We start from the raw sequence: 71,876 nt of genomic DNA, 5'->3' as shown, positions 1-71,876 counted from the left end.
TTAGCAAAACGCTGAATGGCCACCAACCAAATGACCCTTAAGTTTCATGATTAGGGTTAAGAAACTGAATGAACCAAATTTCAGTTAGGGTTGTTTTACAGAAACAACTGAACTGGAATTTGATTCACTCAGTTTTCTAGTCGATCCATGCAAGTGTAAGAGACTTTCTCAGATATCCATCACTCCCCTCTAGAAAGCTGTCACTTCTCCTGGACAGAGTTTGTATTGTTTTTTACCCTGTTTGGGACAGCAAAATGATTACTATTGATTTGTTTTGACATAAACCTTCGGTTGTCTTGACTCAAGTTGTTCACAAAAGCTCACGGGCAAAATTAAAACCTTTCATTCGACGCCTCAAAAGGAGATAAACATACAGGAAAAACATAACTAGGTGGGATGGAACGAATAAATATATTTTATTTTCCTATTCACTTAATGACATAACACGTGAATTGTTTCGTTTCTGAAAAGGCGTTTTGAAATAAGATAGCATTTGCAGGACATGGAACAAGATACCTTTTTATTTAGACTGACTTTCGATCTCCACGATATTGCTTTCCCAGTGTTTGTTTTCGGTAAACGTGAGCTCACATATTAAACTCAGACGCCGGATAATCTGCTGATTAATTAGGACGTAATTAGGGACTTTAAGATCCAACGACGCGACGACAATGAGAGCGTCGCTTAAAAAGTGAATTTACGTTCCTTCATTCTTAATAGCAATTATTCCTACCCACTTACTTTGTGAAATTTAGGCGAACCCTCCTGAAGCTGAATTTCAAGGGTCCGTAGCCGAGCTCAGAAAGACAAACAAAGTTTCGTCGTTGCTTGTTTACGTCTTCCATAAAACGCAAAGTTAGGCATATTCACGTCGTAGTCGTGCAAAAACTGGAAAGAAATGTACAAAAAGGCGTGATGCACGTGCAAAGTTGTTGTTTTGCTTATTAAACCAATTGTTTTTTTTTAACGTTCTCGTTGCCGTCCGCGTCGTTGGATCTTAAAGTCCCTATTGTCTCAGTTCCGCAACCCAACGGTGTGTTCAGCTGGTTTTTGTTAATGTCTTCTCCTTATTCTAGTTGAGTGAAATCTGTATTTTCAAAACAGCCCAAAGAAGCCACTCGCTGGAGAGAGCCCAGGAAGTAAAACGTTTTCCCCAGTGGAGAAATAAGAGACAAAAATCCGTTATGCGCATGAGCAGTGATATTTGTAACTTCTGAACATGCATGACCGGATGTCAGAAAATTTCTGATGCTAATCCGGCATTTCACAACCTTCCTCTCGCTTGACCCATCCTAGTTGTAGTTTTATTGTAGTTATAGTTTGTAGATATTCACTGTAAGGATATTTTATAATTGTAATATAGTTTTCACTCTTTGTAGTCTTTTACATATATATACTTACAGTTTTTTTTTCTTTAACGATATGTATTTTTGGTGACTTAAGTTTTGTTTTATAGTTTTAGTTTGAGGGCCACTAGTTATTCAGTTGAAGTACTGTCCCGTATTACCCTCGTTAGCTGAAGTTGATCACTATCTTTATTATGATTAGAAGTATTTCTCGCACACCAAATTGCCATATTTACTTTTATTATGAAATGTTTGATTTTGCCTTTGAATGTTCCCTTTGCAGCTGGTTTGTCACGTGGTATAACAGCCACGCGGAGCATACCAAGAAGAAAGGAGATTAATATCAAATACAGCAAACATTTAAAAAAAAACTAGCCACGTAGGATTGCACACTCGAAACTCGAACTTAAAAGAAAAAAATGGTGTTAAATAATTTTACTGGAGGAGTAAGCCAGAAATTAACAACTGAACTTTATTGCTCTGGAGAGTTCACTGGAAAAGTACACAGCGAGTTGATTTTTATTTCAGTGTTAAATATTTTTCTGTCCATTACCGCGTTTCTGGGCAACACTCTGATCCTAGTAGCTCTGCCTAAGGTGTCTTCGCTTCATCTGCCTTCCAAAGTTTTGTTTGGTAGCTTGGCGACAACTGATATCTGTGTTGGTGTCATTGTAGAGCCTACGAGCGTTGTCCATTGGATGTATGCGGTGAAGCAAAAATGGAATATTTGCTATTACGCGACTGCGGCAAATTTTATCATAAGCAACACTTTATGCTCAGTGTCTTTGGCAATATCAACTGCAATAAGCGTGGACAGACTCCTGGCGCTGTCACTCGGGCTCAGATACAGAAATTTTGTAACATTTAGGAGAACACTTGTAGCTGTAATCTCTATCTGGGTTTTGTCCTTTTTGATCACGGCAGGCAATTTTTGGGATCTTCGCATAAGGTTGTGGTTTTATCACCTAGGCATATGTGTGTGTCTAGTCACCTCAGTTTTCGCTTATACAAAAATTTTCCTTACTCTGCGGCGTAAACAGATTAAAGCTAAGAATCAGATGTCTCAAACACAACCGAGCCAAGCAATTCCACTAAACATAGCTCGATACAGAAAGGCAGTCAACAGTGCGATGTGGGTACAGGTAACATTGGTTGTTTGTTATCTGCCGTTTGCTGTAGTGGCAGCGTTAACACCTCAAAGAGGGATGCCTTTGTCAATTTATCTTGCCAGGCAGTATACAGGAACTGTAGTTTACTTAAACTCAACATTGAACCCGCTCCTGTACTGTTGGAGGATCAGAGAAGTAAAGAGAGGAGTAAAAGATACAATTAGGCGGTTCTGTAGTCTTAAACTGAGCTACGCATTACCGCAAGTTGAGCAATAGCTATCATCAGCTGTTCTGAGACCCGGTTCAGAAGCCGAACTTTTCTTGAGCCAAACCTAATTCGAATTTAGGCCGACCCAAGTTACTTAGACCGGTTCAATAGATTCACACTCCGAATTAAATGCAAAACGAGAAAAAACGCTCATTTAATTCGGTCAAACTGCTTGCAAATACTTATAATAATTTATGGATTTGGTTCTCCAAATAAAGTCGAAATTCCTAGCCGGGCTGGGCGGGAAGAACGGCTGAGCCATTCCAAATTGAAATAGGCCTGAACGGAAGTTGCGTAAGCACGTTTAGGCTAGGATCACGAGTTTGCAACCGGAGACGTTTGAGATGAGATAATAAGTTTTTTTGTGTGTGAGATAGAATGAGATAGAACAAATATTAGAGACGCGTGGAAAACCACGAGGAGAATAAAAACAAGGATTTGTCGAGTACAATTTGTGAGTACGTGAGGTTAGAGTGCACCCCACAAGTTCGGTACAGGCCTTCCTTATTGATTCAGACGCCAAATTTTTCATGTACTTAATTCAATGTATTAGGTTCAGCTCATGAAACGTTTAGCGTCTATCTGAACCTGGCCTGACTGTGTACAAACTGATTATTTTTGTGTAGTGTATTTTTTAACTAATTTTATTTTTTTCCATTTAAGTGAATGCAGTGTTTTCTCTTTTTTTCTTTTGCACACGGATTGTCTTATACCCCAAATGGCATTTTAAAGGTACAGCTGTTTCTGTAGTCTTGTTTCGTGTTCGTTTTCGTATCTTATCGGCCAATTAAGACAGTTTATGAAAACAAACTAAAAAAAAAACGTTTTTGATTATAGCTGAAAGATAAGCACGGAAAAACACGTTTTCACTTTGCCTATCTCCTTCTCTGACCCTCTCCTTTAGTTTAGTCCAAAACGTATGCCTACTTTAATTTATAATTTTGTATACATGTTGCGCCATCAGGCGTAAATGTATTTTAAAAGGGCGCTGATATTATATCCGATCACAGTGTTATCAGATGATGTGAAATCAAATATAATTCAAACTAATGTAAAAGGCATTACTGTAAAACTGATTCATTTTAGTATAGCAGGTCTGATTGTGACGTCAATGAAGCTGTCAGATTTGGGAAAACGTGGAGCCCAAAATCAATTAACAATTGAGAAACATGGGCAAATAATACCTCTGAAATTTCCTGTTAGTGAAAATTGCAGATTTTAAACGCCTACTTGTGTACAGACTCAGTGACTGTTGCATAGAAAAACATTAATTACATTCGGAATTGCTATTTACTTTAAGCAAATCTATAATACCATCAGGGTTTTTGGTCGACCATTTCATTTTTGCTTTATCTAATCCTCATTTGTTGCAAATGGATACATTTGTCTATTATTATATGGCTGAATCCGCGACTGAGCAGACAAGATTAGGCTAATGCTGAGTTCTGATTGGCTACCCGAGTAGGCAAATGGGATTTCCCGTGTCGGTCCCGGAAGAAAAAGGTCTCTGTTGTGCCATAGACTAAAATCCTTTCAAAGCTTGTTCGGTTAAGATGGCTGGATATAGGCCAAGTTCTTATAGTCGTGTCCGTTCGTAACATTAGCCAACAGCAGTGGCGTTTCCAGACCTTCAGATAAGGGAGGGGGACGGTCATCCCGACCCTGAGATAAGGGGGGGGGGGGGGGGGAGGGGGGCGATCTCAAAATAAGTTTTTTTCGGCCCTACGGGCCTCAGTTTGGTCTAAAAATATGGGGGGCCCCGAGGGGCCCGGGCCCCTCCCCTGAATCCGCCACTGAACACTGACATTTGTAACTAGATGTTAACGGGGTTCTTCGCTTTTGAAGTTACGACAACGGGGGAAGAAGAGTTGGGGGATGCTAACCACTCACATAACCGTTTATAGGGAAGTAAGTTTCCCATGGGGTGAGGGGAGGAAAAGACTCCCCTAAAAATGTCTGTGTTTACCCGGGAGGAGCTCCACAATGTTTTGTACAGGGAGTCTCCCCCCGAAGTCCCACCCCCTACCCTTTTATTTAGCTTACCAATTTTTGACCAAGAAGGCACCCCTTTCCAATTCGTATACTTTCTTTTGACAAATGCTACCACTTTCACATACTTAGTTTATAATTTCGCATCCTTTTGAACTGCTGTAAATTCACCGTCTTTAAAGATATAAATAAATCACAGCACCCTAGAGTTTTTAAAACTTGTTCACAGCCATAAAAAATGCATCTTTTAGCTATTTTTGGCTTTTTTACAGACCGAAATGACAGATTTTCTTACCCTTTCATATACCTTAACTAATGAAATCCCTACCTTTTTCAGGTTTTAGGTCAGTATGAAAGGGTACCTCTTTCGGGCGGATCCTCCCCGTATAGCCTACTATAAGGAGCACCCCCTACCCCCGGCTGCGTGTGAAACTAGGGGAGAGCCAGCTTCGTACCTCGTTCATCTTGACGATTGCCCCAATTCTTTTTGTTAAAAAGCAAGGCAATTTAATGAAAGGTATTAATCATCATGGTCTTTGAATTGGTTATTACAGCATTCTTTGTCTCACGATAGTTGTCGTTTCATTGCATACCCGTCTTTTTTCAAGGGTTGCGGTGCGTTCAGATAATATGATTGATCAGTTATGCATAAGAAAGAAATTTCCCCTATTGAATATGTCGTGGTTTTCTTTCGCGGGTGTACAGTTTTGGTCACGTGGAAAGTCACGTGATCAAAAATTCACCTTTCGGACAGATAAAATGGGAGCACTTCTCCTATGTTTGGAATGAATTCACTGAAGTTATGGTTGAGGATTTTGAATAAAGAAAGTCTGGATTAGATTTTGACCTTAAAAATGGCATTTTTACGCCTTGATCAGAACAGTTATTCCAACAGCGAAAGGTAAAAGATACTTAGCTGATAAGAAAAGGGAATACCTTCAGTTTGCATTTGATAGTGTTTCTTTGAACCGTCACCGTTCCGTCAAATTTTCGACTAAGAAAATGATGGCGTGACATATCACAAAACTTTTTCGCTATTATAAGCAAAGTGTTTTGAAAATATCTAGTGCCATTAGATCTTTCTGGGTACCAAATTTCTATATTACCACAAAATTTATCGCAAATATAGCATTTTCCTTAGCCGGGGGTAAGACCATTGATCCATGCCCAACTCATGCACTCACTATTAGTTTTACCAATCTGTTAGTTTCTAGCTGTTTCTAGGCGGATAATTGTCTTTTTATGTTTTTGAGCTCTTTGTTGAATGGCATGGTGTAGTTCCTCTAAACTTGAGATAAGACAGGGATAATTGCCTGGATGCTCACAGTCAATTTCTTTATCAAATGGACACAAATAATGGGATGATGGCTGTTCACAATCTATGAGAAATTTCACGTTTGTTCCCCCTTTAAACTAAACATTTCTACTCTTTAAATTAAGTCTGTGAAGTTCTTACAGGGATCTTACAAGCTATAAGCTGTAACAAAGATCACAGTCACTTACGTTGAAGAATCAAGGCCAGATCCGAAGAATAATTGTATGGTGTTATAAATCATTTATTTAATTCGAAGCGGGGTGTCTAACAGAGTGCTGCTCGGCTTAACTTTTGAACTGCTGCCTCGCCATGCTACAGTGAAAATTGGATCGACATTAGGGCCCTTTTAAGCCGTCGAACCCCTTCTCGATTTTTTTCTTTTTTCTTCACCGACAACCAAAGCGCCCACGAAAAATGATCCGCCCCGGGTAAGGGAATCCAAGACAGTCTTGGATTCTGGATTCCAAGCCGTGGACTCCGGATTCCAGGTGTTGGATTCTAGTCTTTGACAGTGGAATTTGGATTCTGGATTCCAATTGTTAGTGAATTCCGGATTCCTTGAACTGTTTTCCAAATTCCAAAACCCAAGATTCCTAATTTTACAAGCAAAATTTTCCCGGATCCCAGATACCACAAGCAATTTCTCGGAATGCGGAGTCCAGATTATCCTACATGGTGCGAAAAGGTAATCAAAAGCCTGGATCAATGCACAAAAAGCGAGAAACTTTAATTTCTACAGATGGAGGAGGGATTTTCCCCCAGGTATGAGGTTTGGTTCAGTAGTAACCATCAGAATCAAGAGAGTATTAAAAGAGTATACTTATCTTGCCAGAATTTAGTCCAACATTTAAATAGCCTTAATGACAACTTCGTTCCCAGTTTCTCCCTCCTACACGTGGAGAGACACTCCTTAGGGACTGGTAGGAGAGGACCCTGGGAAAGAGGATTCCTTAATGAATTTTGGAGTAACAAACTTGCAAAGTCAACGAACCGACCTCGTGCGGGAAAGAGGAGGAGTCATATCTGTAATTGTGTTATCAGGATTCTTGCTGAACAAGTTCGAAATGGATGTCTTGAATTCGGGAATTTTTAGCACGTACAACACGGGATTCAACAACGAATTGGCGTAATGAAGAAATTTGGTGATATACAGCGCGTGAAAATTAAACAGCTCGTAGTGTGAATTAATAAGCATACTGACAATAATAAAGGGAAGCCAAGCTACAACTGACATGGCCGTAACGATCAGGCAAATACGGGATAAGGAAGACTCCTTCTCTATGGCTTTTTCCTTTCTCACGCTTCGGGTGACGTTACTAACTTTCCTCCAGATAATAAGATAAGAAATGCAAATTATGAAGAGTAGCGCGGAGAGGAATGGGACCCACAACGATACCATAGCCCTCTTCGTGGAGGAGAGATGCATGCCGGGATACTTCAGCGCGGCCAGGTGGATTGATGGGATTGAGGCAGCGGTAATCCACGCGAAGATGGTAAGCAGTACATACCAACGTGACTTGAGTGCGCGGTAGTTGAATGGTCGCATTGTTGCATAGAGACGCTCTAATGCGATCATTGTGAGAAACGTGATCGACGCAAACCCTGCAAACATGTCGAAAAACAAAATGGCGTCTCCATGGACGGCAGTTTCGGTGTCCCAGACAGCTAGGGATTTACCAAACGGGACGAGAAACATTGGCAAGGCCAGCGCTCCGACAAGCGTGTCCGAGATGGCTAGGTTAATGATCAAGTAGTAGCGCCTTTTTCGGAGTCTCTTGCTTCGCAGAAACACCACGGCTGTAAGAAGATTTCCTGCTGCTATCAACGCTGCTTCGAGGATGAACAATGTGCTCCAAAAGGTCGCCTCTGGTATTCCAGGCAGGTGAGACTGTTCTGTAGAAGAGGCCTCTGCCGTTATATTAGCTGTTCCGTTCATGATATTCTGAGGCCTAGATCTGCAAAGAGAACAAACTGATTACTTAAAAACAGGAAAACGTTTGGTGGGTAGGTAAAGAGGAGAAGGTGTGGGTTGTGACGCGACTCGTCCTCAGTCTCCACGTTTTGTCTCCTTGTCAATAACAAGGGAAACGCGTGGATGATGCACGCAGGGGGTGGGGGGGGGGGTGGGGGGTTGGAATGGGAGGGATGGAAACGGGAGTCTCTTCATTTTCCCTTTCTTCTTATATTAACTGAAAGAAGCATTTTAGTCTGATTTTGTTTGTTTTTATTTTTGCCTGTTTGTTTGTTTTCCGAATGAATTTGGGGAAAGAATTGGAGGGAGGGGGTGCAAAAGGAAGACTACTCCATATATTAGCAGAATAATAATAATGATGATGACGATGATGATGATTTTAATCATATTAAAAAATAAGCGTTTTTTCGCCAATTTTACACTTACTACGGTATATTTCACATTAATTGAAAGCAACTGAAATATTGTGAAGGCTAGGACGCGTGGGGCATAGCCTGGCCTCGAAAGGATCTCGTTTTACGCGCCTCGCGCGCGTGTACACATTTTTACCGCCTTCGCGCCATTTTCCTCACTTACTAACCACTGGTTAAAATACGATCTGTTTGGAGAAAAATTACAGCCAGTAGCCTAAATCTCTTCAACAAATATCTCTATTTAAAGCAACGGACTCAGGGTAAAACTATTTAGAGTATTTTCTTTCTCTTTGGTCCCGATCGGCACGAAGCGAACATTTGTCCAGTATGTATACTCGATATTATCTTTACATCGGATCCACAAATATTCGTAATCACGGCGTTTGTGGATTTACAGCTGAAATTTTAGGACTTTTCTGTACACGTAAATTAACTTACCTTGAAATCGCAATTAGCTAAACGAGTTTTAACTCCAGAGAGCAACATTGTACGTGTTTTAAACAACTGTAGACAAACTCAACGGTCTTCTTCGAGTCAGTTTACGCTGTTTGAATGCTATTATTTGCCAAAACCAATCAGCTTACAACAATTCTAAACAATGCGGACGTATCCGTCATGGGTGCGCATTTTATCAGTCTTTAATTCACATTATCACGATCACTTTATTGTTGAGTTTAACAATAGCCCTTGTGCCGACTGTCGACGGGCAGAAATAAAAGCATTGACACCAAAAATCAACGCCAAAAGCCCAACGTCTAGAAGTTTGTTTTTCGCTTCGTAATGGCGAAGAGAATAGTGTCAGATATACTTCACACTGAAAGTGAGAAATGATGCCATTCATTTTCTGTATCAAGTAAGATTAAAAGATGAACACTTAGGGCCTGTTTACATGGAGTGGGGGACCCCGGTCTACTGGGGTTGGTTTCTTTTGTTTTCACGCTCTGAGGGACACAAAACAAAAGAAACCTACCCCACTAGACCGGGGTCCCCCACTCCAGGTAAACAGGGCCTTATTGCCAACGGGGTAACCGAGCTAAGCAGCGAGGTTGACTGGGCGGCAGTTCATGATCCCGAGCAGTGTAGGCAAAAACTCTCAAATTCTGCGTAACCCTCTAAAATTTGCATTTTTGACCATGTTTAGGTGTACATAAGACCCATATTTGGCCAGTAACGTCATGATTTTGTATTTACAACTCCTGCATGGTTCGAAACTTGGTGATCCAGAGTGCAGCTGTTCGTTTTCGTTCAAGGGGCCCTAACAGGTGAGCAAGCTTTATTGAAAGGGCTATTGCCTTTAGAGAGATTTTTGTCAACCAGTGTGCAGTCCTTTTGCAGCTCGATTTACATTAAAAACAGCCCTAAACTGCTATGAGGAATAATGCAACGAATTTGTGGACCTTCTTTTTAAAGACCATCATTATAAATCATTTTGCCTTCTGAGCGACTCTTTGTCCTGCGCCACTCGCTCATTAGATCTTTGTATTTTATTCAAATTTATATTTTTATACCTCTGATACATTCCGCCCCATTCTTGCACTTTTCACACATTTTACTTGCACCAAAATTTTCATATATATATTACCATGCGGAATATTTTTCTTATCCGTGATGATGCTTTTATCGGCGAAAGCTCTGAATTTAATTTTAATCTTTAATTTTAGCAGTCAAAGGCCTCACTTGAACTATATTTTGCTTTCTATTGTTTATAGTTTTGAATTTCAATCAAATATAAGTGCTAACTTGCACCAATTTACCAACAAAGCTTCACGCCATATTGTTATATTTTAATAGAAGTGAAAGCCTAACATGTATCAAAGTTTTTTATCTAAAGTTGAGTGCCATCCTTTTCTACAGCGGAATCCATTGTAAACATCTAAAGTTGTGTAACAAATCGCGAAGACCTGGATAGGCACATTCCACAAAAGATAAACGAATTCGCCTCGTTGGCACTTGCCTGAAAGTACCCCTAGTATACTGTGCTCTACCCCCAAGAACATGGCTAATCTAGGAGGGTAAGGGAAATCCAGTCTGTTGTAACATATATTCATTTCCTAGAGTACAGAAAATACAAAGCCTCCAATTGTAAAAGTGGAACAGAAGAAGTAAAGAACACAATAAAAGAAATCCAAGACAGAAGACCTAGCAGGTATGATTTTCGTGCCGGCGCAAAAGCCATCCGGTAAGGTGTGAAAATAACTTTAGCCTCCGTTTTTTGCTAGTAGTATACGGATGCATTTAAGGATGCATAAACCTCATCGTATTTAAACTGTTCACAGTTCCCTATATTTCCTTAAGATTGTTGAGGCCGTTTTTTTGTAACTGTGTTCAAATATACCGAGGGGTGGGTGTTGGGTTTTATAGCGGTCTAGGAAAGTGGCGTGAAAGATATGAATTTTTTCGTCCCTTTTTAAACCGCACCCAGCCCTTTGAGTAGATGAGATATGGTCATTTTCAAGCTAGACTCGGTCAAGATGGCAGCCTGTAGCGCTCGTTCTCGGCGATCTTGCGGGAAAATAGGTAGCTGTCAACTTAACAGTCTGCAGTTTTTCGTATTCGAAAACCTCCGTTTCCTCAGGTCCCTACGAAGACGTTACACAACCTGCGTTGAGGAAGGAGGGAAAAATTTCCGTTTATCAAAATGTCCGGAAAAGTGTGGACACGACCCTAGAAGACCTCTGTACGCAGCAGATTAAAGTTGCGAAAGAAAGACTTTCATTGAAAGTCTTAAATTCATTGCCCTTAAATTCTAGTTAAAATTCCATGGGTCTCGAAAATCAGTTGATAAAGTACAAGATGGATTGGCGAGGGAAGTATGACGTAGCATAAGAGCCTTTATTATATCCATTTTAAAATCATTGGTGATCCCTGCAATCTGATTGGCTCAAAGCAGTGTGATTTATTCACGAATCACACTATTTTTGCTCTAAATCACATCTGTTCGAAATCGCGTCAGTCATGTTCTAAATCGGATCATTTCTGTTTAAAATCGCACCATTTCTGCTCTATATCGCATCAATTCTGTTTCGAATACAAAATGAGATGTAGAAGCCTTTTTGTTTCCGCTGTTCAACAAACCGGCCACTTGATCTATAAATTCTGCGATTTCAAAATGGCTGTAATAAAGTGGTAATTGAACTTAGTGTCGTGCGCGCTTGTCTGATTTTGAAATCACACGTATGATTTTAGACCAAATTGGACTCCACTCAGTTCAATTACCAACCTTAATTTTTCAAAAGATTCAAATTTGCAATGGCACGATTAAGACTCTCGCTTAACTAAAGCCCTTTCCGCACGTATTCAGATATTTTTGAAAACGGAGATTTTTTTTCGCCGTTTTCATAGAAATACGCATCCACACGTAGCGTATTGGAATCGTTTTCGCCCGTCCACACAAAAACGCTAAAACGATGGAATTACGATGGCATCCCTTACTGAGCATGCGTTATGCTAGAAATATAAGATTTATGACATCATCGTATTCGTTTTCGTCCGTCCACACAAAAACGAAAAGCCGGCGTTTTCAAAATCACAACCCTGAGAGCGTTTTTGAAAACATGTGTTTTCGGTAGGCCAAACCGGAGGAAAAAATATCCGTTTTCAGACAAAAACGGATACGTGAGGAAGAGGCCTAAATTTTTTCGTTATAATAGGGCCCACGAATGTCTCAACAAACTAGCTCACCAAAGAGGAGCACGAAAAGTAAGAATAAAACCGTCAAAACCCGAGCGCGAACGAAGCTCGGGAACCCTTCTATTACCACCACAAGGACTTCGAGAATGTCTAGGGTCTCAACAAAATAATTCTGTAAAAATTTTATTGTTTGAACAAACTGTTGTTATAAAGAACAAATGGGCTGCTGATCCAAGTCGGCGTTAAGAGTTAATCTGTATATCTGTTTACAATGCACATAAGAAATTTCTGGAAAGCTCAGTAAAAGGCATAACTGTTAACTGTGACCTATAAACTCCCGAAAATGAACACTTAAAGTTAGTCCCACCATTCTTGAAAGATAGGGAGCTTTAGCAACAACGACCGTGACGGTAGCGTTTATTCAAACTCACTTACAATGTCAAATGTAGGTGAATTTCCCTGGAGTTGAATCTTGGACACGGAAACCAAGATTAGAAAAAGAAAAGAAAAGAAAAATTCTTCATGTTTTTGCGTCCTTCACAAAACGTCACATAAGGAAATTTCTCGTTGTGGTCGTGCAGGAATGGCTAGGAAATGTACCAAAAGCGTGCTGCACGTGAGCAATTGTTGTTTTGCTTAGTAAACTTATTAGTTTTTTGACGTTCTCATTGCCGTCGCCGTCGTCGCTTCTAGAGCTCCCTTTTTTGCTCGTTGAGTTTTTGTTTTAAAATCTATTAGCTTTGACTGTCTATACGACTGACAACTCTCATCCAATGAGACAGAGTCGACTGCCTAGTTTTATCTACTGTCGGTCTTTTAAAAAATTTTGGAGCTGTAATTTTTGTACCTGCAGTCGAAGAAGTCTAGAAGTGCAACAATTCAAATGAAAGCTGAGCTATTAGGCGCTAACCTTCCTTGGTGTTATTCAAGTGTTGGTTATGAGAAAGACGAGCACAATAAAAATACAATCAACTCTCTCTTAGCCGACACCTCTTTTATAACATGGACTACTAACTAAAACAGACACCTAGAGTTAGTCTCTGCGGTTCTTAAGTCGTTTTCTTTGACTTTACATGTATTTAAGGTGTAAAGTTTTTTAAGAGGGACGCTTAACTTGGTGCCAGACCAATCAATTTTGCAATAGAGAAAGATAACCGTAAGGTAATTACAACTTTAAGGGAAAAGGTTTAGGAAGAAAATGCAGGAAATGTTATGTAACTAGTTAATTTCTTACTTTCGAGTAAACGACGCGAGTTTCTTGTGTCAATGCAAATCTAAAACACTGTCGGAAAACAATAGACTGAAAAACTGAATGACGGTTCTGAATTTTGAGAACGTGAGTCAAGTGAAGCTGATTAAGTCAAAGCTACTGAGTATAAATTTCCTATGGTACTGTTTAGTATTAAGCTGTACAAGGTGATTCTAACTCTTGAGTCTGTGGATAAAAGGTTATGGTTGACGATCAAAATTAAATTTCTTTGGCGTTGCCTGGCGCCATTATTACTTTCATTTTAAATCCCTAAAATAGGATTTTCTGTACTTTTTTTACTGTGGCCAGCTCTAAGATTGAAAAGGTTAAAGTTATACAATAAATACACGACTAAACTCTACACTTCCAACCACTTGTCAAATTTTGATAGTAACCCTTTCTATATTACTCTATAAATTTCAACAATAATTTAAAATTTAAAAAAGAACCTAAGGCGAAGTCACTAACTAACGTAGTCTGCCGTTGGGTTTAACTTTCCCTATTTCTGACTTAGGGTCGGGTGACCTTGAACTCCACGTTGTTGATTTACAAGGAAGTATATGACCACACCCTTCTAGATTCCCGCTGATTACACAAGAAGCTTCTACTGTCCAAAAGTACTCGACTTCACTGTCGATCCAGTCATCAAGTTCTTGTCCAAATTTTCTGGAGTTTTCAGCAGCCTTTTTGGCCAGCGCCTCTGTGTTGTTCGCTTCGCGATCGAACTCTATTAAGAAATCATTAGTGTTGTAAATCCCCCCAGGGGGACCACTGTTCGCCGCTGTAGCGTCCTGCGATCTGATTGGCTCTCCTTTGGAGACGGACATAGGTATGACTAGGAAACTGGTTTGACCAATAACCATATCTTCACCCTTGTGTGAGAAGATCATTTTTATGGTCCATTTACCAGGTCTCATCGGTTTCTTGAACGTTGGCTTGTGGAATGAAACCACCCAGTTTTCCACGACGCGCATTTCATAAATTCCTGTTACAACATTGATAGGATCCACCCACATAATTTTAACATCAAACTCCTTGCCGTGTACCCAGCGATGGACCAAAACAGGGTCATCCCAGGGACCCATGAGCCGAGCCAAGTTGCGAAAGACCCTCTCCTTTTGGTCCCAAATGGTTCCCACCTGAAAATGAGGAACCAACAATCAGTTAATGACCAGTTAGTTTTTTCACAAGAGTGGTCAACTCGGGAGTACCGAGAGCGAATCCAGTTTATAATAGTGATCTCAGTAAGACTTTAATCCTAGCAAGGAACTTCAGATTGCTGATGAAATATTTTGAACAATACACTAGGTTGCCTCCAGTACAGAGCGATAACTGATCAAAGAATGGTTCCGGAAATTATTGATGTTTGCCACCCTGCAAAAACAGACTCTTTTAACGTGGGTAAAACAAGAAATGCGTCTGTTATTGCAACCTAGATATTCCGGTTTCCAAAGTAACTAAGACAGAACTAGATAAATTTATAGTGGTGCTATCCACAAATACAATTGAAAATTTACGCCGAACACAACAGACATGCACAGGCGTTTACTTTACTGTAATGACCATGATTAATTACTTGAACCTTTTTTTTAAAAAAATGAAAGATATAAACATCTGACGACACATTAATTTATGTTACGCGACAAGGAGAAAAGATGCTAATGAAAGCAAGAGAGAAAAATAGATTCCGACAAATTTTGCTTTTCAGAATAACTTCATCAAAGAGCTTGAATCTGCATTTATCATTACCTCTAATCCCACAAGTCGCTGCGGCCCGTTGCTCATATTCAAATTTAAGAGCTCCTCGTGACTTAAAGGTGCCAACCATGTTTCCATGGTTACAGTACGTTTCTGTCCACTACTGCTAAGTACGTCAACATCGTACAATGCTAGAACTCCACCGAGCTGATCATGCTGATTAAGAATCGCAACTTCTTTGATGATTCCGGTCCCTCCTGGGAGACATTTACGGCTGTGGCTACCTTGAACAGAGGGCGTTTTCAAGCTTTTTAACCCTACTCGAACAAAAGCCTGGTAAAATGTCGCGAAAACGTCGCTCGTTTTGGTGATGGAGTCTTCGTGGTGGTACATATTTTCCCAATAATAGTTCAGTCCTTGAGTGTTGGCAGGGTACGGGTCGTACAACCATGAGTCCAGCTGGTTTATAACTTCTTGATTGACAATAGCTTCAAACTTCCGTGCAAAGTAATTTGTTGACTGGCTCTAAAACAAACCGAAAGTCAAATACATTTTAGCAAGATAGGTTTACAAAAGCTTTCTTTTCACCTAAATCCACCCATATCCTAGTTGTTATATGAAAGCTACGATGGCTGAAAAAAGTAAAGCGATTTAAACGGGAGCAGCAATCATAGAAGCGCTTAAAAATATTAATAGAACTGACATATATCCTGCCGATTGTGTTAGTAACAATAGCCGTGATCGTTAAAGAGTTTTTTCGACGCGTGTTCAATCACTGCGATCTCTGAACTTACTTTTCAGTGATCGTAGCACTGTAGCGATCAAGTGTGAGCCAGGTTAACAACAAAGAAAAGTCACAATGTAAAAGTAATTTGTTGCCTGGATTTAAAAGCAAACATCTAATACGATTGCCAGTACGGTGCGTTTTTAAAGGCTCACTAATGATCAATATAAGTAAATAATTCTAACTGTGACAGAAACCCGAACTTCAGGACTAGTCAATCTTGTTCTCTCCCGTCAAACTGGTTTTCCGAGTCCGAGCATCCGTTTATAAATAAACCGATGATCATACCTGAGCCTGCTGTACCCAGCGCATGGCTATTAGGCCTGGGTTCCAAACTGTATCCTAGCAACAAGCAGCGCATGTTTAACAACGACCTTACTTGATTTATAAAGAGCCTTAGCAGGTTGAGATGAATGTACTGTAAATCCTCTATTGGGGGGGGGGGGGCTTATTTCTTTCAAACACGTTTGAGGAGGGGCGGGGCGGGGCTTTGAATAGAGACGGGGAGCTTATTTGAGATGGGGGCTTATTCAACTTGGCACAGACGATGGTATCAGTTCTCCGCATAAAAACTAAAACACAAAGTGGAAAAGGTCAAGTAAAACGGTTGCAGGTCATGCAGCTGAGGATCAAAAGCAAATCTGTACTTCCAGCTGGTGAATAAACCATCCTGGATCAGTCCACACGAAGTTTTACAGTCGTTATTGATTTATACGGTCTATCATTTATTGGTGAATAATAATGAGCGGGAGTGGTTTTATTAACTTTCTTCCCCTGAAAAAGGGAGGGGCTTATTTGAGAAGGGGGGCATAATAGAGGATTTACAGTGAGAAATAAAGTAAAAATGTTGTCACCTTTAACCTGGCCATGTCCTCGGGTTTAAAGTCGTTAGGGGAACAACCGCACCAGTCCACAATATGTTTATACTGACAGCGACAACCCAGCTTGCGTTTCCAGTTAGTGAGACGTAAGTTGGTTCGGATGAACGTTTCACAGTAAGGACCATTTCTAAGCACCGTGTGAAAAAACGACTGCAAAAGAAAAAAATATGGACAGTCCAATATGGCTACATGTCGAGTGATTAACTGCGTTTTATAAAGTTTAATTCAATTTTATCACATGCGTGACTGTACTCCTGCCTATAGTGACTAATAGTGACCTGCTGGGAAAGTTATTATCTCTGACATCATCAGAGTCAAGGTGAACACTCGATACAACGCGATGCTCCATTTACATACGACAGGACTATGGTGTTTTTCCCACTAAAATTCCTCGTGAAGGTAGGGATGAAGGCCCGAGCGTAGCGAGGTCCATAAATTTATCGAAATTCTCTTTCAGCAAGTGCGATCAAAGCGCGGTTGAATCTCGAGTAACCTTTATATGCAGTGTCATATCTCTTGTTGGTGTCCGCATTAGCTTTGAAACAAAACCGCAATCCCGAACTACATGCGTTATAATTTACCATCAGAAACGTCAAAACCCGGCCAGGTGTACGCACTTTCCTCCGAGCCACACCAGGTTCTTCGAGACACGTATTTCTCATCTATATCAATATGAAAAGTACTGCTTTGTTCTTTCTGCCGCCCGGGCGCGCCCTACTGCTAAAAAGCTCAAATTGTAAAAGTATGAAAAATCACCAGAAGGTGGCGAGGACACCACTGAATTGTGCTCACACAAGGCAACTTCTGATGTTGAAGTATCCGGTGTACAGAATCCAATGGGTTGAATTTTCTATAAAATGACACTTCTTTTAACAGCTCTTTCGACTGATATTGTACTGGTCCGTTTTGCTTTTAGAATGTACTTTAATAAGCTTGCACAGCCAGCTTTCGCTGAACGGACGGCCCTATTTGACGGACAAGTCCTTTAAACATACAGCTTTACGTGCACACCTAAGGACTTGGTTCCTGTCGTTCTTTAGTTATTTCACTTGACTCTCTACACGTGAGAGACAAATCTAAAGTAACAAGAAAGCTATGAAAATTGTTACCTCGGCAGGGAGCAATGAGTATCCATACATGTGCTTGAGTGATGTCACCAGAGGATCTCTTGACGTCACTAAAAACTGACAGAACTTCCTGTTTAATGCGATCCAATCACTTCCTCCATCGATGTCAATTTCTGGAGGGAGCTGTCTCTCACCGAGCCGCCACATGTGCTCATCACACTCCAAAAAAGTTCTGTCTAAGCCTTGCTTTTTAATAAACCTAAAGAGAGGCAAACAGTGGTTAAAATTCGTTCTCTCTCTGACAGTACGTGTCATTTTTCTTAAAAGTACTTTTAAATTCAAAAACTCGTAGCTATTCTCAGATTCAGAAAAGGTGGCTTACTTATCAATATTATAGAGGGTGTTCCTTGGTGCTGTGGAAACCATTGTTGGCTCGCTTTTGTGTTGGTTGTGACGTGGAAATTGTTTCGTGTCTTTTCAATGTTTTGTATTACGTCATTTGGTGATTGCACCCGTCTGTAACGCCAAGACAAGAAGGGCTTCTATCTAAGACATAACATTACATGACCCAAACGTTGGTTTCACTAGTTGGCTCTGGCATACACTCCGCAAAATCAACACTGACGGAGGAACAGTCGAAAAATTCTCCAACATTTCAACAATAATGCCCAAGATTTTACTGCCCTAAATTGAGCAATCATAAACGAATTTTCAGCGGTAGTCATCAAGACTACGAACTGTACAGTCTTCTTCGGTTCTTTCTTTGCCTGAATAATCAACAGCATCATTGCATGTATTTTATTTCGATATTTGCACTTCTCCAATGCCAAGTAACGCAGTCAGTCTCCGTTTTCTTAAAACTGTCTAGCGTCGAAACTGACTTCCCCAATAATTACAGGTATGATCTTTATCTTTATGCAATATTTGAATTTGCTACAAACCTTGCTAGTTCTCTTCCATGTGGTTTTAAAAAGTTGTAGTCACGACGAGCCCTTAGAAATTCTACCAGTTCAGAATTATGCCTGAAAACAAGAACACAATATCAAGCTTTTCATTAAATACATTACACTGTACAGTTTGATTTATGCAAACACGTAAGTTCAGGTTTCAATGCACCCATTCAAAATAATAATGAATGGTGGTTCTAATTTTTGGGTCTGTCGATGAAATCCTAAAGAGTGGCTATTCAAATGAAAGCTACTGAGCGGAACTTTCCGTTTAGTATAGTTTATTATGCTGTAAAAGGTGGTTCTAACTTTTGAGTCTGTGGATAAAATCCTGAAGCTAGTGTAACCGTTCAAATGAAAGCTCATATTGAGCAGTACAGTACTTTCCTCTGGTAGAGTTTATTATCATGCTGTACAAGCTGGTTCTAACTTTAGACTCTGTAAACGAAATCTTTAAGTGTGACCATTTTAAATGAAGAGATACTGATCAGTACTTTCTGTTTATGCCTTTTATTACATGTATGCTGCACAAGGTGGTGATAACTTTTAAGTCAGTTGATGAGAATCCTAAAACTATATAACAAGCACATGAAAGCTAACAAGCAGCTAGTACATTCCTGTGGCATTACTTTGCTACATAAAAGATGGTTCTAACTCACTTGATGGGATAGTCAGATTCACTCAGATTGATAAAGAAGTCCCATTTCCAATCTTTCTTTGCCATTAAGTCCTCCATGCATCTGAGTAACATTTTCAGCAAACTGGCTCCACCCCATATTGTTGCCATACTCCAAGGTGCGACAGCAGCATTCGGAAAATTACGTATCATCTTTAAAATTTCTCTACGAAGATAATCTGACCTCTGAAGAAAGGCAGACCCAACAGTTGCAGTTAAATCAATAAAATGCATGCACATTTTTCTTAACTGTTCAATCATTAGGCTGTTATGAGTACAGTGGGAGCTCTTGTAAGCAGACATCCTTGGAATGCGAAAAAGGTGTCCATATAACTGGCACTGTTCCCTTATGGGAATGTAAAAATACAGAGTGTGTATGGGCGTTGAGAAAAATGGGGTTTTGTAAAGATGACCGAGAGTAGAGCTGCCTGCTTACTAGAGTGTCCGTTAAGAGAACTTCCACTGTAGTCAGTATCTTGGTTGTCGTATAAACCTGGTCAGGCAAATGAGAGTAACCTTTTTACAGCCTCTGAAAAGGCTGACTTCATTTTGGGGGAGGGGGGCTGAAATTGCAAGATTCCCCCCCCCCCAATATCTAATGGGACAAGCTATAACCACACCCAGCTCACTTTGTTCGCCAATTTTTTCCTTTTTTCCCCTCCAAGGAGCCTGGTCTCAGGCTAGAGAAAGTTTAGACTGCATGAGAACAGGTGCTATTTTTCAGAATTTTTCAGGGCAGCACAAAGCGCACATGGAGCAACTTTACCTGGCACGCACGTCTCGTGCTCCATATCTGCTTCATGCCGAACTGAAAAATGAGGACCATGTAAAAGACTGCAAGCTGTGTCGCAATAGTTTTGCTACCATAAAGATAATTATTTGCCTATACTGTCAGTATCAGATGAGTTTATCTACTTACAGTATCAATGTGAAAGAAAAAGTAATGATGGCTGTGGTACAGAGCCTTGAACAATCTCTTGACTTGTCTAAATGCTCTTCCATGGACTGTCACAACATACGCAATTCTTATTGGGTTTCCATAAGGTGTCTTGGCAACATCAATCCACTTTGCTGGGCTGCCTTTTTCACGTGGAACAGGGCAAGTTCTTTTGATATCAATATTATAAAGTTGCTTGGCTTCTGACAGACAAGCTGTCTTATAAATTTGTCTTTTACACCTCTCAGATTTCACCCGTTTTAGGGCGGAAAGAGCATCTTTGTGTTTTACTTTACAAGGCGGCACAAATGGTGCCTCTAAAGATGATGGCTTTGGGCCTCTTTCTGGCTCTCCATCTTGTCTTGATGGCTCTTGAACCTGTGAAGGAAAACATGAGATGTAAAATAACGTTAAATAAACCCACGTCAGATGTGATAAAATTAAGCCCGGGCAATGACCACTGAATGCAACAACGCAAATTGAGGATAGCCTGCATTGCAGACATAATTTAACCTTGGTTAGTAACATCTGTGAAGCAGCTCTGATATCCTTGTTCTGCGCTCCAACGGACACAATGAATTACTAGAAGTGTGTTTCGAATTATCTTTCGTCTTGAGTGCCAAATTAACAATGGCTGATTTTTAACAGGCCAATCATAGCATGTCCTCATTTAATTCCAGTACACATGTGGGGGCGTAGAACAAGGATTACGGTGCTGTTTCACAGATAGGCTTCATCAAAGTTTAGTTTCATATGTGATGCAGGTTATTTGAGGAAAGTTAAGAAGTATTTTCTAGCACAAGACCCTCTCTAGGGAAGATGTGAATGGTTGTTGCAATTTTATTAATATTATTCTACATGAATGTAATCCTCTGTCTGTTCACCCCATGAAGTCACCATCATTGAACTGTATCAAGGAATTGATTAATTTTATTTTAAAAACATTTCCTAACCCTTTAAGTCTCAAGGGTGACCTAGACATCAATTTTCTCCCCACAATATCGATACAAAATCAAGAGAGAAAGTTATGAGAATTGATGAAATGATTACCAAACTGGATATGCTCTCTTAACTATTATATTATAGGAAATGTATGGAGATTAGTCTTGATAATTGTGTGTGGAGATTAAGTCTACAAGGAATAAATGCTGTGTTCTAAATGATCAACCATGTAAATTACATGGCAACTGACAACTCTCTGTTAGAAATGCAAAAATTGAATGAAAGGAAGTGTTTAATTGTTTTTGTGTTTTATTCTAATAGGAATTATAAGACTTAGGGTAAAATGAGTCCTATTTTGGGAGGTTATTTTATTTTTTGTTCTTAAAGACTTATCCTTTCATTTTCCAAGAAATAAATTTATTTGACTTTTACATGCAAGTTTGTAAAGCGGAAGTCACGACAACACGATCAACACTTTATAGCCATACATTATTATTATATGCTTTGAAAAAAAAAAAAACAGTCATAAAGCCATTGCTACCGCCAGCTGTGATAAGCAAATACATTGAGTAAACTATGCAAATCTAAGCCGTTTTAGAATTAGCTGATCATCATTGAAAGTCACCATTATAGTTATATCATATCGATCTGATGATATTCAATCACTCATTTAAAACTTCATATAGCTATTATCAATTATTTTCCTCTTTATGATCGAATCGATTATATATTTATATAACACAACAAGACTATAATTAACCCCGCATGAATAGGATAAACTAAATATATCTCATTGACTTATGGCATTTAATATGGCATGCAAAATGGAAGCAATAATTTAGTCGTTAATCGAACCCCAATATTTTTTAAATAGTTTAACCTTGTAGGGGCCAAATACGATATGAAATACTCATAATATCTTTCCTAGAATCATATCGTTCCAAATCAAAAAACAAAAACCAAAACACAGTTTATTACTTCTTCTAACAGGAAGAAAGAATCGATCGTGCTATGTACACACGAGTCACCTAACGAGCGAGTACCAGTTTAAGACATTGAATAATTTACACCAGAAATAAGCTAGCTGCTTTACACTAAAATATCGCTTGTAAAGCTCCATCAAGGCCTTTTTATTGGGTTACAGGGAAAAACGGCCTGCCAGAGAGTTTTAATATCCCAATTTTTACGGAATACAACAACACCTCTATAAACAACATAATTAGCCACGTATTTAAGCTATGATATTGTTCAAATTTAACTGTTCTCACACGCGAAGTCTAAAGGGATAAAGAATTAAATCATGACAAAATCAAAGCTGTTGATATCATATTATATCTTACCAAAAATGAAGACAGAATTTTACAAAATTAAAAGTAGCAATGGGGATGAATGGATTGCGTCTTAGTATTTCACTTCCTACGTACCTGCTTTGCCCCCACGTGTGAACGTGCTTTTCCACGTACCGTTCTTACATGACGATTTCCAATAACGGGATGTTCTTCAGGCCAGTGTGTAGATGAGAAATGGATAGTTGTTAACACTTGAATGATTACTATTAGACCGATTATTCCCAGGATAAATCTCACTATTCTAAACTTCATGACCGGGAATGTCACATCACAGATTCCACTTTCTCTCTTTTGTGCTGCCGGCGATTCTTCACAATGGACTGGGGTCGACCAGTAATTTGATTGGTCCGTTTTTAGTGCGTGACGTTCTAGCGTGATCTCTTTCTTCTACGCTTGGATTGGATTTTGCTACGGGATAACGGATCGCGAAAATGAATGTCTAAAAAGAAACCTTAAAATTAATTCCCTGTCGAAGCTTGAGTTAAGTATAATATCCGTTTAAGCTGTTTCCTGTTCCATTTTCCCTGATCACTATTTTGAAAGGTCATGCCGTATTTTGAGTTTTTTCTCCGATGAATTTTTGTCATTTCCTTTTTAAAAAATAAACGACGTAGTTAAACCTTTTTTGAATTAAATTAATTCTTTCAATCTGAAAAGTGAGCATTAACGCCAACCTGATTGAAAACCTCTACAACAAGGTCACCACTCGGCAGTCTACCTTAATAAACTGATCCAGAACCTCAGTCGGAGTCAGACAAGGGTGTTTACTCTTACCGTCTTTTCTCAACTTCTTTGTGGAAAAAAGTATGACTGACACACTGATCACCAAGGAACAGTCAGCAGTCGGAGGTAGAACAATTACCAACTTACGTTTTGCTAATGACATTAATGGCCTAGCAGGAAAAGAGACGGAACTAGCCTCTCTGGTGGATCGCCTGGATAAGACCTCTGCAGCCTTTGGCATAAAAGTTAGTACAGAAAAGACAAAACTGATGACCAGCAACACAAATGGCACCTTCACATCAGGATTAACGGTGAAAAATTGGACGAGGTTAACAGTTTCAAGTATATCTGGGCGGGCGCAGTCGTCAAAGATCAAGGTTCCAATGTCTAGAATTGCACGGACAACGGCAGCACTAGGGAGACTGAAGACCATCTGGAAAGATAAGAATATCTCTCTAAGCTCAAAGGTCAAACTTATGACGTCCTACCCTGGTTATCTCAGTACTGTTGTACGCCTTCGAAATCTGGACGTTTACAGCGGACATTCTGAAGAATTTGCAGCAGGGCTTGCCAAGACAATTTCACAGGGAACAGTGTAAGGAAATTGAAGAAGAGGCCGACAAAAGATTGGAATAATAACATCTGTCGACAGGGTTAAGGTTTTTCGACGCCGTAAGAGAATCTGAAAACAAAATCAAATGGAGGGAAAGCGTGGCTAGGTCCGTGGCACCCCTACGGTCACTATGACTACGGGATAGGTCACGAAGGTGGTGCCATTCTTTAAATAAGAAACATGAGCATTGTACCGGCATTTCTAGACATAGAACTTTCGGTAGTGTTTCCTAATTTTTGCCTTTTAGCCCTGCTTTACTACAACATCAACTACCATATTTTCCGCCTCATTGAGTTGCTGTCGATTTGGTGACCATGCATGTCTTATTATTTTCAGGCTCCACAGCAATCTGGCTTTTCCGGCCTCTTATTATTCTAAGTCTTCTAGTGATTTTCTTTTTTTTACGTCTTTTTTATATTTTTTATCCGACCGACCTACCCCAAATCAGGAAATACATTCGACGCTAAACGAAAAAAAGGGCTGGCCTCCGACCAGAAGAACTGTCTCCTAAACCATCTCGAATCTCGAGATGAGCAGTGACGGGCGACTTAGAAACTCAGTGATTGGCCACTGGCGTCTAACCGGTAGTCTTGTCGTAGTATGTAACCCCTACTTCTCCAAACTGAACTCGGGTTCAACACAGGCGTCCCAAACTCTTATTGAAGTTAACACAACTGGCCGTGATATTGCTTAAAAAAGTAATTTATCGGATTTATAGGAACCAGTTTTAATTCGAAAAAAAAGTTCATTATCGCAGCTAATTATATTTCCTTAGATAAGCTCCGATAACGCTTTTATTTGGAATTAAAACTGTTCCCCCGGGCTGTTGCCATGCATTTAATCAGTTCCCGACTCTAAAACTGTCACCCGCTGTACACGAGAGAAGCCTCTGGTAAACAAGCTAGGTACCTGTGAATGAACAAGCGAAAGTAAAGGGAAGTAAAACTAATGATAACCCTCCCTGGATGAAGCAATGAATACATCGATTCAAACTTGATCTTTCTGGAAGCGCTTATTGTAAGGTGAAACGCCCATGGCAAGAAAACACTACTATTTACTGTTGTTCATTGAGCCCCCTAATCACAGATCACAGTCGAGCGGCGGATAAAAATCACAAAGGATCAGTAATCTCCTGGAATCTTTCTCTCTATGACAAGCATCAGCTGAACTTATAAGCATAATAAGAAGTAGAACAAAGCGTCTTTAATGACGTGAGCTAAAGCAAACAACATGAAAAATAAATTTGCTTGATGTTCAGTCACCAACAAAAGGCTTCGGATATGATGAAATAGTACAAAGAAACAGACAAACCTGAAATTTTGGCGGGCATTCACTACCGTCTCTAGCTTCTAGAATGACATATCAGAAAATTAAAACACCATTCTCGTATCATTAACATGAAGTGGTTGCTTCCTCACTGGTCTCGACTCTTTGACATCTTGTTTCTATGGCAACTTGCAAAAGGCTAGAATAATGACACTTTTAATATTGCATTGACCAATAATAATTTTCATCGTTTCTTCTGCATTATGAATATTACACCTGAGGAAAATTACAGCACTTACATGGCTCCTCTCAAGCTTTTAAAACACTTATAAGTAATTGAATATGGGTCAACCATTAGACATAACAACTCCACACCACAAAGTTTTGGAAAAAAGCCTATCAGTATCAACTTTTTGAAAATGATGAAATTTATATTAAGACATCCTTCAGAGTTGATCCTGGCACTTGAAACTTAGTAAAGCTGGCCTTTCTTCTTAAGCCGATTTTAATTTTTACAGATATCATCTCGTCTCCCAACTATCGCAATAATATAAATAATTCATAGTTCCCCGAGGATGACATATCAATTCAAGGAGTATTTTGACCGGCTACTTTGACTTCTATTGCTAATTACTTAGCTAGCAATATAAGGTTCAATGAACTTATTAGCCTTCCATAGCAATGAGAAATGGTAGATAAAAAAAGATAGAAAGGGTGTGAGCAAGAGTTAGAAGAGATTGTACAGATTGAATGTAAATAAATGAATTATTTCACGATCCATCTCCGCATCTTTATTTAAAAATAACGAAAGCGGCACTAACCACCAATTTCCTTTGTTTTATTCCCGCAATTCTTGAAGCCAAATCTGAATTTTAATTTATTGAAATTTTGAAGATATAAACAGTTTGTATGAAAGATAACCTCTCAACTCGGAGGGAGGTCGAGCCATTGCTCGAAGTCCTATAAAGATAACACTGAAGTCAAATGGATTCAATTTTATAAGAAAAGATCAACCCATTTTAAAATTTTTCATGAGCTGGATACAAGAAGAAGAAATCTGGCCAGAGGGATGAAACTAGAACTTTGAAATACACCCACAGTCAAGTCAACCGGCTCATCAAGATTGATAGCGGTTTGAATCGAGGGATTCAATTACTTTCTTGCCATAGCAGTTTTGATAGCAAATGATAACGGAGACTAAACAATTTTTTTTAATAATCATTTCTTTCCGGATCTATACTAAGCCCTTTTAATCCCAGACCAATTACATATTGCAGTTACGTCCTATCTTTTGTGTCAGCCTATGGACAAAATCTTATAACCTGCGAACCATTAAATGTCAGCTGAATTGCAGCTCAGTTAGGCGGTCAGAGAAAATTGAAATTTTGGTGTGAGAAGCGGAGAGCCATATTATCCATGTCGAACTTTGAATGTTGACGATGCGATTATCCTTTATTCGCAAAGCCTTCGCGGGGGCAACTTCCGGAAATCTCCCCCGGGAAATCTCCCTGCCAAAACTGGAGGATTTAGCTTAGCACATTTCTTTTTTATCGTTTGTTTTAATATGGTCATTAAAGTATATTAAAACATAATTGATCTTTGATGTCAAAGGACTGGTTGTCCAAACTGATAATAATTATGAACTTTGTGTAAAACTGATGGCCAAGGTTGCCTGTGTATTTATACAGATGTTTGGGCCATGATTATAGCTGGTTTTTGTCGATCGGTCCTGGATGCAGCTACAAGTAAAACGGCGGCTTTCGTCTACACCATAAGGCATAGCATTATCGCCTTTTGGCTTAAAACTCTGGAAGTATCCAACTTAATTTCCTTTTTTTTTGTTGAAAAGAAATCCGGACATTTAGGGGGGCCATAATTAATGGAAGCGCTAAAAGGAAAGAATACCTCTTTAAATAACTTTGTGATTGACATGAACTAACATACCTACTGAAATTTAGAAATTTAATCGCAGAGAGCGAGGATGAAGGAATAAGCTTGTAACTTAGTAACCCCCTACGGAAGGGTGATTAGCTTCAGAACGGAAAGAAGAGACTGGAAAAGTTGGTGTGAAGTCCGTTAGGTTTCTTTTCCCTTTTGCTTTTATTTGTTCCTCTTTTATAATTGAATTACTTCTCAGAAAAGTATTTATGTTTACAAGTGGTAACGCGGTGCTTTCACCTCACTAGCATACTACTCGGCTACGGACCAGGGGCCCGTTTCTCGAAAGCCCCGATGACTAACGGGCCCGTAAAGCTGTTGTTGTTTACATGCAACTGTAGAGGTTTAAAACGTTTTGCAGCTAACATGATAAAGCTATCAGTTAGTGAAACACAATGGAATAGTTTGCTAGCCAGCACCCGCGCCCTTATTCGTTATATTTCGATTTGAATATTTGATTTCGGGCCCGAAAAGTTACCGGGACTTTCGAGAAACAGGCCCCAGGCCACCCACGCAGACGTTCTTTTGGCTAAGCACGCAATCCGGCCCCAACGAACGTTCGTGGGGAAGGAACCCGTGACGAACCCCTAAGAACGTCTGCTTAGGAGGCTAGATAGGACCAAGCTGTTAGCTGGCATTTCAAAGAGATTGGCAAGTTTGAAATGCCCATTGTGATCTTATTTGCTGGATGGTAGTAGATCACGATTGTTTCATTATATGTTTAAACATTATGTTATCTAATACAAATATCTCACTCTTCTTTCCTTCCCCCCTCCTTACCTGTTCAATCATAATTTTATCTTAGATTTTCTCATGATTTGCAATTAAGATGTCACACTTATTATAACTCTGATTAACTCTGATTAAGGATCGTCGAGCGCGCGTATGGAAAAAATACCGCTAGATTGCAATTCATACATTTGAGAATGACAATCCCGGGCCTATTGGAGGTTCAGTTCGCAAGGGGGGTGGCGCGTTTTGAAATGGCTTTCTTCAATGACGTCGTTTCTTGGACGTAGTACGTTTCTTGGAAAAGTTTACAAGGGATGAAAGTAAATACGGAAATGAATAGAAATGGACAGAATAGAATTCGAAAGGGAAAGAAGTTTACCCAGCATGCCCACCGGCAATGTGCTTTGAAAAAGAGCGCGTCGCCCAGAGAAAACAAAATGGCGGAAGAAGGTATGGTATTGAACTGTTGTATTTTTTTGTGTAGCTGATTTATATAGCTGTCTTTCCTAAATACAACGTTAAATAGTTATTGTGTGAAACATTTATGCTATAGGTATCTAGGTATGTTGCCTGTGCATCAAGTACATCTAGGAAAAATTTGTAGTTGAGTGGATAATCGAAGTTTTCGGGTAGAAATCATGAACTTCAGCTACAAGTCTTTTTGTTGTTCGTTTTAAAAGATCGATTTCCAGCTCCCTATGTGAAAGGGATTTAAGGAATAAATTTGAAAGCACTAAGGAAAGGAATAATATCGACCAGATCGCGATTAGTAATAATTTGAGGTCGAATGCAGTATCACTTTCAGCTTAGTGTACTTGTACCTAAGTATTAATTATAAGAATTCGTTTGAAAATATCAGAACAGATGTCAAAATCGGGGTTTTCCTATCCTGATCGCATATTGGTTGGGATTCAAGGAAAATCAGGAGAATCCTGATGAGATCAGGATGGTTGGACAGTCTGAAAATGGAAATATTATTTAATTTTCTTTTTAATTTTAGAAACTTCTGCTGAGGCCTTAGTAAGCTTAAAAGGTAAGGCTATCATGCACCTTTTATAAAATAACTGAGATAGTACGCGTGATCTGATTGGTCAAAAACCTATGGTTTATTATACCGGTAAACCCATAGAAAAAGGCATCCGGACCACGAGCCATAAACAAAACCGGCTATTGATCTGCAAACGATTTTAGAAAGGCTAAAAAACAGAACAAGTTACTTACCCATCCCTTCTTAATATTAAAAGCGTTGGTTTTCACATTTTATTACTGAGCGTCACAATTCGCTACTGCCATAGCTTTAGAAGTTATAAAGTACAAAGCTGGAAAACAGTTTACATTTCACGACGATGCCAAATCGCAGAGAAAGACAACAACTGTGTGAATTTCTGGTGTACAAAGTCTCTAGGAAAACTTAACAATGTGCCAACCAGCAACAAAACGGATAGTTTTAGCATTCTTGATTTATTTTATTTCAAAATTAAATTCCTTAATCAAAGAAATTGTTTCAAAAAGAGATCTCTGATCAAGATATGGTACAAAATCGGCCGCTGGAGGTTGTAAACAAGCTGCCAACGATGATGAAAGATGTCAGAGTTTTGGGCTAGTTTTTTCCAACATTTGCACAAATTATTCGATGATATCGATGCCATGACCTACCTCACACCACCTGACCTCACAAATCGACAAATATTAACGCCAATATGTGGCTACGGCAAAGAAACCTTTCTCCACCACTGACATATTTCCATCGGTCGCTGTACGTGCATATAAAGTTACATGCGACAACTTCGCAAATGCAGCCACGTCGTTACCGCAGCATTTCTTGATCATAATAAAGTCCAGGAAACAGATCTTAAACCACTGCGGCTTGTAAAAAGTGAATGAAGTCCTCCATTACAATAGCTGCCAGTTTCCTCTGTAAGCACGAAATTCTTACGGATCGACTCAACAAAATACAGCTGTGTACAGTCTGATGTTCAATCAATTTCTACTTCTGTAGTAAACAAACCATGAACGTATTCTTTCATTGTACGTTCGCATGAATATGTGTTGACTTTTCCTGTAAAACAGCTTTCATAAGTTATCATGTAATGAGTGCAAAAACTCGTGTTTTGAAGTGCTGCTGTTTGTTGTTTGACTGAACTGAGTTTTGAGAAAGTTTAGCGCTATTAAATCGTGAGTCGTGATTGGCTTATGATGACTTTAGAGAGAAGACATGACTTGATCACGGTACTAAAATCATATTTTTTACCTAAAAGACTCCATTTTATTAAAAGTTATTTTATAAAAGCAATAGACCACACTTTCTATGGGTTTACCGGCGTGATAACCCACTTGGGATGTTGGGAGAACACTCGAAAAGCTTGTAAATCACTCGCCTTCGGCTCGTGATTTACAAGCTTTTCTCGTGTTCTCCCAACATCCCGCGTGGGTTATCACGCCGGTAAACCCATAGAAAGTGTGGTCTATTGCTTAAATATTCTAAGATAATATTGTAGTCGTATCCACCTTTCTGCTCTTTTGTATTAAGTAATGGTCCAGATAAGAAAAGAACCAAACGAAATGAACACGTCGGAATGCAAAAAGGTGCCATCTTCACTATTGTCTCTACTACACTGCTGATTGGTTTAAACATCAAATTTTTCGAAATCTTTGCAAAGCAGCATGTTCTATCAATCCCTTGTTTTCTAACCAACTTCCTTACAACAAAGTCTCCTCTGAATCTAAGTAACACAGAAATCCTACATGTATGTGTGGAACATGTAAAATTGCAAACTTTTCTTGGCTATTGTTTTGAACTCTTATGATTGGTTAAAATCCTTAAACACAAAAAACACCCTTTAAAAATGGAGTTTAAATTCATTTTATTTTGTAGACTGTCTTTTTGTAGGTTTATGCATTCTCTTTGTAAAAAATAATAACACAGGGTTTTCAACAGTTTTTGAAGTAGGAGTTGCGTTTATTTGAGTAGGAGTTGCAAGGCCCGGAGGGCCTTGCTCTCTAGGGGGGTCTGGGGGCATGCCCCCCCAGGAAATTTTGAATTTCTAGACTCTTGGAGACGCATTTTGAGACGCAGATCTAGCAAATTTTAGATATCGAAAATACTGATAAATTTTGATGCTTTTAGTAACTTTAACCACAATATTAGGGTACGCTTTAACCACAATCAGGGTTTTTATGTGGCATATTGTTGTAAGTTAATATTTAATGTTAAGATTTGGATTTTAAGGCTTTAGTATGTTAGTCATTGTATAGGAATTTATTGTACCTGATGATTTTTACCGTGTATAAATAATGATTAAAGATTAGATTAAGGATTAAAGGTAAGTACCGGTACATAATTTGGGTTGAAAAAAGTAAAAGTGATTAAGAAACAGCGAAGGTAATTTAATTTTCAATGACCAACAAAAGCTACTTGTGTATACTTTGTTCATGTAGACCCATGTACTTGGATAGCTGTTTGTCCAGTCTAGACAGAAGCATTTTTTCTGGACCTTCTCTTGATGCCTGGAAAAGGCTCAAAAACATACTAAAGCTATACACGAACTGTTTTAAACTCAAACAAAATTTACGATTTTGAATATCCTTATTACTTATCGATCACAAACACCGTTCAGTCCTACTTCATCATTCAATTGAAGTGAAATATGGTAGTATCTACAAGTCAAAACATGGAGAATCTTTGTCATCTGAGAAAAAGACTTTTAGTCAGAAAAGTCCTCACTATCATCGTCATCATCCTCCCATCCACTGTCATGTGCTTCACTGTCGTCCGATTCGCCATGCTCTTCATCTAGGCAGAAGACTTTTGCTACCACTTCTTCTTGTTCTTTCTCCTCAATTTGAACTATTTCCTCTTCCGTTTGCGTACCGGCATCTGCTTGGGTAATCTTCGGGAAAACATTACATTATTACCTGCAGCATCCTTTTTCTTTTTCCTGTTTGTCACTGTCAGCGACCACATCTCCCGTAAACCACGCTGTCGCTTTTCTGCCATTTTGCCGTGTTCTTAGAGACGAAATGTGGCGTTTTATATAGAGTGGCTTCAGAAACCGCTAACTACAATGTTCCCTGTAACTGAGACCCAGTCTTCGACTCGTCCTCAACGTTTACTCAACGTATTACGCAGAGAACGTATTTTAAAAGCAGACTCAAGCGATGTTTTGGCGAAATTCTCCAGAAAAATTTCAAGTTTGCTTGCTCGCAACAGCTTGTGAACACTTACCACTTTTTATCAAAAGTTTTATTTATCATATAATTTACCTAAGGGAAAGTAGGCGTTGCAAATCAAAAAGTTGCCGTCGGATGCGACGGCCGACGGCTGATTTTGAAAACACTGTAACAATAATAACCTACAAAATATAATACATTAAGGGCCTGTTTAGGACTAGCCTGAATTTGAGACGATTACTTTAAGTTGTTTTTAATCCCTCAGTAACATCTGAATCAACCGTTGATGCTGTCCAGTGACGTCACTACTCCTTTGCTTTAATTTATGCAAAAAGTAAAACATGATTTTCAGCTGGTAAACAAAGAAATATTGTCTGGAAATGTCCACATGATACAGAATTGCTTTACCCTTTTTTTTATTTTTTTTTATTGGAATTCGTGTGTAGTTACGTTGAAACTGTCAACTGTATGTGGTTCTCTGAACTTATCTATTGTAATTCAAGAATCAAGCTCGATCACAATCACGCAATGAACTAAGCTTAAATTTAATACACACAGAACACTAGGTCTTCAAAACACAACAATTTGCTTTAATTGAAAAGAAGCTATTTGGTCCTTAACAAAGAAGAAAGAAAACAAGAAAGGAAAGCTGACAGAATCATTACACTTGTCAGTGAAATAACAAGAAGGTTGAATTATAACTTAAATCCCAGAAAACTTTCCACAAACAGACTGGCTGCCGAAACCAAATAGCGGCTCTAAATGAAAAACCTACTAATTCGCCGCAATGATTCTTCATTTGTAGTTCAATTTAACAATTCATAATTTTAAAGACAAGGGCAATTTTGCTGTTTACGATAAAGATTGTCGAAATTTTTGAACTCCACGCAAGCATGCCAGTCATGCAATCCGCTGAATATTAAACAACAATTTCAAATGACTATCCTGCTAAAATTTATTATAATTGTACATAATTATGCAAATGTTTGGGCAATCAACCAATCAAAATCACTACCCGGTTTTCCGGTAGTGACGTCACTGGACAGCATTAATGGCTGGTCGATTCAGATGTTGCTGAGAGGAGGAAACGACGCAAAGTAATTGTCTGAATTTCAGGCTAGTTTAGGACAGACTCACACAAAATTATGTACCTGTGTTGGACAGAGAGGTCTGTTCAGTACAGACATGTGATCTCCGACTGAAAATGATCCCCAGATGGCAAATGATCCCCAAGATGGACCGCAAATGATCTTCAACCGTAACTTATCCCCATTGTCTACCCTAAAATAATGACCCCATGGAAATTAGAAGAATGGAATGGATTTTAGGCATGGACGGTAACTGATGCTGGGAACGTGAACAAGTTGTAAAACAATGAAATGAAAAAACAATAAGTTACCATTCTGCTTCTCTGGGCAATTGTTTCTCCTTTTACTTAAGCAATGATCTTTCGTTGTTGTGAAAATTTAAGACAGGAAGGATGTCTGGCAGGAAATTTGTCTTTTGTTTTAATGCCATTAAATATGGAAATATGTCTCTGTGTCTGCCTTTGTGGCATGGTACAGACATGAGAAAGATAAAGAATCAGGAAATGAGACACAGAACGGGTAAGCATAATTTTCACACTTGAGTGAATCTTAGCATCATTGTCAGAAATATTTTATCCAATTTAACAAAAGTGCATGTTTGTCGGAGTTAAGTTCATTTTAACTTAAATGTGAACCAGAAATATATTATGCCAGAGCTATTTTCTTGTTTCACTGATACTTTAAGTTTATTTCTTTGTTGCATTTATTTGTATTTCATTGACTCAATTCTTTTTTTCTCTGAGGCAAAATTTATACATTTTGTTGTGATAATAAACTAGAAACAATGATTCAATAAATTGAGTCCATGCTAATCTTATTTTCTCTCCGGATCATTTGCAATCAACAATGGGGATGACTTATGGTCAAGGGTCATTTGCGGTCCATTTTGGGGATCATTTGTGGACTGGGGATCATTTGCAGTTGGGGATCATTTGCAGTACTGTATAGATCTTTAACCATACCCTGTGTGGCAGTACACCCTGTATAGGCTATTTAAGGGAGTACAGCCCCAAGGTTATGTGAGTGGACAATAGGAATCCTGTGTTCTGATTGGCTACTTGTGTGGGCAATATTGGCGTAACAATTTAGCACGGGGCTGTTATCTAGTAGGGCACAGTGTCCCCGGAGGTCTTACTTGCTGTGTCTTTGAATAGGACTATGGCTACATGTAAGTGTCTGCTCATGGAAGGTACCTGTCCATCTACTGGAAGTCCTTTTAGTGGAAGTTTGACTAAACATGGTTTACAATAATTATTGAAATACTCATATTAATGTTTATTATGTGATTGATTTGCAGGCATTGGCTCACAGTCTCCCTTTAGTTCACCTGTGAGACGAACTACACCAGTAAGTAAATAAACCCTTTTCTTCCTAAGAGTGATTGTCTGTAGAGTGTGATTATTCAAGCTCTCTTAAATTGTCAAGGACTGCACTGCAGTTCAGAAAGAGAAAGAAAAAAGTTTCCCCTTTTTTGTCTCTTATAGAATATGACTTTAGAGAATTTCATGTTGTGTCATGCAGGGGACTCTACAAAAAAGTAAAATGCTTGTACAAAGATTTTTTTGGCATTTTTGACATTATTCTTGTGGCTGGTGCAATAAATTGTCATTACTAAAACTCTTGAACATTCACAGAAAGTGGAATTAGCCAGGGGAATGGCAAATTTCACTTCTTTGCTTAACTCTGTGAACATTTTTTATCTCTGTTTTCAAGTTGAGAGTCTAAGTGTACCGTATTTCCTTAAATAATAGCTGGGGGCAATTATTATTCTTTCACACAAAAGGGGCCGGCGATTATTCGAGAGAAGGTGCGATTATTCAAGGGAAGCGACTATTTCAAAATAATATTCCTCACTGGAAGTCATGCCCTAAATATACAGATTTTTTTTCATTAAATAAACTGAACATGGGCTCTTTAAGTGTTCCCAATTTGGTTCCTTGATGAATTTTCAATGCCAATATCCCTGGTGTCAGTGCTTGAATCGCCCTGATCAGTATTACTGGATCAGACTCCACTTTAACTTGACGGGGAGGGTATAAAAGAAAGAGAAGATGGCGAGAGGGGTGGTGGGGGGCGATTTTTTGAGGGAAGTGATTATTTTAAATATTTTCGTTTAAAGGGGGCGTTTATTCCAGGGAGGCAATTAATCAAGGGACGGCTACTATTCAAGGAAAGACAGTATTTTGCCTTAAATTTATTCTTTATAGTCGCGTACAAAGAAAAGAACCCGGCAGCTGGATGATAGTTTAGAAGATACCGACCAAGACACAGGCACTGATGAAGGGGTATGTATAATGAAGAAACACTTTGGGGCTCACTAACTGTAAACCTGATAAATGGTGCTGTTTGAATCCCTCTAGTTGACTTCTGGGTACAGTGCTTACCTGTATGTATCAGAGTGCATTAAAGAACACAGCTATTAAACCATGAAGCCCAAAAGTGGCCATTATGAGTACTGCTTTTTTCTAACGAAGTATAGGAGAATCTCATCACGAGATAAGTTATAATAATTTTTATAATCGTCACTGAAGAGAAAATGTATTGATCTTTAAATAAATTCTTTTAACTAAGGTTGGAGATTAGTCTGGAGAATTTGTTTGTGAATATTGGGGTTTAAAGGTTTGAAGAAGGATGTAAAAAATAAGAAAAGAAAACTTGCAACATGTAGCACTAGTGTTTTGGGTAAGTGAGGGTTCCAGCACCTACATGTAGCAAATAGCCTGACTCCTGGCTTTATGTGTTGTGGTCTTTGTGCTCAGTAGTCCTTTGAGCTAATCCAGCCATGGTGGCCACATGACGGCAGAGTTACGCGTAGACCCACAGCACAAGGGACTGCATCCCCTACCCTTTACAAACAGTGTGTGGGTTCTTTAACATTCCACAGATTTTAAATGACCAAGTGTTTTGAGAAGGGACCAGAAAGGGTTTACAAATTCGGCATTATCTGTAAAGACTACAAAGTTATACCTCACATGTATGCACACGTCATGGCAAAGGCAGCATTTTCTTCTCAGTCAAGGACCCTGAATGTTGGCCTGGTCAAGTTTAAACCCTGTGGCCTTCTGTTTGGCAGATCAGGGCTCATCTAATTCAGCTGGCACTTAGTGAGCTGCAGTAGACAATTTCTATGACTAATGTAAAAACATAAAGCAGTTTTAATTAAATTTGTCTTCAGTCTGAATTGGTTTAATTTTTCTATTTTCTCTTTTCTATTTGAAGGAATTTTCACTGTCCTCCCCAAGAACAAGGTTTGTTTTGTTGTTTTTCTGTTACTTGACCTTCTTCATGTTGTTTATTAACTTCTATGTTCTACCAGTCACTTGTTACCTCAGGTTTTGTCTGAATGGTTACACTTTAGGCCATAAATCCCTAAGCGACAAGATGCTATTGGAGCATACACTTGGACGTCCTTACATCACACGCATGTCAGGATTTTTTGGTCAGGCACACGTGAGTGCCGCAATGTTGTTAATTGTTGACTGTTGGTTGAATTGGGTGAAAAAAGAGACATGGGCAAAATTTTCCTTGAAATTCCTAATGTAAGCTGGCTCACCAAAATACCAAATGCCCACTATTACCAAGAAATGTTATGAACTGAGAGCAGTGTCTCCATTTCGATTGGCAAGTGAACATGTGAGTGAGCAGCGAAGCTGTGGAGGGCACGAAGAGCTCTCACTTTCTTTCCCTGCACCTTGCTCCTGCATCTCATTTCGCTTGTGACTTCTCTCAGAGAGCTTGCTCGCAGGCTGTTAAGGTTTTCACTTTTGTTAGAGATACCCACACCCACACCCCCAAAAGCATTTGCCAAGTGCTGACATCATCTTTGGCTCCCGACATCTGAGCAAGAGCAGACAAAGTTGCTCAAACTCTCGTCTCTAGCAAGAGTCTTCTCTGGACTTCTCTAGTAACTTCTTATGACGAACTGGTCTTGTAGATGATCGTCGTCTGTAGAAGTTCTGAATTTTCCACAATCCGTCTCAAGGTCTGTCAGGGCTGGTCTCTTTGGGACAGCATTCTTTTCCTTTCCACCATCCGTCTCAAGATACATGGCAGACAGTCTTGTTAGAGTAGGACTCTCTGCTTGAATATACTTTTTCACATGCGCAGTATTCCTTTTTAACTGAACAACCTCAGTAGACTTGATAGTAAAGCTGCTGCCATTCCTGCTAACAACATCATATGGTTCTGGTGCAAATGCTGTGGACAGCTTGTCTTAGTGACACTCTGTTGCCTGGAACCAGGTCTGAATACTCTGCATGCCTCTTCCTGTCTGCTTAAAACTTAGCTTTTACTTTCGTTTCTCCATCTCTGTCTTGTAATTCACTCATTATACAGTCTTCATGGAATTCAAGTAACTTGGTCCGGATTTTCCTTGCAAATAGAAGTTCAGCTGGACTCACTGCAGTGGTGGTGTGAGGAGTCGATCTGTATGCTATCAAGTATTTGCGAACTTCTTTCTTCCACTGTTTCCCCTTGGCTTGCGCTATCTGCAACCTTTTCAAAAGAGTTGGTTCTGCCTTTCCACTTCGCCATTTGCTTGGGGCCATAATGGTATGGTTCTCCTGTGTTCGATACCACAGCCTTCCAAATATCTTTCAAACAGCCCATGTTACTGGTTACTGATAGTGGTAACTCATGAATCATGAAGATTCTCTCCAGACTCTTAATGATCTCCGCATATGTTGTGGAACACATGATCTCAGTTTCATAATATCTGCTGAAGTAGTCAACCATGACTAACACAGAGTCACTGGACAGTAAAGGACCCAATAAATCCAGGGCCAAGTCTTGCCATGGACCTTGTGTTAAGGAGGTTGACTTGATTGGCTCACTCGGGGTGGGCAGGACTGCTTACTAGCTAGCATCCCAAACGCGTTTTACAAAATCCTTCTGTCTCTTTGTCAATCCCGGACTACCATACTTTTGATGACAACCTCTGCTTCATACTAACAATACCGCGATGCCCTTCATGTGCCAGCATAAGGACTCATGGTCTCAACTTGCTAGGTATTACAATTCTGGTGCCATGGGGGTTTTGCTTGCCAATCACACGCAGTTCATTGGCTACAGATATGTACTGCTTGAGCTGACCATCCCTCCAGGTTGTGCTCTTTATACATTGATGCAGCTCACTGAATTCTTTTATTTTCTGCCAACACTTCTTCAATCTCGTGTGTCATCATCGCGTGGCGTAGCGGTTACTGCCACAAATGTGACAAATAATTCATCCGATGCTTTGTGCACTGCCAAAGGACCTGCTTGGTTTTCTACATGCAGTAAGCGTGATAAGGAATCTACAATGTTCTGCTCTCCTGGCAAGTACTTAACTTTGAACCTGTAAGGTTGTAGCCTCAGGATCCATCGCTAAATTCTTATGCATGGCTTGATCTGCTTGAGTATATTATTCGGGCTTCTTTGTCAAAATATCCAAGGGTTTCTGCACTTGCTATTCTGCTCTTCAGCTCATTGAATGCTCTTCTCTGCCATCTCCAAACCTGAAACACACCACTTTCTTTGATAAGTTGCAAACAGGTTCAGCTACTGTTGCAAAGTCTGGGATAAACTGCACATTGTAGTTAGCTAGTGCTAGAAGGCTTCTAACTTCCAAGGCATTCTTCGGCTCCCTTGCCTTAACAACAGCTTTCCCTTTCTCTTCAGCTGGTCCAATGCCCTTGTTTGTTAGCATCAGTCCTATAAACACTAGCTTGGTCATTTAAAACTTTCACTTCTCTGCATTTAGTGTCAGGTTTTTATTTTAATTTTTCCAAACCTCGCTTTGAACTCTTATCATGCTCCTTAGTGGTTTTCCCCTGCACAATTATGCCATTGGAGATGTTTGCAACTCCCTCACAGTCACTAAGCGCTTGCTGAATAACATGCTGATACACTTCTGGGGCTGAACTTGTTCCAATTACAGATGCATATATTGAAACAATCCACACTGTATGATGAAGGTAGTAATGCCATAGGAATCTGGATGGAGCTCTAGCTGATGGTAACCTGACTTTAAATCAAGCTTGCTAAACACTGTGCTTTGGTTGAGGCTTTTGAGTACTTCATCCATGGTAGCTATGGGGTAGCATTCTCTGATTATTGTTACATTGGCTCTACGCATGTCCACACAGAGCTGAATTTCATCATTCTATTTTGGCACCACCACCACTGGACTAACCCATGGTGTCGGGCCCTTTACTGGCTCATTTGAATAATATCCATACAAGTTCCTTGCCTTGTCACAGAGGCTGAACAGAGTGTGCCTGATTAACTGAGCCACCGGGGGTACATTGGGATTAACATGTAACTTGACCTGAACACCCGTTCAGGCTGATATTCTTTTGGCTTGCCCACACCATCAAACACTTTTTTTGTTATCTGACATGATCTCCTCTTTAGACTGCAGCGCATAAACTGGAACATCTAACTTCAACACTCCTAGTCGCCGGACAGTTTCTCTTCCAGGCAGTGCTTTTCCTTCACCATCAATGACAACAAATTCAGCTTGAACTTCATTCTCAGCCACTTTTGTCAATGTTGAAAATGTCCCCAACTTTTATTTAATGGCTTCTAGTTTCCGTATCATAAAGCCTCTTGTCACACTTCTTGGATGCACAGTCTATCTTTGGCTGCTTTAGCTCACTCCATAGGCCTTTGTCTACAACATTAGTGCTCGCCCCTGAATCAATCGCCATTTTCACAACACATCCACCCACAATCACCTCCACTTTTTTAGGCTGTGTCACCGATTTTACAGTGAAGACATACTCATCTTCCTCATCATCATCTCCTCCCTTCATGTATCTCACCTTTACCTTCTCTTTTAGCTCCTTATTGGTTCTTGCTTTGCCGGTCTTGGTTCTGCATTGCAAAGGAAAATGATCAGCGGCAGCCCATGTCTTGCAGGTTTTTCCTTTCGCTACCACAGCTGTTGACGGCTACAACCCCGCTTTGTTTTGGGATCTATCAGTGTCGTGTTGATCAGCCCTGTAGAATTCAGTGTGTCTATAAATTGTTGCTGTTTTCGAACTGTTTTATGATGAATTTAAAGTTACAAAATGCTACACAAAGTCGTTTTGTCTTTGTTGAGTTTACCTAAATGTATTAATATTGGTTTTTACCCCAACATCAAACAAAAACATTTAGCCAATTTCACGCTCCTTACCCATGCCTCACACAACTTTAATCAGTACATGAGACTACTATGATCTTTTTGAAGCCTGATGTAAAAAAAGAGTAGAAGACTCGTTTTTCAACGTTTCTATTGTTACTCACCACCAGTAACCTCATGAGTCTTGAGTTCTCGTCTTGACCATGTTTAATAGTATAAGAAATTACGGCAAAGCATTTTCACCATTTTAAAACAGCATCGGGATACTCTTCAGTTTGGAAACCTAGAAACAGAGCGATTTCTTCCTATAATTGGGGATATATCTCGCAAAAAGTGATTGGAATTGACGGGTTTTGCTAAAGACGGGAGTTTGAGCAATTTTGTTCACTCTTGCTCAGATGCCGAAAGCCATAGGAGACGTCAGCACTTCACAAATGCTTTTGGGGGTACAGGTACACTTGGAATTGAGTGAGCTATTATGATGACGATGCAATCATCTCTCACAAATTGAAAGCTGTAACAGCCTGCGAGCAATCTCTCCGAGAGAAGTCACTTGCGAGTGGCAAGTGAAACAAGACATGAGAGCTTTGCTGCTCATTCACTTGTTCGCTTGCTACTCGAAGTGGAGAGGTTGCTCTCAGTCCACAACGATTATAGCCATTAGCAACGGGAATAATTCCTTGTATGTGATGGATAAAGGTTGTTGAGCAGAGGACTATTCGCCAACAAACCACTGGTCATTAAAAATGGCCCCATAACCCCCTGCTCCAGCAGCAACCGAAGAGATGTGAAAGTTAGGTAGAGGTGCCCACTGTGATGAAAGTAGGAAACTGAAACTGTCCCAGGAATGGAAAAGGTCTCTCCACCAGGTAAAGTTGAAACGGAAGTCGCTGATCAGCTTGATCGGGTGGTCATCCCGTCAAAGGCGGACAACAAATAAATAATTTGACGCAGAAAAGTCCGACCTGGGGGAATCACTTTACAAGCATGTTGTCATAGATCGCCAATGAAAGATTCCAGTTCCCTCCTCGTACAGTGCTGTTTGGAAGACCAGGTATCCAAAAGAGCAGCAATATGGTCAAACTTCTCCTGAGAGAGGCAAGCCCGAAAAATCAGCGAGTCCAACTCAGTGCCTAGGACAGTCAGACACATGGAAGGGCCCTGAAGCCTATCAGGGTGGAGGGGAATACCACCCTCTGAAAACTGAAGAACACAGATATCCAGATTTTGTTGGCAAACAGGAGAGTCAAGAGGGCCCAAGGTATGGAAGTCATCCAAGTAATGTAATAGAAATTGTACTTCATAATTGTGTTTTAGAATCCACTCAAGCAGGTCAGCAAAGGAAGAGAACATGAGAGGAGCTGAGCGTAAACCAAAGGGTAGGGCCAAATCGGTGAAGTATTCCCCCTGCCATTTTATGCCTAACAGGTAACAGTCATCAGAATGCACAGGAATGATGCAATATGCGCTTTCTACGTCAAATTTAGCCAAAGAGTTCCCCGACCATGGGTCATGATGCCATCAATGATATTGTCAACCTTCATGTACTGAACTAAAAATGGGTCTTTTGGAATCCCGTCATTAACACTGTGACCTTGGGGACTAGACGAGTCCAAAATAGGCCGCCATTTGCCGGGCTGGTATTTCTTTGGATTATTCCAAAGAGACTGATGTGAAGGTTTGGTAAAGGAGAGATTGAGAAGGGGCCAGCAACACGAACTTTCTCAAGTTCTGTGATGAGATAGTGGTCAATTACCGAAGGCTGAAAACACACCGTAGGCATCTTTGGCCTTGCCAATTTTAAGGCGAAAACCAAAGCTAAGAGCAGAAATTACATAGACCACCAACGCTTGATTTGGGTGAAGTAATAACTCATGCTGAGGTTTGCAGGTGGTGATTGGGGTAACCCTGGATGGAGGGACCAGTTCTTGATGTACAGATCGTGGAAAGGAGGACAACTTGAAGCCAAGAGGATTCGCTGACATTAACTGGCATTTGGCAGGTAATTTTTTAATCGAAATGGCAGCATTCACCGAAATCGGTAACAAATCATTTGAGGCCTGAACTGAATGTGACATATTTATACTATGTACAGACGTGAACTGGCATTTGGCAGGTAAATCAGTAACAGAAAGAGATGCGTTATCGGAAACGGTGAACAAACTGCCTTCAGATTGAACAGAACATAACGTATTTACACTATGTACAAGGTCCTTTTGACAAGTACCACTATGAGGACACGTGAAAAGAACCCCTCACAGTTGACGCGGGGGTGGCCGCCTTCACACTTCTCACAGCAGTGATGGTAGTGGCACTGACCAAAGGGCCATTGGCAGGAACCATCATTTCATGCGTGACAGAAATTGGACGACAGGGCAGAGGAACAAGAGGCCTGTGGCGAGCCATTTTAGGAGGAGCCTGACTGAAATGGTTAACTGCGAGTAAGAAAATTGTAAAGATCCAGATTCATGCGGGACCAGTCTGTCAGACCAGATGCTGCTGCATCCTTATGAAAGGCAACGTCATAGTGGAGCCAGGCTTTCCCAGGGAATTGGCGGGAAGTCTTGATAATTAGCAGCTTGCATTGAGTGAGATTGTGCCACCTGGAAGGGTGTGCACTGCGGAAGATCCAAGAGAATAATGGTGAAAGTAATGATGTTTGTAATCTCCTGGACCCTCTTATTAGAAGATGAGACCAGAAGTTTGCCATCCAAAAAGGTGTGGGGTTCTGACTCCTGAGCGTTAAGATTTTCTGCCAACAAGTCAGCCAGATCAACAAACTGCCCAGTTCAGATCTTTGTCACCAACGGGATAGGTGAGTATCCAGAACCCACAACAAATGGCCTATTTAGTGATAGCACCGCACAAATAGTAGATGTAACAGGGATGGAAGACCCTAAAAGTGGCAAAGATGAGGCATGCCTGCCGGGAATAGCCAGTGGTCCACTCATGGCACTGCCAGCAGCACACGAAGATGGTGCCCCCACTATAGAAGGGTTGCATAAAGACAAATTTCTAGGTTACAATATGTAGAAATGAAAGAAGTTACGCTGAGGATGTTACCCGATGAATGGCGTGCAGAGGAGGACGATCGAGACGAGGTCAAAGTGGTATTAGAAGACGTTTACAACGGTGTCACATTTCCTGCCGATGAAGATGTCGCCGAAGCTAATCCCGTCGTTGTAGAATGGTTCTGCATCGCCGAGAGAATTCTTGGTAAAGACTCGCTCCGGGCATGATGCACAACACCTTGATATTCTAACGGTCATCTTTCCAATCAAAACTTTTCAGAAGCAACTCAAAGTCTTGCAAGATTCTTCAAAAACAATGTTTTTCCATATTCTCTGAAAGCTTTGCCTAACAAAATGAGAAGAAAATATAGAAAACTCAAAAGATTGTCCATCCTCGCCACGATTTCCGCTTCGGACAACATGGGAAAACGAGACTGCAATATCCAAGTTTTGGCTATGTGGAGGTCAGCGGCTAAAGTTGCATCATGACGTGGATGGTTGCCCACTTCATTTTTGGCCTTCGGAATGACCTGACAGTAAATTTGAACTTGATGCGAACAAAAATAATACTTCAAAGCCTTTCCTTGATACTTTCAGAGGACCACAAATGATAGATCTTTGACTATTTTTGCTTCGAAGCAAGTGAACTGTTGTGACCATCGTTAAACTAATAAACCAGAAGTTAAGATAGAGGAAAACCAAGTAATTTTCACCACTTGCTCCTTTTCAATCATTTTATCGTTACAATCATTTTCAATTGAACCAAACGATTATTTTTGTCTCTTTTCTTTCATTTTCTGCCCGGAACCCACAGGGCATGATATTATAGCCTAATTTTCACACGATCGACCACATTTGGTCTCGGTAGCACAATTGGCAAATCTGTCAACTTAGCATCTGATCTGATGGGTTCGGTTCAAATCCTATTTATTCCTCACGTGAAACGAAAGAACTCGATTTGATCTCAAGATATCTGGAAGTTATTCCGGTCTCACTTCGTGAAATAGCCGAAACAAGCCGAAAAGTCACGAACTTGTATGCTTAATCTTTTCCTGAAACTAGTGCATAAGTTCATGGCTATTTTTCACATTCCAAACTACCTTAAGTCATAGCTAGTGGTTCAATCAGCTAATCCCTCAATGTATGAGTCTCCTCTGATCTGACAGGTCACACAGGTGAGTCGGTTTAAACCCCAGGCAAACCAAAATAATAATTCTTTCTCCCTTGAATAAGATAAAGAATAAATAAAAGCACTCAAAGTGATCTCATCAAGATATCTCAAAGTCATACGGCTCTCGCTTCGTCAAACAGCAAGCTCAAACTGTAAACCTACGGACTTTGCGTGCCCAATCTTGTCTCAAAAAAGCAACTTTGGGATATTCCTGAGCGTCGAGAATCTTTTACTTGACCCTCCACCCAAGTAATAAAAGCAGCTTTTTGGGACAAAACCTCAGCCTCTTTTTCTCCTGAGCACTACAGGCTTGGTTTTAATTTCTTATTTTAGCCAGTGTGAGACATGATCAGGTGCTGACATCTAAGCTGAACAATAACACCTAAAGGCTCACTTAGAAGTAAGGATTCCGCTACAAGAACATTTTGAAAGAAATCTCTAGATTTTCAGAGAATTTTTTCAAAAAAATTCCACATCAATCCTCCTTTAGAGAGCAAATAATATTAATGACTGTTACACTTTCCTCAGGGACATTGAAATATAGCACTTCTCGAGTAAAAAGCCCACTGTTTCCTTGATAAAGACTGTGACAGTTTACAAATGTGTCAAAATAGTCCTCCAACTGTATTTTTTACTTGATGCCTGGCTTTCAAATTAATTCATGTTTTCACAAATGGCCAGATATCCAGGAATAGGTTTAAAGGTCCCAAAAACCTCCTTTTAGTTTGCCTGAGTTTGGACACAGTAATTTTTGTTGTGTTCGTTCTTTAAACAACTGGTTTCCTTCTTTTGTTTCTCAGGAGGATGGGAAGCTTGAGAACAGTATCTATGGTAGGAAACTCAGTGTTAACCTTTTGATTTTGTAAATTAATTTGTATTAATAGGCTCCTTTAAAGTTATTAGCATTTCATTTCATGGCAGTGAGGCCCAGAGGCCACAAAAGTAAAAAAAGAAACAGACATGTATTTTTCATACCATTGTGTTCATTGTTTTTGTCACCTTGACCATCAACTTGAATTTTTAATGTAGTGAGGAGCCTACTAGTGTTTTCTTTCGAGTTTGTTCTCACATTATTTTTGTGTGAGGAATGTACATGAAATAAATCGTATAAAATTATTAGAACAGTTGTGAACGCAATTTATGAACACATAATTGACCAGCTCATAACATCAGTGGCTTCATAGCTTAGTTGGTTAGAGCGTTGCACCGGTATCGCGAGGTCGAGGGTTCAAATCCTATCAAAGTGCTGAATTTTTTTTTTCGTTCATAACTGCGAGGATCATTCTTCATTTGATTATTTTTGTTATGTCAAATTTGATGAAAAGAAGCTACCCACCATATTATAATCTATAGTCAAACCTCTGTTGACAAATGCCTCTTGTCAGCTCACACCTCCCATATGCCTACGACTTTATTTTTTTGTGAAATGTTGAAACATTCCTTCATTTTGTTTTAACTAAAGTTTGCCACATTTTTCTCTGATTTTGTCAAATGTCTTACTATCTAACTTTGTAAGGCTTTTTTCATCATCATGTTTTGGATCAGGATAGGTCAATAAAATCCATCAGTATATACGGGACTGAGGTAAAAATTTTTTCAGAATGACTGGGTTAAAAGACCCTGTTGGGGATGCTTATTAAAACGCACAGATCTTTTCAATTCTTGAACGTATTTTTCTTAATTTTAACCATTGTAAGACATAGATGTAATTGACCATTGAAAACATACATGTAAATGTTCTTTGTCCCTAATAAACCTAGGCTGCAAACTTAATTGGAAATGGAAACACAGACAAGAAGCTTGCCAAGGTATTTTTATTTTATTTTGTTGATAACAGAACTATTGCTTTGTGTATTGCATACATGTGTAGCTCTTATAAACAGCCATAAAGTGCTGCAAAGAAAGCTTAGTTTCCTTCCGTTGTGTGTTTACAATCATGGATTGGGGATCGCCAAAAAAAAATTATTTATAAGGAACAACTCTTCTAGAAATGTGGGGATCATGACGATGTTTGTCAGTGATACATGTAGACCTCAGGCTTTACACCGGTTTCGCTACTTGTCAAATCCTCCATGTTCGACTTAAGTACCCACATAAAAGGCTTGCTGCCTTGAAAACTTGTCCCTGGAAAAACATACAAGAAGATTTTTTTCTGGGGTGATAAACATATTGCATTTACATTGTGCTGTTTGATGGTTTAAAACAGAAACTAATTTGTCACAAGTGGTCTAGAGAACTAGGAGGTAATGAATTCGTCAGATAGCAAAATCAGTTGCTACCTTCCTCAGTTCTATCGCGAGGGTGGTTTCCATCCAATTTGTAACTGTTTTTCAGATCGCTGGACCTTTTCAGTGATATTATAATAGGAAACTTTATCTCAGATGTTTAATTCGTGGACTGCCCTTGTCACAGACGGAACTAAACTCCGGTTAAAAGGCGCCAAAATTCTTGTTCTGGATCCCTACCTGTGTACCAGGATTTGAGTATGCGCCATGATTGGCCTGTTAAAAAAGCCATCGCTGATTTACCAATAAGGTTGAAGGGAAATTCGAAATTCACTTCCAGTAATTTGTAGGCTCCATTGGGAGCCCAGAACAAGAATCAAACTACCCTTGTGCACCCTTGAAAAGTTATGTATAGAATTATGTATAAATTATGTATGTTTGATTCATTGACATTTACGTCAGCCTTATTAAATTCTCTTGTTATTTTACACTCTAGGTAGATGTCTGAGTTACATAGCCATTTATTAAATAACAAACTTTCATATAATTTTTGTCTTCTTAGGCTTCATTTGCTAAACTACAAAACCTTCTGAAATTACCCAAGGCAGCCAGATGGTGCTACTTTGAATGGTTTTACTCTAGTTTAGACAGGTACAGTTTTTAGTAAGGAGTCACAGCTTGCAGTGTCAGTTTGATTGTCATATTACCAGTCATACATCGAATCCCAGTAGTGCTTTGTTCAAGCCTCTCTTTGAACACAATCGCAAGCTAGGGTTTGCTATGTGGTCTGGAGATAAATTAATATTAACACCAGACTTAAAATTCTTGCCTAATTCCTGAAGGGCTGATTAGTGATAATCTAGGTGGTAAAATGACAATGGTTTTACCTTCCTATACAGCACATAGATTGTTAACGGTATCGGTATTTGTGTCATCATAGCTGGCAACCTTCCTATTTCTAGACAAGAAAACATCACTTGGCTAATGGTGCTGCTAAATATAACTCCCTTTAATGGTCGTTTCTTTCCTTGTCTTTTCTTTTCTTTTATTTAGGGTCTTATTTGAAGGCATTAATGACTTTCATGTTTGCTTGAAGGAGTCATTTCCAAACTTAAAGGTTGGTGTTTTCTTTTTCAATTTGTTTCATGGTTAAGTTAGTTCTCTTTGTGTAATCAGTCAGTCGATGTTCGGTCCATAACTTAAGCGTAAAAAGAGATAATTTACTCTCCCTCAATTACTCTACTGTAACTTATGTCGATCCTTTCGTTTCCATTAAAAAAACAACAACGAAGTGTAGTATGACTGTGCTTTTTCGTCTTGGAGACGAGAAGAGAGATGAACCAGGTCTTAAGTGGCTGTCCACCTAAGAGCGGTCCGGCGAGTTTGCAATCGCCCGTAAACCTTCCCTTTATTTTTTGTGGGTGAAAAGGACTTAATGAGGAATTATTAAAATCGAACTAATTTTTTTCAAAATCCTATTCTGTGCTTCGCTACAGCACAAAACTTCTTTCCTGTCTGAGAGCGCTTTTTCAACCTTTTTCGAAGGCCGAAATTCAGTAATTTTAAAAGCCGCGCTTCTTCGTAACGGATAAATATCGCTAAATTCTACATAGTACAATGGATTTAGCTGCAGTTGACTTGTCCTTTAACGGAATATGGAATAATTTGACCCAAAATTAAATTAAATTAATAAAATCAAACACAAGCCTCTTCGCGGTTTTTTTTCGCCCTTGACAAATTCTTCCAAAGTAAAAGCTAAAATCTCCAAAGCGGTAAAAAAAATCACAGGTAACATGCACTTCACAGCTAAGATCTTACCTTATTCTGTCCGAAAATAATGTCAAAGGTGCGGGTATCGTTCTGCGTTGGACGTGATGAAACGTTTTTAAGAGCCTCTTTTCGGCATTATTTGCATAGATTTGCCCGCTTAACGGTTCACACACAACGACTTTAATTTAGTAGATATTTTCTCAGCAGCTGAGAATGTTGTTGTGTATCCTCAAAATAACGAACATATGTTTTCTTTTCACTAGCCTTTTTAAGTTTGTATAAATGAAAGCCGAAAAAAATGTCATAAACTGACATTCTTGATCAACCCGTCGGATATGCAAATCGTGCTTGTTTACAGCCAGGTTGTCCATTTCAGCTATGTTAAAATCTCAAACTCTGTACGGTTATTAACTTCTTCTCAAATGTAATCAATCTTCAGCTTGGAAACTCAGCAACTGGATACCCTTTTTAAAATAGAAATTTATCTCATATTCCATTTGAGTTTCTTTTTCCGTTTCCAGCATTTGACATGATTTGAATTTGAATTCCCCTTAATTTCTGTAGCCGCCCATCCGCTAGCCTCGAATTTGCAGACACCACTAGGAGATTTTGGAAGTTTCTCGGTTGGCGGCAATTTTTACAGTCTGACCCCGACACTCTGTCACTTTTTACACAAGTCTGTTTTCCCTTATGGTCTGGATATCGACATTCTGTGCGGCCAGTTGGATTACCCCAGTCCTTCCCTAGGTTCGCACGATGTATCGGACAAGCAAACATTTTTTCACCTTGTTGCGCAGTTTAACCAAATACCCAGCCCGCTGCAAAGTAAGTTCGCTCTCTGTAATATTTTCTTTCGTTAAGTGACAACGCCTCGAATGAGCCGTAATAACGCTCACCTGTTACATTGACTAAGAGGCATCAACTTGCTTGCTCCTTTATAAACTCTCCAAATCCGCTTTCATTGCGTGACAACAATCCTAATTAGCATATGACCATGAAGAAAACCCAAAAGGAAATTGAGCTGAATTCAGTCTTTATTAAAGAGCCTTTGAGTTGCTGAGACTTCAAACTCAAAAAGGGCTTCGTTTGAGCAGAAGTGAATTTTATTCTTTACGATTTTGAAAATTGCTGAAATCGACAACCCGCTGTAAATGAGCTTTTAAATTTGCATAATGTACGAGTAGATGAAGAATTCCTACATGTATTTTATGACATTATCTGCCGGTTTGCAGGCCTAAGATGGCTTACAAAACAACAAATGTGCGTTATTTTGACGAAGCATACCAAAACAAGATTCTGCCCCGTGGCAAAAATATCAGCCTTATCATATGAGTTTAATTGTAGGCGCCAAACCTGCAATTTTAGGTAAATGTCGACAAAAGGAGCTCTCAAAAACGCTTGTTCGCGTCCGACGCAGAATGATACCCGCACCTTTGAGTTTATTTTCTAACAGAATAAGGTCAGATCTTTGCTGTGAAGTGCATTTTGCCCGTGATTTTTGTACCGCTTTGGAGATTTTAGCTTTTACTTTGGAGGAATTTGTCAAGGGAGAAAAAAAACCGTAAAGTGGCTCGTCTTTGATCTTATTAATTTTATTTAATTTTGCGTCAAATTTTCCAAGATACCGTCGTAGGACACGTCAAATGCAGCTAAATCCATTGTACTATGTAGAATTTCGCGACATTTATCCGTTACGAAGAAGCGCGGCTTTTAAAATTACTGAATTTTGGCCATTGAATAAAGTTGAAAAAGGGCTCTCAGACAGGAAAGAAGTTTTATGCTGTAGCGAAGCACAGAAAAAGATTTTGAAAAAAATTCGCTCGATTTTAATCATTCCTCGTTAAGTCCTTTTCACCCACAAAAAATAAAGGTAAGGTTTACGGGCAATCCCAAACTCGCCGGACCGCTCTTAGGTGGACAGCCACTTAAAAAAGAAAAAAAGAAAGAGCAAAGAAAAAAAAGGTCACGAATTTGGGGCATCTGTGGTCAAATCTCTTCCCTAACCGACATATTCTCAAAACGAAAATTGGTCCCTGACGTTCTTCAGAAATCTGCCTTGATTTTCTGTAAGCAGGACACCGGCCTCTCTTAGACGAAAACCTAGTGCAATTAACGAAATGGTGTCTTCTTATAGAGAATTTATTTTGTTGGTAGGTTATTCATTGTTACTTTTCCTAATCTGGCTGTATAGTAAATTATTTCCTGAAGTCACTTCTCTCCACCTGAAATGTAGTCTTGCGAGAATTCTCGCGGGTTATTTCTGGGTTTTTAAGAGCTAGGCTGTGATTGGCTTATAATATCCTTCGTCTCAGAAATCGTTTTGCGCTTCGGGCTCGGGTAGGGAGAAGCGACCGCCGAAATATGTCTTCGTTGGAAGGCTAACTGTATCATTGTATGTCCAAAACGTGAGATTGCACAGGGATATCTTTTCTTGAAATAGTAATACATGTTTGTGAGTTGCACAAATGCCACAATAATGTGACTTTATTCCCATTGTTTTCGTTTATACCAAGACTCACAAACTACGGAGAGCAGAATGGAGAGAGATTAGACGTCTAATGGGAAAACCACGAAGGTCAGTTTTAGATATGTAACGTTTAAAACACTAGTAGAAGTGTTTTATGAGTTTTGAAAAACGAGGCGTACATAAATGTTTTTAATACCGACAAATCGGGAGTTTATTTAACAGCTTAAAAATCGTGTCTCTAGGTATGTTCCTTCTTCTTAAAAGCTTTGAGTTTTTTTATGATTTTTCTCGGGAAAACCGGAGCTAAAACCTTAACAGTGTTTTATGAAATTTAAAACACTCATTTCCCGCGTGAACTTGTCAGTGAACAGTATGTTTTCTAAAGAAGGCGGGCTATATTGACTATCCATAATTCATAACAAGAGTGAAAATCCCAAGTCCGCAATGTATTTCCCCGCTTTTTTTGATTTACCAGCTTTTCATATCTATTTAACTTTATTTGAGACTTTGTTTATACACCTTACACCTTTGTGTGGTTGCGTCAAGAAACACCTTTCTCCGGCAACCGTTGCACACTGTAACAAAATACAGTCGAAGCTCTCGTAAGCGACCACTTCGGAAATTCGAAAAAGTAGTCATAACTAGCACTGGTCGCCTTCGAGAATGAGCTCTCGTAAGCCACCGCATGGTAAATCAATGCAGGGTGGTCGGTTGCTAGAGTTTCAGAAACTCATTAATAATTCGTAAAGAAAAAAAAGGAAATTAATGTTTAATGAGTGTCTTTATATCGGATATAGACACGGCTAAACTTTACGTCCAATTTTTTAGACGATTAGCGCAGTGTGCAGTTTCATTAGTATTGATTTATATGAATAAGACTGTGAGTGGTCGCATACAAGAGCTTAAAAACAAAGGAATAGTCCAGTTGGGTAATTCCAAAAGTGGACGCGGTCGCCTACGGGAGCGGTCGCAAGGACAGCGTCGACTGTAATGGTGAGACAGCAGAGTTAAGTCCACGAAAAGAAGACTTGCCTTCAGCCTCTACTTGCGCAACCGCTCAACGATCTTTTCGGGCGTATTGGACATGTGTGGTGATAAAATCAAGAATTTGGCGATAAATGCACCACTTCGCACATCTAAGTTCACCACACTACTTACAACGAAACAGCGAAGTGGTCCATATCAAGTTTTGATCATTAATGTTAACTTACTACTCTGTGTGTCGGTATCATATAATCAAGAATTTCATGAAGAATACAGTTAGACATAATCGTGCAGTATTAAAGAGGCTTTTTTTAGGAGTTTGGAAACTTCTTTTGTAAAAGCACTATACTAAATTTCAGTGTCATTTTATATGACGCTTTACTTGATAGGTGCCTCACGTTCGTTGGCAATCGGTGGTTCTTTGGCTTGTTTCACAAAGCCTGCGAATACAACTCTCTTTCCTTGCTCCTCACCGCTGAGGATGTTTCGCGGGAGATACGTCTGCGTTTTGCCCTAAAAATTCGATACTGATGACGTAGATATGTCCGGAATCTGGTCAACGGGCACTGATTGGTCGACGTTCATAATTAGTACTTCTACTTTTTTTGAGTGAGTGTAGTGAAATATCAGTGTTTTTTTTTTTCTTTCTAATAGTGGTCTCCATTTTTGGCTTGTAGGTGTTCCCCTGCATTTTTTTTAGAAGAGCGCCAAGCTCTGGAGGAGAAACGAAGGAAGATCCGCATGCTCCAACAGCGGAAGGTTAGCACCTTCAATTATCAACAATGGTTTAACTTTATTCGTTATTATTAATTCATTAGATCACCCAGACTTCGCCAACCTCGAAATGGCCATTGGAAAGATCACATTACCGTTTCACGTTTCATGTTTCACGTAGCCTTTTCACTGAGTATCTAGAAAAAACCGGGTTAGGTTTAGTTTCCATCGTTTGTGATTTTTTTGGCCGGTTCTCGACTGGGTGATTTTGCGTTCTATTTTGGCTGCGGTTTTTATTCAATTTCGTTGCGATTTTCTGAGTTTATGGCGAATTGTTGTCGATTTTGTTGCTATTTTCGGGTCGTCATGCAGCGGTTAAAGTTGGGAGTAAACACTTATCCACTAAGAGACTCAGGGTTTATTTTTTGCTTCTCTCGAAAAGATATTTGCCGGCAAAATGCGTCAAAATGAAATCAAACAAGGTCGAAACAACGGCGGTTTCGCAGCGACAAATCGTCTTGCAATCGCAGGAAAAATCGCACTTAAAGTCTCCCGTGTATAATGGTCCTTACAGATAACGTCTGGGAAGGTCTGTCTTAAGGCTGATTTAGACGGTACGATTATTGCTTACGACTATCGTGCGCGACTAGCATGCGTCATGACTTCACGACAGATCGTGGAATGTAAATTAGACCCACGACATTCGCACGACCCATTGTGGATGTCGTAAGTGAAAATTGTGCGCGTGTGGATGGTCGAAAGTCAAGACGTATGCTAGTCGCGTACGATAGTCGTGAGTAAAACTCGTACCGTCTAAATCAGTCTTTAAGGGCACCCTCCTCTTGAATGAAACACTGCATGTTTTAATCCCGCCCTACTGTTGTTTACATTTCAACAGGTCAGTGAACTTAGCAGGTTCAAGGATTTGCCAGACGAGGTCCCACTACCCTTGGTGATTGGAACAAAAGTGACAGGTTGTTTGATTTCCTTTCTCTTTATTTTTCTTCGCTGTTGTTGTTCTTTAAAAAGACTTTTGTAAGGCAACAATAACAGGGTATTCGGATAGGCCCTTTGCAACTTTGGGTCACGTGGTTAACTATCTCTAGCAGGAATAAAAAGAGCACAAGAAAATTAGCTAAGGTGTAAATTTTCAGGCCTACAAAGTTAATAGGGAAACACGTTTAACACGCTGTCGCCTTTCTACTTCTTTTCTTTGATTCAGCCCGTCTTCGAGAACCTCAAGATGGTCTTTTTACTGGGCAGATTGATGCTGTTGATACTGCCAACTACTCGTACAGAGTCACTTTTGACCGACCAGGTTTGTGAATAGGGATTTTAAAATGCCACGACGGCGACGACAACGAGAACGTCGAAAAAGATTTCTGGGTCTGTTACCAGGGACAGGGGGAAAAAATTGGCCAATAGCTGACCGGCACGTCCGCAGTAACGATCCCATTAACAACTGCGGAAGACATTTCGGCACCAGTCCCCTTATCGGCTCCTAAGTGGCGAATCACCATTTTGAGATGGCGCGTGAGTCTGGGTCGGTGCTGTCTCGAATTGCACTAATTGTGTCTGGTTTATAGACACCAGTGCGTCTTCCATCGACCTCTTGAGAAGTTGCGCAGAAAAGCGAGTCAAAATTCGCTTGCCAGATCAGATAGGTAGTGCAATTTGACGCAGCAATAACAAAGCCTCAAGGGCAACTTAAAAAATGCCAATGATATTTATTATGTTGATATTCTCCGACACAGCCGTCTTTTTCTTTTCTCGCCATAGAGGAGCGTTGCGTGACGAGACAAAATCGGATACGTGAGGGACAATGCTCTTGATGAATCTCAATCCTTATAAATAGTCCAACTTTGTGCTTCGTGTGAAATTCTGGAAGTTTATTGGCTGATTGGGCTGTGTTTATTGCGTCAAGGCCACAATCTTTTATGCATTAGTGTTCGTTTTGAATATTCTGCAGAATTGTTTTAACTATACATTAACTTTTACTTGAATGTGTTACCTTTATTTTGAAAGCAGATTTCAATGTTTTTATGCCATTATTTGGACATAAAATGTAGTTTGAATTTTTGCTTTTCAGTCGCTGACTTAGAGGTTTTTTTTACTATAATTCGTTTTAGCGATCCAGAACCCCCAGCAGAGAGGTCTCCCATTCAGAGATCCCTTTTTCGTGATTTTCTTGCAAAGAAGCCGCAAAGCGTCTTCATGTGGGTTAATTTGCCGTTAGAGCAATCGCATCAGTCCCCAACCTTTCAATAAGATAGTTTTATAACTGATTTATTTTTTCATTTTTTGTTCGTTTGCAGTTTGTTTGTTCATGTTTTAATGTCGTGATATTATCATTCCCTACAACAGGACTTGGTAATCACTCTGTACCGGATATTGAAATACTGGTAAGTTAGTACCTGTCAAGGGTAAAGAGATCTCTCACACCATACCAGAATGAGCACGATTCAGTATAGGAGGGTGCAGAAAAGGGCAAAATACCACGCTGACCCGAAAATGTCCATGAAAATCTTGTTCCATTACCCACCTACCTTTCCTTTCATCTAATCCTAAGATCCTAAAAGCTTTTCAAGAATCTTTTCCCACCAAAATGAAGCCTACTAAATGCCCAGGAAAAGAAAAAATGAGGCAAGAAAAGCGAAAAAAGAGGGAAGGAGAGAAAACTAAATTTTGCCTTCGGCGCATGCCCGAACTTCAGAAGCAAATATTTTGCATCTGGATCAGAAGGCCGCGAAGTGCACGCCGGGCAAACGGTTTTGTGGTAAGTTTTCGCTGTTTATAACCAGGCAGTGACAGAAAACGGCTCGACTAGCTTCAAAACGCGATTCTCGGCGAAATTCCCATGGTTGAATAGGTTAAAATTTGTCTCTATTAATGTTTTGTTCTTTGTTATTTTCAGAGTGAGGATATGCATGACACGATGCCTATATCCTCATTTCTTCAAAAGGAAAGACCACGCACCGCTGCATTCTCTCCTGCTTACACCCCACCAAGGTACTCTAAAAGCGGCAAACTGCCAACCTATCCCTCCCCTAAATCAACGTTAACACTAAAATCTCACCTAGGGCAAAATGGTAGGTTAGGGGAGGGGTGGGTGGACACTTTCCCAGACTCTTATCCTGAACCACACATCCTATGTCAACAAATGTCAACACAAGTCCAAAACGTTTTCAAGTTAAAGGCTTTTTGTTTTTCGGCCTAACCAGAGAACGTTTTGAATCTTCACTTGGCTTATCCTGGTTGAATGATGAACGGTAAAAATTCATCATCTCAAAGTTGGGTTTTTGTATACTTCATAAAGAGGTAACCAAATCTTGGCTAGAATAATGGCTGATCGCAAACACGTGCTCTTGATCCATTATATTCTTGAAACGGGATATGCGTATACGTCTACTCGGTGAGGGAATGTTTAGTAAATTCTCTAACAAGCAAACAGTTTTTCCTGTTTAAGTCACTAATTAAGACCTTCTGATCGGATCTTTTTTTTTCGTTTCTGCGATGGTATAAACGAATAATTTTATGCTTCGGTCCATGTTTTACCTCAGCAAGCAAGGGACTTTTCAACTCTCAAATTTCCTCATTGGTTGAAGAGCGTTTTTGTCTTTTTCCTCGGTCGTCACCTCCCCCTCGATTAGCTTAAGCTAACTGCGGGTTGTGTGAAATGTTTCTTTTTTTGTCTTTTCAGTTTACTTTAATTTATTACTTGTATAGTTTTTCATGTGCAATTAAGTGGTTGTTGTTGAAGGGGGTGCAATCGCTTGGGCGAAAAAAAATAGGCTTCTATCCTTTCCAGTCTCTGTTCTTTATTTCACCGCTGATACAGTCCCATCTTCTGTGATTTTAGTCTCTTTGAAGGTTCACTTAATTATGGTTCTCGTTAGCAGTAAAATCTTCAAGTTGCAATGCTATCGTCAACTTTCATATTGAATCTTCCAGTTTCATTTTATAATACAATAACCGAACGTTTTTTGTGCGCTGATTGGTTGAGATCTATGGTTGATGAGAGTTTTGACCATGAAAACGATGGATTAATGTCGCAATTTGTTGTTCTTTTTCTCTCGCGCGGGATTTCCAAGACACTTTACTGGAAATAAGCGTCAAAAATTTTCTCTTATTTTAAAAAACAAATGACAACAATTTTCCTATCGACCATAAAAAAATGACGTCAAAATGTTGAGAACTTTGCAGTGACTGACAAACGCCTCTCGTCTGCGGCTTGTTGTCTCATTTGACTTTTAAACATTTTGATGTCATTTCTATGGTCGACAAGACTATAGACCATGGAAAATGGTGAGTATTCGGGCGTTTTTACACACGAAATAGTTTGACGTGAAATGTTAGACTCGCTGTTGTTGATGTAAAATTCTCAAGCTCATTAAATATTCATGTAGCAAAGCCAATAAATGACGACCATTTGGGTCAGGTGGATGAATCTTGATACCTTAGGAAACGTCAGATAAAACACCACCAAGTTTCAGCCGTCTGAGGTCAAACACTGCATTTAAGTGAGATGTATTGTTTAACACAACCCATGGAAACAATGCAATACCAGAGAAAAAATGTCAGTGCATAATTTCTTATTGTTTCATTTGAGAAGACATGTCAAAAACTTGGGCTTCGTGCTTCATCATCGGTTCCAAAGAACTCGAAACAGCCAGCCTTGTGCTTTTATCTGTTTTCTGTGTCTGCAACCCGTCATTAAGCACTCACCCTCGTTTCTGACATATTACTTATTGCTTTCTCAGGCTCCTGCCCGCTGGTGGTGATTTGAACAGTCCAAATATGGTGAGTTCATGTTGTTTTATTATCTCATTGCGTTAGACTTCATTTAAGTAGTATCTTCCACGCTCACACAGCCATGCTAGTTTCATCGTTTTGTGAGAATTCGTTAATGCTGTATGACCAAGACACCGCAGATGATTTTAAATGAGGCTTAATGGTAACCAGTGAAAGTTAACTATATCCAGCCGTTCCTAGCCGGCGGTATTATCAATTCATTCTGTGGAGCGGGGGAGGCAGGGGATTCTAGAAGTACCTTTCTGGGCTTTTGTGTGTCTATCTGTGCCTGGATTGGGTCATTACTTTTTCCTCCCTGCCTCCCACCTTTTTGTATAGACCGCAGGTGGTTTATACCTAGGGTGAAACCGAAACTTCCTTCCTACCCAGGGCATTTGCTGTATCCTGCTATTTTGCGACCTGTATGGCAATCCATTATCTCAATAAGCTTCTAGTTCATCACGTCAGTAACCATCTGTTTTATTTGAAAGGTCCATGACCCCCTCATAGGAGCGTCACCAGGAAGGTGAGAAAAACACCTATATTTAAAACATAGTAGAGAGGACTTGTTATGAAAGAGGGCAAATATCGAAGATAAAAACAACAGTGCTTCACTTTATGTTGGAAGTTCCCAAACGGTGCGCAATCCTTTGTTCTTTGTTCACAAATTGTGACGGAATAAATCCATGCGACGTTTTTATTGTTCAGTAAGATCAAAATAATAGGAACGCTATTGTACGTTGCGCACCGTCAAGTTCCACAAAAACATATATTAAGGGAGTCTGACGGGCTTCATAATCATTCCACTCTATTAGCTATGGTATAACTTAGTTGTAACTCCATAATTCAGTGTTAAACCTGCCCCTTCTCGGAGAAGTCAATCATCACGCCTCTCGGGTTGTATGAAGCCAGTTAGAGTAGAGGAGGACGTTGTTGCTTGTCATCGGGAACTGTCTTAAGCCCATCAGTGACCACAGAAATTAAAAAGTAAGGTCCCTTTTATATGGAGAAAACAGTTGTTCCGGAAAGAGGGTCACCTTCCCAGCTGAGTCGACGTTAGCGAGCGTGTATATGAGTAAAATGTTGACCCCTTTTTCCGAGCTAAGAGTGCTCGCGCATGCTCTGGTTGTCTCGCCTTGACCGAGTTGACCCGACTGGGCAAGCCAAAGTGTTTACATGGAGAAAGTTGGCCCGGCTACGAGGGTGACTCAATCGTCGAAAAAGGCGGGTCACCCCTTTAGCCAAGCCAGCGTCTTGTTTCTCATATGGACGGTTCTCCAAGTTTTGTAAGGAAATGAAGGAGAAGTTGGCTGCCTCAGGGTAACTTGGTAGTCGAGTGACCCTTCAACCCGGACAATTCAATCCATATATACGGGGTTCAAGTAGAATTTATTTTGCAGCTGTGAAATGAACAATTTTGTTAGACTCACGTTGAGGACTTTAAACAGCGGGCTTTGAAAAGGTCAAATACCCCACATCGTAATCCTCTCCCATTCACCCACTGACTACTTGTCCTAACTCTGTTCTAACATAGATCAGTGGTTCTAACAGTGGTTAATGCTGGTTTTGACAGGTTGCGACTTCAAGATGCCATCTCCCAGCAGGGACAAGGTACTCCTCGCATCATCCATGTTATCTTTGTCTGTGGCGTGAAATATGAATTGTCATCATCAACAAATAGTACCTGCATCTATCATTTTTTCTTAATTCAACTCCTATTTGTTATAAGAGTTACATTGTTTAATTGCTTTTATCTTTTAAGGTGGCACTCTGGGCGGATTCCCCATCAGATTTCTGATTCTTGTGGTAAGTGGATCATAAATCGACGGATTTTATCAAGTAATAATTCTTAATATTTACGTTTAGGACGAAATAAAGCAAATAGCGATCAAGCAAAGTTTTTCGTCAACCGAATCATCAAACTGAGTTAAGATATCCTCGTCCACGATGCCTGTAAATTTGTCCTATCAGGGTAAAAAGATATGTTTAGTTACTGATCCCTTTCCCTTCATTTTTTTCCCTCGCCGTTTTCCTCTTTTTTTCGTTTTAGTGGCCTTGCAGTAAAAAGTGCTTTCTCTTTCAGTAAGATAAATCTAAGCTCCTCTCACCAGAGTGCACTTCTTTGAAAGTTATTAAATTGTTTCTTTTCTTTTGCTCTCGTAATTTTGTTATATATTAGTGTGAATAGACTGAACTGGACAGTTATCAAGATCTTTCATTTTCTGTTGTGGCTTTATGATTTAGCCAGTTAATATAATTATGTTGAGTAAATGAAGCGTAGGTCTTTTTTTTTATTAAGAGTATTTAATGAGAGTTTGGGTATTAAACTTATTGTATTTTTCCAGACAAGGTTATCAAAGATCCTGCTGGTAAAAAAGGAATGCATAGAAAAACTGAGAGACATGAACACACAAGCAGAGAAAATGGTATTACAGTCATTTTGTTTTCATTGTGTATTACGTCTACTCATCACAGGCACGTATTTTTAGCAAGATACGCCTGTAGGAAAAACTTTTAATTCGTAGAATTTTAGATTCTCGCTGTACAGCCCTGGAGTGTTGAAGAAATTGAAATGTGGACCGTGGAAATTTGTTATTAAGTTACAAAATCACTAGGAATTGCCAAAATGTTTGTTGAACCGGGTCAGAGTGCAACTGAAGCATCACTTTTTTGAAACCTTCCTAAGATGTTAGAGGATGATGGTGTGTTGTGTTGGCTTGGGACTGAGACACCAAGATGTCATTTTGTCAAGTCGGATGAACTTGTAAATCTATTCATTTATTTATTTATAAACTTCGCCACTCACAGAGCAAGCTCCACTATGAGGTCCAAAAAAAAAAGAAAATTAATGATACAACTAACAAGAATAACAATACTTTAGAAACAACAAAAAAAAAAACAAAGAAAAGAAAAGAAAAGAAACGGAAATGTAAAAACAGAATTAGGGAGGACTTCGATAAAAAAAATCAACAACACATACGATCGAGCAAGCTGTTCAATGGCCGACTAGTGTGACACTTAATACACACACTGTTAAGGATCTGGGGGGTGCCGACATCATAAACAGACTTAGTGAGATACAATCTGCTTCTTCTTACTTCATGGCCGTGCGCCTGTAGTCTGCAGAGGAGGCGTTTTTTTTCCTTAACGCGAGCTTGTTACTTCCAGCGCGGTCACCGAAATCATTTTATGAATCGCCCGAAATTTTGTTCAGTTTTAACTTCCAAGATGGCGGGAGAGTACGATTCTCAATAATATTATTATTATCGCTCGCACTGCAAAATACGCCTTCTTTTTAAGCTAGTGCGCATGTGATATAGTGCATGTTACTTGACTCAAAACACTTTTCGTATAGAAATCATATCAAGAGCCAATTGATAAGGAATTCCAAAGACGATATGCATCCGTGGTGTTGGAGTTAGAACGGCTTAATAAGGTATGTGATTTGTGTGTACAAATTGTCACTACAATACTAAGGTGGCTGAGTCAACGTTAAACGTGCCTTGGTCTTTGTTAATAAGGCAATAGAGACCTTAGATCGAGGTTTGGCCATCTTACCGCAAACGGGAATCCGCGATTGGCGGTTGGCGGTTTCACGTGACCCGTCTGCCCATATTTAGGACTTAAAATTCGCGGGTTGTAGTTCGCGGCTGCCATGTTTGCTTTCATTCATTCGTTCTCTTCTATTTCAGCTGAGACATCGTCTTGAAAATTTCGTTTCTATGAAAAATAGTTCGATAATTAATTAGCGAAAGAGTTCAAAAAAGTAGTATTTTCTCTCAAACGTGGGATTATTGTTTTATAGTGCAAAAACCTTGCGGTAAATTACTTCCTTTTAGGGCGTGGTCTAGCCGTACAAACGCGAACCTCAAACCGCAAACTTGATAAGACACATGACGTCTTGATGTTCGCGGTTCGCGGGAATTGCAGAAAAAAACCTGGATCTTAAGGTCTCTAACAACGACAGTTGATGTCTCATAACTCTACGGTTACTTTGATCTCTTATGTGTAAGTGGCCCAATATTTTACAAATTTTCCAGGGAATACTTTTAGTTATCCAATCTGTACCTCAGCATGGTCGTCGATTGACTGTGCTCGGTTTTTGTATTTGTTGCAGGATCTCAATGAATACTTAACAGGAGTCCAGGAATATTGCCAAGAGGTATGTACATTTTACACAATTTCTATCACGCATTTTACACTTTTTACGTTATATTTCTTTTATTTTTGTAATACTCTTCTTGGTTACTTGCCTCCTTTTCTTTCTTCACGGCAAATTCGCTGATGTGTTCCTGCAAGTTTATAGTAGTTTCCATCTCTCAAACTGACTTAAACGTTCACTTTTAATCACTTTAGAGAAATTAATAGAAAGACAAAAATCAAGGAGAGCAAACCTCAGACTCGACTAATTTCATTTAGTAAAATCCAAATAGTGGTCTATTATCAATGCTGCGTTCGAATTGGTTGCGCTACTACTAGGCTATATGTTATAGCCTACTAGTAGCGAAAAGCGCGCTTTTTGGCGACAAAAAAGGATTAAAGTCTAGCTTTAACTAGCTAAATTTTTTTTATTCTCGATGTTTTTTACCAACTAGTTGGATTTTACTAAAACAATTATTCCTCTCGCCCTCATGGCCTCTGAGTCAATAGCCCATTCGGCCTCCGGCCTCATGGGCTATTGACTCAGGGCCCATTCGGGCTCGAGGAATAAATGTGAATTACTCGGGCCAACTGCTGGAAGCTTAATAAAGTAGAGTGGACAGTTTCAAAATTATTAGCGGAGCTCTCGCGTGGAGCACCAGGGGTAAGAAAACTTGGTTATTTATGCTTCCGAGAAATTTTGGTAGTGACTTGTAGTCACGTGACCGTACATCCGTCCGTTCGCACCACAGGCATACCATTGTAAAATTACTCGATCAACAGGTATGGCAACCCAAATGCAACTCGAGATTGTTTTGGCGGAAAATCGCATGGCTAACCGCGTCTTGTGATGTAGAGACTATTAAAGAGTCAATAAATACAAAATGAAAAGCGGAAATTGTTTTTATATCCGTGTTGTCTAACGTATTATGCCTAGATTAATTGTCATGTCCACAAATTTGGAATATTGAGAAAGAGAAAGACAGAGAAAACGAGAACGTAGGCGACAGGCCAGCGAAGCTTAAGGTGACTCGACCCAGTTATTTTGTGAGGATACCATCCTACTTTGAAGCTCTCTGGTACCCCCACCTTTACTTTGATCGTAAGTCTAACATATAGCATGGATAACATATAGATCAATCTACAATATAGCATAAAATTTTTGGCGATCGGAGTAAATGTCACGTGGTTATAGTGCCACGCTTCTTTGGGGTCTGAGTCGAAATTCTGCTGTTGCCGGCATTTTTCGGTGAAAATCTCTCGGCTGCATATAGTACGTATTAGTGCCTTGCGTTGAACAGACTTTCACCAAAATCGCAAAGACCCAATGCGAGAAATTCAGCGGTTTCCAAATTTAGGTCCTAATTTATGCGAAAATGAAAAGCCAACTTTTCACGATTATATCTAATAAACTATGAGATGTATCCCTTTATTTTGGGGATCGTTATAACAAATGGGTCCTTGCAAGTCTGCAAAAAACCTTAGGGCCTTGTAAGTGCGCGCGATTTCGAGCAATGCAAACATATACAAATTATAGAAGAATGGAAGAACAAAAATGTTGTGTCATGACAGACTAGAAACAATAGAAAACTCCCAAAGCACAAACTCAGCCAAAACGCTAAAAATCTTCAATGTTTACTCAAGTTTGGGCTTGATAGAAGATAATGTCAGTTTTTCAATGATCATGAAATTCAGAATTCGGGCAGTCAGTTAATCAACTGTGGCCCTGAAAAAATTTGAAGGAAAAAAAACGACGAATTTTTAAGAAAATGCTTTTTTCGTGAGAAGGACTCTTAAACGCTGACAAACGTGAACAACTAGCTAAAACTATAATTTGTATATGTTTGCATTGCTCGAAATCGCCTGCATTTACAAGGCCCTAAAGTTTTTTGCTGACTTGCAAGGACCCATCTCTTATAAAGATCCCCAAAATAAAGGGATGAATCTCATAGTTTATTAGATATAATCGTGAAAAGTTGGCTTTTCATTTTCGCATAAATTATGACCTAAATTTGGAAACCGCTGAATTTCTCGCATTGGGTCTTTGCGATTTTGGTGAAAGTCTGTTCAACGCAAGGCACTAATACGCACTATATGTAGCCGAGAGATTTTCACCGAAAAATGCCGGCAACAGCAGAATTTCGACTCAGACCCCAAAAAGGCGTGGCACTATAACCACGTGACATTTACTCAGATCGCCAAAAATTTTATGCTATATTGTAAATTGATCTATATATTATCCATGCTATATGTTAGACTTACGATCAAAGTAAAGGTGGGGGTACCAGAGAGCTTCAAAGTAGGATGGTATCCTCACAAAATGACTGGGTCGAGTCACCTTAACGAGAAAAAGAGGGGGAGAGAGTTAAAGCGAGAGAAAAACAAAGAAGACGAATTTCGTTGGAAGAACAACATGAAAATTTTGTATTAGCGGTGAGAAAATGAGAAATGCAAGCGGCCAGCAAGGTGAAAATGAGCGGCAGAGAAAACACAAGCAGTAAAATTTTTTGTGATCACATATGACATTTTCTCCATAAAAGGTGTAACTAGGAAGTTTTGCGCTGCGAGAACAACGGCAAAGAAATGTACAAAAAAGTGTGCTACACGTGCCAATCTTGTTGTTTGTTTGTTTGTTTGTTCGTTTGTGCCCTTCACGTTGCCGACGCCGTTGAGCATTACACGATCTAATTTTTTGTTTGAGTAAATTATAAGTATATTAACGAGAGCTTCGGCTTTAGCCCTGGCTAAATATATGTGTTAGCCTCATCACGCTCTCCCTCGCCGCTTAACTGGAGCATATTTTCTTAGTTCTATTACTTGAGTACTCAACAAGGAACACGCACTTCTTTAGGTAAAACCCATAAGGTTTCCAGCCTTAGTTGAGGAACTGGAAACGATCCCTGAAGCTCGTTCCAAACTGTTTTAAGTTTGAATAAAAGAGAAGAAAACGGAAAAGAAAAGAACATCTATATGAAATCATTTTGTTCATGTTTGTTTTAGCTTGCGCCAGATCAGGGAGTTCAGTCCATGGATCAGACCACCAGCGTTAGAAAGAGATGTGACGAAGAAGCGGCGCGAGTCGTGGAGTTGAATAATGTGGGCTTGTAAGTAGCAAATTGCTTATATAGATGCTATTCCTCCTTTGCACAGGGTGTCGCTTGTCTTGAAAAATGCTCACCCACTTGGGTGTCTTCCTTGCATCATTTGTGACCTCTTCCAATGTCTTCGTTTAACATAGCAGCAGTGGAAGCAACGCCAATCAACGCAGTGTGAAGTTTACTAAATAGTGACCCAATGGGGTGCGAATGAGCAACAGCCAGTCACAGACGGTTCAATATTCGTCGATCATCTATCAACCTAATTCTGTCTTCGTTCAACAACGTTCAACATATTGAACACCAATTTGAACTGCGTGTCACTTGTCGCTGGCCTTTTTGTCCTTGCAAACTACACGGTTATCATCATCATCATCATCATCATCATCATCATCATCATCATCAAGACCTAAGTTATTACTTAACCGAACGAGAAAATTGAGTAGACCAATCAAAACTGAGAACAAATACATGTAGCACGTGTAAAACCAAAACGGTTATCAAAGCGTTCTCGACACGTCTTTGTGAAACGCACCACAAGTTGGCAATGGACAGATCATTAGAAAAGTGATGGCGGGAAGAGGGGAGGGGTTGAGGAAAAAAATTAATGCAAACCAAATTGCCTGAAAGAAAAATTATGCAAACCAAAAGTGACAAAAAAAAAATATACTTACAGAAGGAGAGTTAACCTTCAAGGTATAAAAAAACAAGCAATAATAAAGCCAGACTTCGTCTGCTGAACCTAGAGAGAAACTATGACAGAATGTGTGGTATAGTAGACCCCGCAACTAAGAACTTGAATTTTAAGAACCTGTTAGGCTAAAGTTTGCCAGTTAAGCCCCCTCTATATAAGAACCTCTGTTGCCTAAAATTTAAAACAGGTTCTTATTTTCTAAACTCTATGAAAAAATGCTTTACACTTGGGAAATAAGATAAGTCAACATTCAGAATAATCTTTGGAGACATAGGTGCCTTATGATTCCAACTGCAAGATGATGGTATGCAGATTTTCTATGAGGAATAAGTTGAACCACTAAATACTCTCAGCTATATTGAGTTTTTTCTTCAGAAAATAAGAACCTATTTAAGAACCTTAAGGGGCTAAACTTGTGCTAACCACCCTTGATATAAGAACCTGTTTAGGCTAACTTGGAAAAATCCGGGTTCTTAGTCGCGGGGTTTTACTGTAATGTGCCTTAACCCACAGGTTCCCCTCCCCCTCCACCCACACCTTCAACATTCTTGGATCAACAACCACCAATCCATGTCAACCATCAGGTGTGAAATGAGTTGATATGACTTCAGTCACCGTCAAAGTCCAACGAATTACATGAATAATGTCCGAAGTGACTACATAGTGAGGCAAATATACATAATATGTAATATGCTTTATTTTTGTACGTTAATTCTATGAACAATACACCGAGCCAACTTTTATTTTCTTTATGATGGGCTATGCGACAGGGATAACAGAGGCAAGGCTAATCGGATTAAAAATTTGCAGAGGGAAGCTTTCCACACCTAATGGATTCCTCCTCTCTCTAGTTGTACACATCGACAAAAAACCTGTTGAATTCGAGTTGTTGTGCAGTGTATCTTTTCATCTGTGGTAATTGTAAAGTACAAATGCAAGAATAGAGAGTAACAATTTTACAGTTTGTCTCCACCCAAAAAATTCCTGCGCAGGGCGTTACTCGGGAAAAAATTCCTGCATCAACAATGACCGGAAAAAAATTCCTGCAAACTGAAAATCCCCCACCCCTCCCATTATTACTTTTCTAATGGTCCCTCCCTAACGATGTTTCTTATTTGTTGTCTTTTCCAGGGGTGCTATAACAAGTCAGCCATTGATTCGAATTGTCTCAGGCCTGACATCTCTTATGCTTCAAATTAAGGTATGCTTAGGTTAAAATTACAGAATTAGAATCCCGAATTCTCGAACCCTCGGTTTTTCGAAATTCCCGATAATTTGAACCAAACCTAGCCTGTATCCGAGACGAAATTTAACCCCGATTAGGGACGTCTGCATAGCGCCGAGATTCTTGTTCTGGGCCTCCAACGGATTCAATGAATTACCGGAAGTACGTTTCGAATTTCCTTTCATCCTGATTGGCAAGCCGACAATACCTTATTTTACTTGCCAATCATTGCACGTACTCAAATCCTGGTACACAGGTGGAAGCCCAGAACAAGGATTTCGACGCTGTTTCGCAGATGGACTTAAGTTTCGTCTGTGACGCAGGCTAGACCAAACTTAACTTTCCTTCACAAGTCAAATACTGTAACTTTTCTACCGATTTTTCAAACCTCCCAATAACTCGAAACAATCGTGGTTTTCCCGAGGTGGTTCGAAAACTCGGTTTCCACTGTATTACATTTTATCTTGCGCCAGCCCGGTTTATGGTTAACCAACGCCTAACGGTTGTGGTTTGTGTTCAGTCATTAGCTGAGAATGACCTCAACACTTTTGAGTTTAAATCACTGTCCGATGCTGTGGATGAAATCAAGAAAACTATTGACCCTTCAAACATCAGGTGAGTTGCGGACCTTATGAAACTACCGTGTGGCACGAAAGTTTTGCGGGTTCTAATTTTTGCGATTTTTCAGCGATCCGCAAAAATAAGTTCCCGCAAATAAAAAATACCGCAAACATTTTTCCCGCAAAATTTACTCCAGAGTAAATATTGGCTAACTTAAATTCGGTGCACAAAAATACAGTACTAAGAAATTGTGTATGTTAAATCACAACTTGTCTGTTTTATTCAGAAACAAAACGGTATACAACGAAATACTGGTTTATTGTTTGAAAATATGTATTTCTGTTGCACGTACTCAATAAAAACGAAAATATTATCAATGCTGGGTACTGGTTACTTTCTGAAAATCGCGAAAATTAATTCAAAGCAAGAAAAACCAATCTGTCCTAATCGCAAAAATTAGTTCCCGCAAAACACAAAAAAATCGCCAATCAGCAAAAATAAACTCTCGCAAAAATGTCGTGCCATACGGTATGACGGAGACGGCAACAGCAACGGCAACGGCAACGTCTAAAACACGATAGATTTAGGCGCCGTTTATATGAGCCAGGGTCCTGAAAGGTCGATTAGCGCTATTCCAGGATTTGACTTCAATCCACCATTGTATCGACCTCTCTGTACATTGTTTCAAAGTGCAATCATTTTGGCGGCGGTTTGCTTTTGGTTGGGAGATAATCCTCAGAATTAACCGTTGTCCTTTAAGTTTTGCTTTTTAGTTAGCTGTGTACCATCTTTCGTCATAGCCAACGGGCGATACAAATCCACAGTCCTTTCGAGGGCCTTTTTTTATGAGAAAGCAGAAAACAGTTCTGGGGGGTGCTCATACTCAACATTCGTTGCTAGTGGTAGAAAACGTAGCTCATTAGTGTGTTATTCTTAGCAACTCATTTCATTTATTTGCTAATATGGGGTTTATATTTTTTCTTTCAGCTGCTTTCAGAACAACGTAGAAATCCATGTTGCTCACATTCAGTCCGGATTGAGTCAGATGGGTAATCTGCACGCTTTTTCGTCGGCTGGCTCTTCATAGCAAAGCGACCACGTCATTATATAATATGGACAGGAAATGTAGTTTATTTTCTCTGTATTAACCATGTAAACTAAGGGTTTTTTCTATTCAATGAAAAACTCCGGTTTAGAATCCCGAAAATGTCATCAAGCGAGTGAAAGGTTTCTTCTTCCTCCTGTGATATTTCCGCAAATACAAACATCTTCGAGAGGTCGTTATACTCAAAGTTTCGAAATTTTCTCGCTGAAAATGTTTGTTGCATTTGAAAGTGAAACCGGATTTTTCGGTTGAATGGTTTGTTTACAAACTCAGTGTTTTTGGCAACGTCGTTCCCAGGTTCTCCCTCCTTAGGGACGGGTAGGAGAGAACCCTGGGAAGGAGGTTGTGTTTTTAGTAGGGTGAGGGGAGGGGGGTTGGGGGATTTCATTGCTCGAATGGAGTGCGTTCATTCGCCACTTAGGAACGAGAGGGAAATTGGGTCGAGTTGACTTTCGCAAAGACTTCTGGGACTGTTACTAGGGACAGGAGGAAAAATTGACCAATAGTTGACCGGCGCGTTCCCAGAACTAACTGCGGGTTGCGTTTCGGCCCCAGTTTCGTTCTCCGTTTTTGAAGTGGCGAGTTGACTGTTTAACAGATATTTCTTAGCACTTGTCTGCGAAAATGGAGGTAAACCTAAATGATTAGAGGCGAATTTCGAACCAAAGCAGTGGTCGTTTGTTGGGCGCGCATGAATGGGCGCCACCACTGATATCGTTCCGGAAACGATCGATGCCTTTTTGATGACACTTATTTTATGGACTATTATTTGACAGCTTTCACTATGAAAGGAAACTAGGAATTTTTTCCTACATACAAGCCTGACCAGTCCCATTGGCATGCTATCATATCGTTACTGTCTAATTCATTGTCTTCTCCATTAGCGGATTGATCCTCCGCAAGTCGCAAATATGAAAATTGACGTGTTTGACTGTAATTAATTAAATGATGAATACATGAAAATCATATATTTAAACCGCGGAATGATCATCCGGTAAACCTTAATGTTCTCTTTTACCAAGCTTTGCGCAGATGATCTTATTTGCATTCGTTAAGCCTTTATAATTGATCACGTCTTTTATAACTGATACCGCCGAAATATGTGATCCCAGCCCGCATAACATTATATATTTAACAATTTATGTTTTGTCTTATTGTAAGTTGATAATCCAGAGTATACACAGCCACATCACTATTATGCGAGCGTATGCGGCCATCCCCGAGGAAGGACAAGAGGCAACTTAGGGTGCTTTCCCAGGCTTTGAGATGATACAGGCCAGGATTAGTGATCTGAGATCATCGAATCATGGTACATCAAATGAACCGATGTCAGTTCTTTTCTAGGGGCCCTCAGTAGGCTTAACCGTCAGCCGTCAAACGGCCTAAACTTTAACCGTCAACCGTCAAAACGTTTTAAGGTAGCTCAAATTTCACTATTTCAGCTGATCTTCACGGACTTCGGGCTCCTGAAGAATCTCTAAACTGGAAAACGCAGTTCCTATGTTCTGAAAACACACTCTCTAAACATTACGAGACCTCACAACTTGCTTATATCTGAAATTATTTCGAAATTTTAAAAGCGAAAGGCCATGACAACCTTTAGGACACAAAAGTTAAAATTAATTTATACAGAAACTAATATTTACTTGAGCTCCTGGACTAAATTTCTACTGAAAAACCGTCAACCGTCAAAATTGGAAAAAATTAACCAACAACCGTCAAAGCTACCACCCCACTGAGATCTTCTTGCTAGGGTGGATTTGTCGGTTCCTTTGATGTTCTGTGATCCAATGAAACGCACCGTTAATAGATGGTCTGTTTACGGTGATTTTGCGACAGTTTTGTAAACTATGTCTCTGGAAAGTAGAAGCTAAACAAAGGGTGGCTTCTAGTGGAGTATTGTATTTACCATGACCAAGAGAGGAGGAATTCATGCTTGGTTGCCAAGAGTGGCATCAACCGTTATGGAAATAAGGGGGTGTTTACATGACACCGGGGCGACTTTCGCCCCGGAGCGAGTTCACTCCGGTTCCCTCTCATGGCGCTACATTTGTTTACATGATACCACCACAAAATGACATGCCGGTGCGAGTCCCCCCGGCGTGAGTTCACCCCGGTTCTTGTACCGGGGCGAGAATTTCACTCCGGTACGAAATCTCGCAGCGGCATCATGTAAACGCGAAACGACCACCCGGTCTGCCCGTAGACTGGAACAGGTAGCGCATGCGTAATGTTTGCGATTTTGAATCACACGTGTATTTTGTCAACATGAAGTGTACCTACAAATAACGAGATATGAAATGACCCAATCATCATGTAAACGCGATTCGAAATCAAAAAGTCATCCCGGTATGAAACTCGCGGCGGTGAGAGTTTTCTCCTGTAAACATCCCGTTTAAAGAAAGGAGCGACTGTTTCTGCGGTGTATTTTAAGATTTGGCTAAGGTAAATTAATAGGTAAAGTCGGTCTTATAACTACCTGACGTGGCCACAGCGGGAAATGTAACGGTTAAGAAACACGACTAGAGGGGCTATGTTTCAGTAAGAAGTCTCCATTTTGTGTTGATAATTTTTAATTGTGCAACACAAATTTTGGGGAAATCTGTTTCCGCAACATGTCGCACTAGGTTCTAGTCGCACTAGTTCTGCTAGGTTGGGCATCTTGCGAGGGTAGATTGTCGTTAGGGCGCCGCCGTTCTAACGGACGGACGTACCTTGCAGCTCTCGGAAGACCTGACGGGTCCGTCCGTCCGTTGGAATAGATGACATGGTAAATCTAGTCTTAAGTAACAAAACTGGACCTTTACTTTTGGAATTGTGTTGATGCGAAGTCATGTTTTAGCTTTTTAAAATAGGAAGAAAGCAAATTGCATGACTTACAGCCTGTTTACATGGAGGTGGGGGACCCCAGGTAGGTGAGGTGACCCGCCTTTCCATTAAATCTGTCATTTTAATTTGATTACGTTTACATGATAGGTGGGGTGACCATATGAGAGATTATATGAACAGACGGGTTACCCCACCTAAGCGGGTTACCTCACCTACCTGGGGTCCCCCACCTCCATGTAAAGAGGCTCTTAGCCCCTTTAACTCTATTGTAATGGACATCTTTCTGAATGAACACCTAGAATCGGTCCCTTGTTTCTTCTTGACTAAGATGGTCCTTCCTGAGACGAACACTTAGTGCTTGAGTCTCGACAGTTTCCTTCGTAGAAAAAGTTGACTGCAGTAAAGCCAGTCTGAGACATCTTTGGACATTGCGATTGTTCTCGCTACGCGTTCCGCTAAAAGTTTGTCGCTGTTATATCCACATGATCCAATGGCTACGGTTCATTGTATGTCTACATCTTAGCAGAACTTTTAGTTAATGTCCTCATTTTGTAAATAAAATATCTTCTTGTCAAAAAAGGTATTGTCTCTTCACTTTTGGGTATTTAAATGCGTAACTTCTACAACCAGTAGTGGCAGGGCGAGAAAGATGTAAAAAGAAAACACGAGCCAAGGGATGCTATCGTATTACCATTGTTTTAGCGTTTTTCGTTTAGACGGGCGTAAATGATTCGAATACGTTACGTGTGGACGCGTAGTTTTTCGAAAATATCCGGGTCCATAGGCCAATTCTCACCGGGGCTCTCAGGTACACTTTGATACGTACTTTTAGTGTGAACTACTTTCTGAGGGAGTCAAAATTAAGTTTTAAAAGAAGCCCTGATCTG

The 71,876-nt window shown here is 39.8% G+C and overlaps 4 protein-coding genes across 5 annotated transcripts; 2 read left to right on the top strand and 2 right to left on the bottom strand.

Moving 5' to 3' along the window:
• Positions 1-1,765: 1,765 nt before the first annotated feature.
• On the top strand, positions 1,766-2,878 carry LOC140942114 (adenosine receptor A3-like). Its single transcript, XM_073391092.1, has one exon. The coding sequence runs from the start codon at positions 1,766-1,768 to the stop codon at positions 2,729-2,731; it is 966 nt and encodes a 321-aa protein (XP_073247193.1). The 3' UTR covers positions 2,732-2,878.
• A 4,131-nt stretch (positions 2,879-7,009) lies between these two features.
• LOC140942113 (melatonin receptor type 1B-like) lies at positions 7,010-7,963 on the bottom strand. The gene has a single exon (XM_073391091.1). It carries the CDS (start codon positions 7,961-7,963, stop codon positions 7,010-7,012), a length of 954 nt encoding a protein of 317 aa, XP_073247192.1.
• Positions 7,964-13,145: 5,182 nt separating this feature from the next.
• Positions 13,146-22,876, bottom strand: LOC140940758 (xylosyltransferase 2-like). 2 transcript variants are annotated; one of them, XM_073389720.1, is made up of 8 exons: positions 22,648-22,876; positions 20,264-20,659; positions 19,328-19,530; positions 18,663-18,743; positions 17,764-17,980; positions 16,628-16,804; positions 15,041-15,514; positions 13,146-14,430 (listed from the first exon to the last, which is right to left on the bottom strand). In XM_073389720.1, the coding sequence occupies exons 1-8, from the start codon at positions 22,822-22,824 to the stop codon at positions 13,759-13,761; spliced, it is 2,397 nt and encodes a 798-aa protein (XP_073245821.1). In that variant the 5' UTR covers positions 22,825-22,876; the 3' UTR covers positions 13,146-13,758. The 2 variants fall into 2 exon arrangements, with proteins under 2 accessions (XP_073245821.1, XP_073245822.1); XM_073389721.1 differs by lacking the exon at positions 18,663-18,743.
• A 5,348-nt stretch (positions 22,877-28,224) lies between these two features.
• Positions 28,225-68,451, top strand: LOC140940481 (protein lin-9 homolog). Its single transcript, XM_073389455.1, has 26 exons — positions 28,225-28,294; positions 28,845-28,877; positions 34,400-34,449; positions 35,310-35,387; positions 36,322-36,350; positions 45,190-45,220; positions 46,150-46,197; positions 47,177-47,265; positions 47,668-47,731; positions 50,898-50,959; positions 52,513-52,594; positions 53,448-53,523; positions 53,772-53,867; positions 54,914-54,951; positions 55,464-55,558; positions 57,310-57,349; positions 57,832-57,866; positions 58,914-58,951; positions 59,103-59,146; positions 59,686-59,766; positions 60,696-60,776; positions 61,458-61,502; positions 64,481-64,584; positions 66,401-66,470; positions 67,015-67,109; positions 68,043-68,451. The coding sequence occupies exons 1-26, from the start codon at positions 28,282-28,284 to the stop codon at positions 68,140-68,142; spliced, it is 1,617 nt and encodes a 538-aa protein (XP_073245556.1). The 5' UTR covers positions 28,225-28,281; the 3' UTR covers positions 68,143-68,451.
• The last annotated feature ends 3,425 nt before the right edge of the window (positions 68,452-71,876 follow it).

Source organism: Porites lutea, chromosome 6 (assembly GCF_958299795.1).
Source record: "Porites lutea chromosome 6, jaPorLute2.1, whole genome shotgun sequence".
NCBI lineage: Eukaryota > Metazoa > Cnidaria > Anthozoa > Scleractinia > Poritidae > Porites > Porites lutea.
Note: the sequence above shows the minus strand (reverse complement) of the source record. Positions and strands in the feature narration are given on the sequence as shown.

Coding starts and splice junctions, on each gene's coding strand:
- LOC140940481 (XM_073389455.1), top strand. Junction 57,867..58,913: donor ATAGGAGCGTCACCAGGAAG/GTGAGAAAAACA, acceptor TGGTTTTGACAG/GTTGCGACTTCAAGATGCCA. Junction 59,767..60,695: donor ACACACAAGCAGAGAAAATG/GTATTACAGTCA, acceptor CTTTTCGTATAG/AAATCATATCAAGAGCCAAT.
- LOC140942113 (XM_073391091.1), bottom strand. CDS start 7,963: ATGAACGGAACAGCTAATATAACGGCAGAGGCCTCTTCTACAGAACAG.
- LOC140940758 (XM_073389720.1), bottom strand. CDS start 22,824: ATGAAGTTTAGAATAGTGAGATTTATCCTGGGAATAATCGGTCTAATA. Junction 19,531..20,263: donor TTTTCTTTCACATTGATACT/GTAAGTAGATAA, acceptor GCCTTTCTTCAG/AGGTCAGATTATCTTCGTAG. Junction 16,805..17,763: donor ACTCATTGCTCCCTGCCGAG/GTAACAATTTTC, acceptor TTTCTTTTGCAG/TCGTTTTTTCACACGGTGCT.
- LOC140942114 (XM_073391092.1), top strand. CDS start 1,766: ATGGTGTTAAATAATTTTACTGGAGGAGTAAGCCAGAAATTAACAACT.